This window comes from Moschus berezovskii, chromosome 17 (genome assembly GCF_049115385.1).
Source record: "Moschus berezovskii isolate FMDL1 chromosome 17, NW_MosBer_1.0, whole genome shotgun sequence".
Classification (NCBI taxonomy): Eukaryota; Metazoa; Chordata; class Mammalia; order Artiodactyla; family Moschidae; genus Moschus; species Moschus berezovskii.
Window position 1 is genome coordinate 40,813,164 of NC_142476.1, and position 60,948 is coordinate 40,874,111.

Here is a 60,948-nt window from a genome sequence, read left to right on the forward strand (position 1 = left end):
ACCTGGGATCCAGAGCAGGGAAGCCAGACTGCTCCCCAGCTGTGCTCTCAAACACATGTGCATGTAGGGCCGCTCTGAAGACAGGTCTTCAGGAAAGCTCTCTTCGGGGTGATCCTGGGCTGGGCCACCAGGCCTCCTGGGTCCACTCCACAGACTAGGAGACTCCAGGGGTCCTGCCTTCCAGCTGAACCCTCCTGCTTTCTCAAGGTGCCGCAGGGCCGGTGGTGGGCAAAGCCCAGCCCCCCCCCAGAAGGGCCACTGGACGAGACTGCCTGCACCAAAGCCTGCCGATGGGCGTCTTACCAGACACGGTTAGATCTGGTCCTTCTGTCTAATACTGTCTGGTAATGCCGTCCATCCCCGGCCTCAGCACCGCCACAGGAGGGCCCTCACCGATGCTGGGTGGAGGGGGGCCAGGGACCGTGGGTCCCAGAAGTGCTACACTCCCGCCCAGGCCCAGGCCACACCTGACGCCCCAGCCCTGGGACCCCCAGAGGGCCTTCTGTCGAAGACACAATGGACTGTTGGTAAATAAAGCATGGGGGCTCCTGTTCAGCTCAGGTGCACCAGCGATAGGCTTGTGCTGTTGGCACTGCCACTGGGCCGTGAGAGACCTGGGCTGCAGCAGCCACACCCCCGGGGCCCCCCAGGAGCCTCTCCAGGGAGGCACCCTAATCGCTATGCCAGGCAGTGGTGGGGGATGAGGAGTACAGGATAGAAGCAACCCCAACTCCCTGTGCCCTCAGAGACACCTCAGGCTGACCTCTCCCCCACCCCAGCTGGCACCAGGATCCCGAGGGTGCTGGCCTTCCTCCCCTGGGTCCCCATAGGCCTGACTTGGCTCTTGGGTGGTCGGGGGCCTCTCCAGGTGCCAGGCCACCACGCCCCACACCCGGTACCGCTGGAAGGCCTGGCAGTCCTGCCCCCTCCCCTCTGCTCCACATCCAGACATCGTCTGTCTACAGTGGATGCCAGTCCCACTCGCAGCCTCATGGCTGTGCCCCCAGAGCCTCTTCCTTCCCTGAGAATTCTAAGCAGGCCCTAGGGTCCCAGTCCATGACTGATGCCTCCGACCCAGGCTCTGCTGCCAGAGTCAGGGTAGAAGGGCCCCTCTCTCTATCCCTCCGTCCCTCCTCAGTGCCCACTCTTTCCTGAGTGCCCTCGGAAAGCCGATGCAGCTCCAGACACACTGGGGATGGGGGCAGGAGTTTCCCTGAGAAGGAGCCACGGACAGCGAGAAGGTTCTGGGCAGGACACGTGATCTCTGTAGGGCTGCTGGTGCTGCAGCAGCCAGAGCAGTAGAGGGGCTGCAGGGGTGGGGGTGGGGGGGCAGAAGTGGGGGTATGGCAGGGGCAGGGGGGCAGGGTGGAGGGGATTCAGGGGTGGGGTGGGGGGGTCAGGGGTGGGGCTGCAGCAGGGTGTGGGTGAGGGTACTCAGGAAGGCCTCTCTGAGCAGAGGGACCCAGAGGCCAGAGGCTGCACGGGGGCCACTAAGGAGGACTTCCAGCCCCGGCAAAGTTGCCAGTTCCCTGTGGGAGGCTGGGAAGACCCTCAACTACCGCTGCAGGAGGGGCACTGGGCCTTTTCCCAGAGAGGGGCTGACTGTCCCCTACTGCCCTCAGGGTACTCGGCCCAAGCACAGCCAGGCCTGAGGAGAGGGGAGAGGCATCTGCCCTGCGAGGCTAGCCAGTTCATGCTGGGCTGCCTTGCTCCAGGTTGTAGATGTGACCAATGGCTCAGCCCTGGGTTGTTGTGGGAAAGGCTGCCGCCAGGCTGGCTCCCTCACCAGCTTCAAGTTATAAGGCAGTTTTTGAGTCTGAGCTCTCAGTGTCACCACATGGGCAGGGGGCTGCCTCCTGAGAACCCATGAGGAGTCACAAGAGGAGCGGGGAGGTGGGCTGGCCCAGCTCCTAGAGTCTGGGTCTCTACAAGTGAAGGGACAGGGGCATGAGCTCCTGGGGAGGACAGACTTCCAAAAGTCTTTGTTCGGACCAGTGGGAAGACTGAGCGGACTGCAGGTGACCAGGGGCCCCCCTGCACGCCCAAGGGTGCTTGTCCCCTGCAGGCCCAGGCAGGGGCCCACCGCCCTGAGGTCCGGATGCCCCTCAGACAATAGCTCGGCTGGGGGAGCTCTCCCCGCTCCCACAGACTAACCCTTGGGCAAAGGGATTTCAGACCATAGTCCAGCAGAACGGAGCCCTGCAGGCCACCAGCCCCTGGCACAGGCAGCACACAGCTGAGGGTGCATCAGCCTCTGAGAGGAGTCAGGAGGAGGGGCTTAGGGGGTCCATTAATATCCTGGGGTGGCCACAGTAAACTACACAAACTTGGTAGCTTAAAACAAAGAAAGTGACTTCTCTCTCGGTCCTAGAGGCGGGAAGTCAGAAGTCCATGTGTGAGCAGGGTCCCTCCTGCCTCTTCTGGCCTCTGGGGCTCCAGGTGTCCCTGGGCTTGTGGCCACAGGGCTTGTGGCCCTCTGGCCACTGCCCACCTTCTGCTGGCTTCTCTCCTCTGTGTCTCCTGCTCTCTGCCTCCCTCTCACGAGGACACTGGTTGCTGGATTTAGGGCCCATCAGATAATCACATCTGCCAAGACCATTTCTCCAATTGAGGTCACATCCCCAGGTTCTTGGCCTTAGGATGTGGACACACACTGCAGGGGGCCACCGTCCACCCTACAGGAAGCAAGTGAAGGCTCTCTAAGGGGAGACACCCTGGTGACCCATGCAAGGCTCTGGAGGATGGAGGAAGGGGCCGTGCAGGGCAGCCAGAGGCCCTCTCACCTCCCCTGGACTCCCAGACCTGGCTGTCAGTCCCATCTACCCTTGGAGAGGCATGGGTCTGCAGAGCCCCACTTTCCATTTTGTTAACTGAGGGCTCCACATGCTGAGGCTGTGGTGAGGGGAGGTGAAGGGTGGCAGCTGAAGCACAGTGGGTCAGGCCTGCAGTCTGGGCATGAACTTGGGGGTCTTGAAAAGGCTCAGGAATGACCCTGGAGGATGGAGGACCCGGATGAGGGCTGTGCATGTAACTCCTCTCTTCCAACCTCAGTCATTCCCTGCCCCCGCCCCCGGGCCGGCCTCCAGCCCCTCCCCATCCACCTGCTCACCTCTGGGCCACTGGGTCATGGTTGCTGGGAGACAGTTGCCTGGTCACCACTGTTGTTTCCCAGGCAGAGGGCTCACACCACCTTATGGGGCAGGTAAGAAGGACAGGCAGGCCACAGCGGGGTCCTGGCTGGGCATGAAGGCTGGAGCCAGCTGTGCTGTGGCCCCTACCTGGCCCCCCAGCCCCCAGGAGCCCTGTGGGTCCTCTAAGACTCTGTCCAGGAGTATAAGGGAGGGGAGGGAGAGATGGGGAGGAGGGGCCTGGCTGGGCAGAGCCCCCTCTGAAGAGGGCCCAAGCACCCAAGGACATAGGGTGAGGAGCAGAGACGCCCAGGCCAGGATGAGCAGGGCAGGCCTCCCGGGGGCGGCAGCCCCTTAGGACCAGCTGCATTGCTCAAGACCAGGTCTGTCTCCCTGGACCAAACCCCAAAAGGATGGCCTCCTAAAATCCACGAGGACCCACATCCCCCCAAAGAGCTTAGCCCTGGCCAGAAAGCGCAAGCCGGATGAGCAAAGTCAGCACTCCTCAGCGCCCATGTGGCCAAGCGTATATCTGGAGATGGGCCCAGTAGGACATGGTGTTATTTCAATTCTCGGACGTTCCCTTCAGCTTCACCAAGGTCTTCCACTCGTTATACCAGGGCGCCGTTTCCTGCCGGTCTTTTACCTGACCAGGTAAATGGCTTCTTTTAAGTTCATTATAAAGTTGGGTTTCCACTGACAGTCCCTGCTCTGCTGCAGCCCTCTCAGGAGCCCTGGTGCCATCCTGCCTGTGGGGCCGTGGCTGCCCAAGCTGCATCACCAGTGATAACATTCCCCGAACATCTTCCAGCAAAAGCTTTCTATTTAGAATGAGTCGTCAGAAAGATCCTGAGAAAGGAGATTGTGGGGACATCCCCCATTGGTCCAGTGGTTAGGTTTCACCTGCCAATGCAAGAGTTGTGGGCTTGATCTCTGGTCCGGGAACTAAGATTTCACATGCTGTGTGGTAAGGAAAAAAAAAAATAAGGCAACTGCTCAACAAAGGCTCTGGGAGCTGGAGCTGTGACCTCCCTGACCCTGCCCACAACCCCACCAGCCATTTCCTGCAGCCCAGGGACACCACAGTCATCACACATGTGCATGTCCAGGGTAGGGGTTCTTCTTAATCTTTGTTCATTTGAATGACAAGAAACTGTAATTCATGGCCAGTTTAATTCTTTGCGGAAGTAATAAAATAAAGAGTGAAGACAGGCCAGAGGCCCAGGTTTACAAGACTCGTTCTGAAACTCACGCCCTCATGCCCAATTCCGGGCTCCTGTTTCTGGCAGCGCCCACTGCTGTATCTGGATGACATGCAGAAGTTAGCCAGTGCTGGGCTGTGGGGCCGGGGGCTCCCTCCACACTCCCACGCTCACACAATAACCCCCAGCAATGCTCTCTGAGGGTGGCCACTGCTGGCAGCAGCCTGGCATTCCCATCCTCACTGTTGTCAGGCAGACCCTCCTGGAACACGGGTGACAAGGCAGGTGTCTGCACATGTCACGTGTAGGAACTGTCTTCACAGCAACCCCCTCAACTCTCTCTCAGGTGGGGAAACCGAGGCACAGAGCAACAGCAGCCCAGAGAGCCCCAGCATCCTGTCCCCAGACCTCCAGCCACACTGGGCTGGCCGCAGAGCCTTACCTCTTGATTTGAGACTTCTCAAGGCTCTTTCCTTGTATTCTTCTTTCCAACCCACTCCCCTGCCTTGAACTTCCCACTAGGCTGTACCGCGTTTTTAATTCCTACGAGCTGGTCCACCTTGTCTGTCCCCTTGTGCTAACCATCCAGCCCTCTTCTCAGGTGAGGATGGCAGTCCTACCCTGGCATGTCTCCAGGGCCACGTCCCTGTGCCTTCTGCCCGCCCTCGCCACCCAGCCACCCTCTCCTCTCCTCTGAGCCTGACTGTGCAGCTACTATCTCTATGTGTCGACCTCCTGCTCACACCTAGGGGGGCCTCTGCCAGGTGTCCGTTGACCCAGTAGCTGCTCAGGTGGGAGTGCTGGGGTTAGTACTGCCCGTCATCCTCTCGGGGGCCTCCATCCCCAGAAGGTTTGGGTCTCAGGCAACGTGGAGACATGTAGACACCACACACACCCTCCCTGTTCTCAGCAGGCACCACTCCCCACCCCAGTCATGCTGGGCGGGGACAGCCCCACTAAGGAGACCTCTCATTTTGGGTGGGGCAGGGCTGGGAAGGGGGCTCAAGGTCGTCCACACAGCTTGGCCCACTCTTGGCAGAAGGCTGAGACCCTCCCTGAACCCAGCCACTGCCCAGCCCCTATCACTGGGTTGACAGCTGTTTCCAGTTTACCATCTTCTGTCCTAAATGGGGACAAAGGTCTTGGTCAGCATCTCTAGGGTGACCAGTTGGTTTGTTTGCAAAGCGACTGTCCTCTTTGGAGGAGCCTCTCTGTGCCTGCCCACACTCCAGGCTGCTGGCCTTTCCACTGCTTGTGGCTCTTCAGTTTCGGAAAACCCTAGCCTCCTGAGCAGCCCCCAAACTGGGAAAGACCTGTCAAGGATTAGCTAAAATTCCCTAAAATGTTCCCAACTCAGCCACTCAAGAAAGATGCCCCAGGGAGGCATCATTCTAGGGGCAGGGCCCACAGCCCCACTGACCCTGGGAGGGGCCTGCTGAAGGCCATTCCCCCCCAACCCCACAGGCCTGACAGCAGCCTTCCTTACAGCCGGCCCCGCAGCCGAGTACAGAGATGCCGACCACCAACGAACCGTCCCTGCAGGGGAGGACTCGCCCCAGACAGACAGGATGCAGAGATGGCCCTGCTCCCAAGGGGCACCCAGCCCCACAGTCACCACAGAGACCAGAACCAGACCAGAGTCCAGCACTCCAGGCAGCACCCCTCCCCACATAGGGCGGGCCCAACTGGGTGCCCAGTTCAAGGGCTAGGACCACAGGTTGCCCGCAGGGCCCGCAGAGGGGTGGGGGCCATGTCTTCCCAGAGGTACCCCTGCCCAGGTACCCCAGTGTCTGTGGCCCGCAGTCGCACCCACTTTCTCCACCACCAAGGACCACCCCCTCGGACCCAAGTCGGCACAAAGAGAGGCAAGCGGTCAAGGATGGCAGGGATCCGGCGGGGCCAAGCCCGGGCACCAGGTGAATGCATCCAGGACCTTCCAGGGGACAGGCACCCCATCCCCAAGAAGGCTTTCTCACAGGAGACAACACAGCTCTGTCCTGGGAAAGGCTGGTAGGAGGTCAAGTGTGGGGTATGGGATCCAGGCTGGCCAAGTAGGGCAGAGGCCAGCAGAGTCAGGGTCTGAACAAGCATAAAGAGGGGTCTACCCTGACTGACATGGGTCACCCACGACATCATGATGGACATTGTGACCCCCACCCTCCTGGGCATGGCCCTGTGTCATGAGTGGCCCCAGCTCCAGCCTCAACCTCAGCCTCCGCCCTCTGCCCTGTTGGTAAGGAGGGACACTGCCCACTCCAGAACTGGCCCTTGATGATGATGACTCTCCCCCCTTCCTGGGAGGCCCTCTGGGCCTGAGATGGGCAGAGATGGGCCGAGATGGCTGGGGGACTTCCCGGGGGCTTCGGCCAGTTTCCGAGTGAATGTCCTCCACTCCATCAAACCTACCTTGTTCACAGGCTGGGCCCATGAGAGATCCATGGGGAGCCATAGAGAGGAGCGGCTCCTGCATCAGCTAAGCCAGCTGGACCAAGATGCAGGTGGGCTCAGGCAGGGCCCATCAGGGGGCAGGAAAGCTGCAGGTGGGCCAGAGGCTCTGACTTCCCACCTGCCCACAGAGCTGGATGACTCTGAAGCCAACAGGCCCCAGGCCACCCTCCTGCAGAAGCACTTTCTGGAGGGGGAGAAGCAGCCATCCAGCACTGGGCAGGGCCCCTTCTTCTACATCGGAGGGACCAATGGGGCCTCCATGTGAGTGGGGTCTCAATCTGGGCCCTGCCCCACCTCCCCCAGGCCCTACCCAGCTGTGCTCCGCGGCTCCGTGGCCCCCAGGTAAGCACTGCCCCTCCCCTACAGAATCAGCTCCTACTGCAAGAGCAAAGGCTGGCGGCGCATCCAGGATAGCCGGCGGGAAGACTACAAGCTCAAGTGGTGTGAGGTCAAGTGCAGAGACACCTATTGCAACTTCCGGGAAGGTAGGGGTGGGACTGGGCTCAGCGGGCGGCCCTCAAACACAGGGTGCCACTGTGTGCTGCCTGGGCTCTGTTCTGCCAGGCAAGCAGCTGCTGTACCAGCTCCCCAACAACAAGCTCCTCACCACCAAAATTGGGCTGCTCAGCGCCCTGAGGGAGCACTCGAGAGTCCTGAGCAAGACCAGCAAGCCAGCCCCCTGCACACAGACCAAGTAAGCCACCCTGCCTCCCACCCCTGGCACCCACTCACCCAGCTGCACACCCCCACCTGATGGGTCAGTTGCTGGTCCTGACCACCTTCCACTTCTGTCTGCCCACCTGCTTTCCCACTGACCTAGCTAATCTGTCTCCCCCGCCACCAACACCTGCCACCGTCCCACCCACCTACCCCATGGCTTCAGCAGTCCTCACACGCCTGCCACAGAGCCGCCCGCTGGCATCCTATACTGTCTCTACTGCCCACCACACCCCTGCTGTCCACCCCACAGCCATTCCTGCCCCTTGGCCTGCCCACGCCATGTGCCCATCATCACTCACCTGTCCACTCCACACCCACTCATTGCCCAGCCATTAACAAGTCTGCCCACTCACCCAAACAACCAGCCACCATCTGGTCGTCGAGGCCATCTTTACATCCTCGTGTCCAGCTATCCACCTCCACCATTTCTGTCAGCAGCCCTGGACCACTGCCCTGTAGGCATCTGTCTGTCCACCACACCACACACCACCAGGCTACCCCCACCCTTGCCCCACCTCTCGACATCCCCCGTCCATTCACACACTGAGCAGCCACTCAGGCCAGGTCCTGTGTCCCCCTGGGGTGCAGATCTGGAAAGGATATGATACCGCCCTGCAACAGCTCCTGTGGACCAGCTCAGGACACCTGGGGCCACAGAGGTAGACGCACTCAACCACTATGCCCTAAATTGAAGGTCGGCCTGGAGGTCCATGAAAGGGCTGAAAGGCATCCCAGGCCAGGGGATCCGTGCTGACCACTCACTGCAAGCTGGTCACTGTCCTGGTCTGGAGACCCAGCTCTGAACTGACCACTCCCGAAGGCCTAAGAGCTGGGCGGTGGGAGGGGCTGGAGGCAGGTGAGGCAGCCTGCAGAAAAGCCAGGTGTGCCCGAGCTGGCTAGGGAACAGAAGGTGCAAAGGTTCTACAGAGGGAAGAGTTGGGGTGGCAGATATGTGTTAGAGGATGCCAGAGGCTGCAGGGGTGCCTGGAGCTCAGCCCCACTGGAAACTCTCCCTCCAACTCCCCAACCCTGATCAGGCCCCTGGAATGGTCAGCCAAGCTGCGGGGAGGGGACAACCCTCCCAGTGACTTCCCCACCCCCTGCTTTCCCAGGGTCCTGAAAATGGAAGACTTTTTCCCAGAGACCTACCGTCTGGACATCAGGGACGAGAGAGAGGCTTTCTTCACCCTCTTTGATGGTGAGGAGTCACTGGATGCCAGGCCCACTCTGGGGAGACCGGTGCAGGGCTGGACCAAGTGGGGAGTGTGATTAGGGCAGAGCCAAGGTCCTGGAGAGATTGAGATGGGGGCATGGTCAGGGAGGGGAAGGGTGGAGCCAACCTGGGTGAGGACAGGGCTGGTACTAAGGCGATGCCAGGGAGGTATCATGGCTGGGCCTTAGTGGAGGTTAAAGCCTGGCAGGCTCCAGGCCATGGCTAGGAGGAGTGTGGGCAGGGCTGTGACTGGGAGAGCAGGCAGGGCTGGGAAGGGTGGGACAGGGCAGGGTCTGGCCTGCAGGCTCAGATGGCTCTCCCTGCAGAAACCCAAATGTGGATCTGCAAGCCCACAGCCTCCAACCAGGGCAAAGGCATCTTTCTGCTCCGGAACCAGGAGGAAGTCACCACCCTCCAAGCCAAGACCCAGAGCATTGAGGATGACCCCATCTACCACAAGATGCCATTCCGGGCGCCCCAGGCGCGGGTCGTGCAGAGGTTTTGCTCATGGGCCCCACGAGTGGCGTTGATTGGGTGGGGCTGACCCAAGCCCGCTGGTGCCTGTGAGGGTCCGTGGGGGTTGTGGGGCCCACAGAGGAGTTTTTCATAGTGGAAGGTTCAGTGCCCCAAGCTGGGCCTCTGTGTAGCTAGGAAGAGTAGGGTTTCTCCTGCTGTCAGGGCTGGAAAGAGATGTCCTGCCCATACCACCCCCAGCAACACACACCACAGGCTCCTGGACAGTGTGGAGCAGGGGGCGCTCAGTCAGCTGTGCCCTGACCTGGGTCCTGCACACTGACCTGCTGTAAGCCCAGTCTCTCCCCCAGCCTCTCCCCCATTCCCCCTCAGCCAGCTGCAGCCTTCAGGGCCTCAGGCAGAGTTGACCCCCCTCCCAGGCTCCCTCTGCCTCTGGGTGAGGTCCAGACCCTCAGCCTCACACCGGGGGCACAGTCCGGCCTCAGAAAGTTCCCTTTGGACTTCCTTCTCCACCAGTGGGACCTCATTCCTACCACAACTGCTGTCAGTCACCATAAGCAGCGCTTCCAGCCTCTGGGTCTCCAGACCTCAGCGCTATCCACTGGGATATCCCTCCCTGTCTCTCCAAAGGCACCCGCCCTTTAAGGCCCAAGGTCATCCATGCCTCCTCCTCCAGACAGTCTTCCCTGACCATGGGGGCCAACCAGCTTCTACCTCCCCAACTCCTAACAAGAGCTGTGCACTGGAGTACTCCAGTCATATACTGGCAGGCTGAGCTCTAGGAGCCAGGCCCTCCTCCCCAGTTCCCTGACCTGTTCAGGCTCAGAAATGTCCCCTGACGAGGGGACATTACACTCAACTGGAGTAGGGGACCCAGAGCTCACAGCTGAGGCAGGTGGCAGGGGTACTGGGAACTAAGAGGTCCAGGTGGGGGCCTGGGCCAGGCTGACCACACCTCCCCAGGTACATCAAGAACCCGCTGCTGCTGGACGGGAAGAAGTTTGATGTGCGCTCCTACCTGCTCATCGCCTGCGCCATGCCCTACATGGTCTTCTTTGGCCACGGCTATGCTCGCCTCACCCTCGGCCTTTATGATCCCCATTCCAGTGACCTCAGTGGCCATTTAACCAACCAGGTAAATGCGCTGCACAGATGCAGCCTTGGACAAAATCGCTGTTCAAGAATGCAGACAAGAACCCAGCTATAGACACGGCCCAGGCCTGGAGGTGGGCCTGCCTGCGGTCAGCAATGCCTCTCACCTTCAGCCCCAGAAGGCACCCTGTGAAAGGACTGAGAGCCGTGTGCCACACCCCACCCCAGCTTGTCTCCCTCTGGACATGGATCAGGCACTGCAGGGGTGGGAGCAGAGGATGAGGGTCTTGGTGAGGACCTCAGTGCAGAGATGCTAAGGGCAGAGGTCTCCAAGGAAGGATATCAATGGGATGCGTCTGGGCAGCGGGCCCCCAGGGGGATCTGTGGGGGCTTCTCAAGGGTAGGAGTTGCTGGGGGAGGGTCTCAGGTGGCAGGGCCAGCGCAGGGCATCTAGGAGAAGCAGGCCCCCTGTGGGGGTGTGACAGCATCAGGGTGATGCTCTCCATCGGGGCCTCCATCGGGGCCGGGCCTCCAGGCGCTGCCCTTCCCTGCCAGTTCATGCAGAAGAAGAGTCCCCTGTATGTGCTGCTCAAGGAGGACACGGTGTGGAGCATGGAGCACCTCAACCATTACATCAACGACAAGTTCCACAAGACCAAGGGCCTCCCCCGAGACTGGGTCTTCACCACCTTCACGGTTTGTGTGTGCCCCGCCCACTTGGCGAGCGGAGGGGATGCGGGTCAGGACTGGGGTGGGGGGTGCTGGGCCACAGGCAGGTCCCTGGGCGGTGCTGCCTCTGAGTGTGCCCACAGCAATTGGCTCTAGGAGTCCTCTCCTCTCCCTTTCTCAAATGGATCATTCACCAAAACAGAGGTCACCCTGTGAAAGTGCACAGTTCAGTGATTTTTTAGTGGATTCACAGAGGTGAACAATGATCACCACCCTCTGATTGCAGAACACTGTCATCTCCCACTGCCCTCCCCAGCCCCTGGCAACCACTAGTCCGCTCTCTGTCCCCACGCATCTCCCTGTTCTGGACATGTGACGTCAATGGGATCACACAATATGTGGATTTTCCTGGCTTCTTTCACTGAGCATAACATTTTCAAGATTAATTTCGTTCCTTTTTATGACTAAATAATATTTCATTGTGTAAATGGACCATAATTTATTTGGATAAACGTTCATCAGTTGATAGACATTTGGGTTGTTTTTACTTTTGTCAATCATGAATAATTGAGTATTCACATACACGAACAGGTATTTCAGTTCTCTTGGATACAGGTTTAGGAAGGGAATTGCATGGTTGCATGGTCCCTCTTATGTTGACCTTTTTGAGGGACTGCCAACATTTCCCACAGTGGCTGCAGTCGCTCCCATTCCCACCAGCAATGTCTGATGGTTCCAGTTTCTCTGTATCCTTGTCCATACTTACTGTCTTTCTCTAATAGTTGTCCAGTGGGTATAAAGGAGTATTATCTCATTAAGGGGTTGATTTGCATTTTTCTAATGATAATGATATTGAGCATCTTTTCATATACTTAGCCATTTCTGTATCTTCTTTAGAAAAATTTGTTACCTCCATTGTCCACTCTTTCTTTGTTAGGCTGTGCATGCATGCTTGTCTAGTCACTTCAGTCATATCTGACTCTTGGCGACCCTATGGACTGTAGCCCACCAGGGGTCCTCTGTCCATGGGATTCTCCAGGCAAGAATACTGGAGTGGGTTGCTGTGCCCTCCTCCAAGGGATCTTCCTGACTGAGGGATCAAACCCATATCTTTTGCATCTTCTGCATTGGCAGGCAGATTCTTTACCACTAGCACCACCTGGGGAGTCCCTGTTAGGATGTAGAGCTCTTTATATATTGATTGCTAGACCCTGATCAGATTATGATTTGCAAATATTTTCTCCTGTGAGTTCTCTTTTCACTTTCTTGATAATGTCCTTTTTCGTTTGTTTCACAACTTGCAGGATCTTAGTTCCCAAACCAAGGGTTGAACCCATGCTCTCTGCAACAGAAGTACAGAATCCTAACCACCAGACCACCAGGGGATTCCTGATAAGGTCCTTTTTGCACAAAAGTTTTAAGTTTTTATGAAGTGCAATTTGTCTTTCTTTGGTTATTCATGCTTTGATGTCATATTTAAAAATCCACTGCCAAATACAAGTTGTAAAGATACATCTGCAGTTTATTCTAAAAGTCCTATGTTTTAACTCTGAGTTAATTAGTGTATGGTGTGAGGTAAGTGTCCAGCTTCAGTCTCTTGTGTGTAGCTACTCCATTGTCCCAGGACCATCTGTCAGACTGTTCTTGGCAAATTTTTTGAAAGTCAATTGATCAGATATATGTGTTTATTTCCAGACTCTTAATTCTACTTTATTGATGTGAACGTCTGTCTTTAAGCCAGCACCATACTGTTTGAGCTGCTGTAGCTTCATTCTCTTTCTCTTTTTTTGGGGGGGTGGGGTGGGGTTGTGCTATGAGGCACGCGGGAATCCTACTTCCTTGACAAAGGATCAAACCCATGCCCCCAGCATTGGAAACTGGGAGTCTTAACCACTGGACCTCCAGAGAAGTCCCTCGTGTGTTGAATGAATCATTCTTGCATTTCTGGAATAGATCTCACTCAGACATAGCATATTGTCCTTTAAATATGCTCCTGAATTGGGTTTCCGAGTACTTCGTTTAGTATTTGTGTGTACCCTCATAACCCACAGCATTACTGTCTATTTGGTTTTGAACATGTTCCCTTCTGTTCTATATTTGTAGTTTGTGAAGCGTGCTGTGTTAGTTGCTCAGTTGTGTCTGACTCTTTGCAATCCCATGGACTGTAGCCCATCAAGATCCTCTGTCCATGGAATTCTCCAGGCAGGAATACTGGAGTTAGTAGCCATTCTCTTCTCCAGGAGATATTCCTGACCCAGGGATCAAACCCAGGTCTCTTGCTTTACAGGCAGATTCTTTACCATCTGAGCCACTAGGGAGCCCTTAAATATTTGGAAGAATTGACCAGTCAGGACACATTACTGTGGATTTTTTTGTGGGAAGGATTATTTTTATTATTATTACTAACTCAACCTTTATTTGTTAGAGGTAACTGAGATTATCTATTTCTTCTTGGGTCAAGTTTTCAGTTTTTCTTTCTAGGAATTTTTCCATTTCTTCTAAGTTACCTAATTTGTTTGGAATATAGGTCGCTCATGGTATTTTATGAACAATTATAATCCTTTTCATAATCATTTTCATCTTTATGTAAAGTCTTTCTTTAAAAAAAATTTTTTTTTACTCTTTTGGCCACACCACATGGCATATTGTATCTTAGTTCCCTGACATTGAAAGTGAAAGTGTTAGTCACTCACTCATGTCACTCATGTCCAGCTCTTCACAACCCCATGGACTGTAGCCCACCAGGCTCCTCTGTCCATGGAATTTTCCAGGCAAGAATACTGGAGTGGGTTGCCATTTCCTTCTCCAGGGGCTCTTTCCGAATCAGGGATTGAACCTGCGTCTCCTACACTGTGGGCACACTACCCTCTGAGCCACCAGGGCCAGGTATCAAACCCATGCCCCCTGCACTGGCAGCATAGAGTCTTAACCACTGGACCACCAGGAAAGCCCCAAGGTCTTTCTTTCTGGATTTTAGTAATTTAAGTCTCCTTTCCTCTTTTTCTTGGTCAGTTTTGTTGATTTTTTCAAAGAGCCAGCTTTTGGTTTCATTGATTTTCTCTATTGCTTTCTATTCTCTAATTCCCCTTACATCCACTCTAATTTTTATTATTTCCTTCCTTCTACTTGCTTTGGCTTTAGTTTTCTTTTTTTGTTTTCTTAGGGTTGAAGATTGGGTTATTGATTTGATTTGAGATCTTTCTTCCTGTTTAATGTAGGCATTTACAGTCGTAAATTTCCCTCTGAGCACTGCTTTTACTGCATCCCATAAGATTTTGTGCATTCTGCTTTCATTTGTTGCTTAAGAGTGTTATCTTCCACACATTTGTGAATTTTCTAATTTTCTTTCTCTTATTGATTTCTAATTTCATTCCATTGTGGTCAGAAAACATACTTTGCATGATTTCAACTCTTTAAAAAGTATTGAAACTTGTTTCGTGTTTTTTGTTTTGGCTGCACTGAGTCTTCGTCGCTGAGTGAGGACTTTCTCTACTTGCAGCGAGTGGGGGCTACTCTTTGTTGTGATGCACAAGCTTCTCATTGTGGTGGCTTCTCTTGTTGCAGAGTACAGGCTCTAGAGCACAGACTCAGTAGCTGTGATGTATAGATTTAGTTGCCACTTGGCATGTGGGATCTTCCTGGTCCAGAGATCAAACCCATGTCCTCTGCACTGGACCACCAGCGAAGTCCCTATTTTATGTTTCAACATACCGTCTATCCTAAAAAATGTTCCATGCACACTGGAGAAGAATGTGTAGTCTGCTGTTGAGTGGAATGTTCTATAGATATCTTTCAGGGTAGGTGATTTATAGTGTTGTTCAAGTCTTGTATTTACTTATTGATCTTCTGTATAGCTGTTCTATCATTGAAAATGGCAAAAAAAAAAAAAAAAAGAAAATGGCATAATGAAGTCTCCAACTATTATCATTTAATTGTCTATTTCTTTCAGTTCTGTCAGTTTTTGCTTCACATATTTTTAGGCTCTGTTTTTAGGTGCATATATAATTATTGCATATTCTTTTTTTTTTATTGGAGGCTAAAGCTGAAACTGCAATACCTTGGCCACCTCATGCAACGAGTTGACTCACTGGAAAAGACTCTGATGCTGGGAAAGGTTGGGGGCGGGAGGAGAAGGGGACGACCGAGAATGAGATGGCTGGATGGCATCACCGACTCTGTGGACATGAGTTTGAGTGTACTCCGGGAGTTGGTGATGGACAGGGAGGCCTGCCATGCTGTGATTCATGGGGTCGCAGAGAGTCGGACACGACTGAGCGACTAAACTGAACTGAATTATTTTACAATATTATATTGGTTGGTTTTGCCATACATTGACATGAATCCGCCCCGGGTGTACATCAGTTAATTATTACATATTCTTGATTCATCATTAGAAAATATTCTCTTTTTTCTTAATGTCTTCAATTTTCATCTTAAACTCTATTTTCTCTAATATTTGTGCAAATGTTCCAGCTCTCTTTTGGTTACTTTTTGCCTGATATATTTTTTTATTATTCTTTGACTTTCAACCTATCTATGTCTTTGAATCTAAAGTGAGTTTCATAGAAAGCACATGGGGGGTGGGGGGATGCATTCTGCCAATCTTTGTTTTTTATTGGAAAGCTTAATCCATTTACATTTAATATAATTACTGATAAGTTAGGATTTACATCTGCTCTTTTGCTATTTTCTATATATCATATCTTTTTTGTTTGTTTCTCCATTACTGCCTACTTTTGTGTTAAATATTTTCTAGTGTACCATTTATAGTATTTTTTTTACATTTGTGAGTTATTTTCTTATTGCTGCCCTTGGGATTACCATTAACATCTTAATTTAAAACTATCTAGTTTGGATACAAACCAAGTTAATTTCAATAGTGTTTTTTTTAATTTTTCCTGTGTAGCTCTATCTCTTCATTTATGATGTTACTGTCACAAATTACAACTCCTTAAACTGTGTGTCCATCAGCATAGATTCATAGTTATTGCTTTATGCAACTGTCTTTTAAATAAAGCAGAAGGAAAAAGGTAATTACTAAAAAATGAATGTGTAGCATCTTTTATATTTAACTATGCAGTGGTCAGGTATGGATGTGAGGGCTGGACTGTGAAGAAAGCTGAGCACCGAAGAATCGATGCTTTTGAACTGTGGTGCTGGAGAAGACTCTTGAGAGTCCCTTGGACTGCAAGGAGATCCAACCAGTCCATTCTGAAGGAGATGGATCCTGGCTGTTCATTGGAAGGACTGATGCTAAACCTGAAACTCCAATACTTTGGCCACCTCATGCGAAGAGTTGACTCACTGGAAAAGACTCTGATGCTGGGAAGGATTGGGGGCGGGAGGAGAAGGGGACGACAGAGAATGAGATGGCTTGATGGCATCACCTACTCGATGGACATGAGTTTAAGTGAACTCCCGGAGTTGGTGATGGACAGGGAGGCCTGGCGTGCTGTGATTCATGGGGTCGCAAAGAGTCGGTCACGACTGAGCGACTGAACTGAACTGAACTGATGTAGTTACTTATAAAACAACGGAAACAGTGACAGACTTTATTTTCTTGGGCTCCAAACTCACTGCAGATGGTGACTGCAGCCATGAATTAAAAGACGCTTGCTCCTTGGAAGAAAAGCTATGACCAAATTAGACAGTATGTTAAAAAAGAGACATTACTTTGCTGACAAAGGTCCATCTAGTCAAAGCTATGGTTTTTCCAGTAGTCATGTATGGATATGAGAGTTGGACCATAAAGAAAGCTGAACGCCAAAGAATTGATGCTTTTGAACTGTGGTGTTGGAGAAGACTCTTCAGAGTCCCTAGGATGGCAAGGAAATCCAACGAGTCAATCCTAAAGGAAATCAGTCCTGAATATTCATTGGAAGGACTGATGCTGAAGCTGAACCTCCAACACATCGGCCACCTGATGCGAAGAATAGACTCATCGGAAAAGACACTGATGCTGGGAAAGATTGAAGGCAGGAGGAGAAGGGAACAACAGGGGATGAGATGGTTGGATGGCATCACTGACTTGATGGACATGAGTTTGAGCAAGCTCCAGGAGTTGGTGATGGACAGGGAAGCCTGGCATGCTGTGTGCAGTCCATGGAGTTGCAAAGTCAGACACAACTGAGCGACTGAACTGAACTGATGCAGTTACTTCATGGATTCTCTTAATTTCTTAATGTGAATTCAAATTATTGTCTAGTGTCCTCTCATTTCAGTCTGAAGGACTGTAGAAATGTTCTACTACTGATAATCTATGTTTCTAAATTTGGGGAATGTCTTAATTTCTTTTTTATTTTTGAAGGATGATTTTGCTGTATATATAATTCTTGGTTGACAGTTTTCTTTTTCTTTCAGTATTTTGAATATGTCAACCCACTGCCTTCTGGACTCCATGGTTTTTAATGGGAAATTGGTTGCTGGTCTTATTGAGAAGCCCTTATGATAAGTCACTTCTATTTGCTGATTTCAACATGCTCTGTCTTTGTCTTTTAAAAGTTTGCTTATAATATGATGGATATTTTTGAGCTTATCCTACTTGGAGCTTATTGGCCTTAAATATGTAAATTCTTCATCAAATTTGAGAAGTTCCACTACCATTATTTCTTTAAATATTCTTCCTGCCTCTTCCTTTACTCTCTTTCTAGATCTCCTTCCATAGATCTCCGTAACTTCATTTTTCTTCATTCCTTTGACTTTCTGTTCCTTAGACTGGACAATCTCAACTGATCTATCTTCAAACAACTCAAATGTCTTGTTCAGTTATTATACTTTTCAACTCCAGAATTTCTGTTCAGCTCTCGTTTATAACTTCTGTCTCTTCACCAATATTCTCTATTTGGTAAGACATTGTTCCTGTATTTTCCTTTAATTCAAGTGAGGTCTTCCAAGGAAACATCAGACATCACAACAAATGACTACACTTCTCTGCCAAACAGATTAATCCTGCTATCTCCAGTACCAAGAATGTAGGCTTTTTTCAAGGCATTGAGCTGGGATGCAGGGAATAATACTAGAGCAGGTTAAAATACTACAAAACCTGCTGTTCCTACCAAGATTCAAGATTCTATTTGAATAAACACTCTTCAGGTTGCTGAATGGTTTTGGTCAATTTCCAGCATTCTAAGAAGGTTAATTTTGACAAATTTGGCCCGTTTTGGCTGTTTTAATGGAATGGCTTATCTCTGGACCCCTTCCTCTGCCCATTTTGTGATGGTCTTGTCTCTTGATCCTGCTCAGCAAGGCTTCTCCCTGTTGTCTCACTGAAATGTTCACCAGAGTGAACTCCATGTTGTCAAACTCAGGGGTCAGCCCTGGTCCTTTTCTCCCTGACCTGTCAACCAACTTCAGACATAGTTCCTCACTCCCCATGGTTTCCAGGACCTTGCTCACTTCCTCTTAGCCCCCTGTGCAGGTCCCTGGGCTCCCCACCATGGCTCTCTGGAGCCCAGCATCCAGCCTGGCTCTACTCTTTATCTGCTCTTATCTACTCTTTGTCTTTATCAGATATCACTTGATTTTATTTTTTAAAAATCTTCTTATTTTGTCTTGGGTAAAGCCAATTAACAAACAATGCTGTGATAGTTTCTGATGAATAGCAAAGGAATTCAGCTGTATCTATACATGTATCCATTCTCCCCCAAACTCACCTCCCATCCATGCTGCCACGTAATATTGGGCAGAGAGAGTTCTTTGTGCTATACAGTAGGTCCTTATTGGTTTTCCACTTTAAATATAACAGAGTGTACATGACCATCCCAAACTCCCTAACTATCCCTTCCCTCAACCATTCCACCAGCAACCATAAGTTTGTTCTCTAAGTCTGTGGGGTCTCTGTTTTGTAAGTTCATCTGTATCATTGCTTATATAAGGGATGTCATATGACATTTCTCCTTCTCAGACATCCCCTGACTTTAAATTCCATCTATGTGCTTAAGATTCCACATTAAACATGGACCACTCCCCTGATCTTGAACCAAAGCCTATCAGCACCCCATCTGCAAGTTCACAGAGGTCTCAGCCTCCAGGGCCTCCTCTCCTTCTCAGTTGATGAGGGCTCCATCCTCCCAGAGTCTCAGACCAAACATCTAGGGATAGCCCTTCATTCTTGTTGCACAGCTCACATCCTTTCATCAGTTGCATTGGCTTTACCCCAAAATAGACTCAGCATCCATCCCACCACCTTGGCTTCTACAAGCCAGCATATTTCTCACCTAGATCCTTGCAACAGGCCCCTTCAGTCTCTCTCAGCATAGCAGCCGGAGGACCCTGTGAAGGCACAGGTCAGATACGCCCTCCTGTGCACCACCCTCCACGGCTCTGATCTCAGGGTGAAAGACAAGGTCTTCCCATGCCCTGAGAAGTGACTGCTGCCACTCTGGTCTCATCTCCCACTGCTGTCTAGCTTGCTCCAGACACAGCAGCATCACCCTGATCCTCTGATACCTCGGGCATGCTCGAACTTACAGCTGTTGCTCCCACCAGGTGTCCCCTCCGCATCCCACAGCTCCCCCCTTCCACCTTCACCTGTTACTCACTCTCTTCTCAGTGAGGCCCACCTGGATCATACCCTTTCCACACCACCCCGAACCCCCCACCTCTCACCCTGCTTTAGCTTCTCCTGCTTTAGCACGTGTGGCTTTGTGCACCATATAAAGTGCATGATTTACACATCAAGTTTTTTTGTCTCTCTCCTATGAGTGAACTGCTCAAGGGCAGAGACTCCTCAGAAGCTCGCTCCACTCTCCTGCCACACCAGTACCTGTCACACAATAGGAGGGCCATACGTTTGTTGGATTAACAAAATGAGAGTGAAGGAGTTTCTGGCTGTGAGCCTGTGACCCTGAGAATGTGACAGTATGGGCACGGTGGGAGCACAGGTGAGGGATGGGCTGTGGCTGCTCAGGCCTGGAGGGTGTACTCAAGGCCCACAGGTGACGTCCTATTCCCCCCACCCCGCCCCACCCACAGAAGCGGATGCAGCAGATCATGGCCCACTGCTTCCTGGCCGTCAAAGCCAAGCTGGAGTGCAAGCTGGGCTACTTTGACCTCATCGGCTGTGACTTCTTGATCGATGAAAACTTCAAGGTGCTGCTGAGGCTGTCCGGGGGGGTGGGGGGGTGGGCCTGGCAGGCAGGTGCATGAGGCAGTGGCCCTCTGTGCACACCTGACCACTCAGGCAGACACCTGGGGTGGGCAGTCAGGCACCCTCCCTAGCCCTGGAGGTGGTGTGTCCATAAGGTTTCACTCCTCCTACAGCTGGGGTGGCTCCTAAGGCCAGACTCTCATACCCTCAAGAGTCTCAGCCCCTTGGGCAATTGGGGGAGTGAGGTCATGGAAAAGAAGTGACCTGATGGTCACGTGGCTTAATGGGGACCAGGGTCTCAGCCTTCTCCTGGCCAGGTGGTAGGTGGGGCGGGATGCTGAGCAGTGTTGGGCCCAGGTGTGGCTGCTGGAAATGAACTCCAACCCGGCCCTGCACACCAACTGTGAAGTCCTGAAAGAAGTGATTCCCGGCGTGGTCATGGAGACCCTGGGTGAGCCACCCCCCAGGACCCTCAAACTGCCCGCCTCTGCCTGCACATGCTTTCTGCAAGTTCAGACGCCCACAAACCCAGTTCTCCAGCACCCCGAGGGCTGCGTGGCAACCCCAGCCTCTGCTCATGCCCCCACCTCCCCACCAGCGTGGTGCCACCCTGTCACCTCCAGACGGGGTGGGGTGGGGTGGGGTGGGGTGGAGTCCCCCCTTCCCCCCACCGCCCTTCCTCCCTAAGCGTCCCGCTCACCTCCGTCTCCTCCTCAGACCTGGCCCTCGAGACCTTCCAGAAGAGCCTACGCAGCGAGAAGATGCTACCGCTAATGTCCCAGCGCCGCTTCGTGCTCCTGCACAACGGCGAGACGGACCTGTGGCCGTGCCTGGGGGGCTCCCGCAACGTCCCCCGCCCGCTGCTGCTCCCACTTCGGCCCACCTGCAACGCCGCGCCCCTCGAGCCACTCCTGCTCCGCGCCACCGACCGGCCGGGCGCGCGCAGGCCCGCGCCACCTCGGGGCCCCGGCGGCGCGCCAGTGCGGCCCTCCTCCGCGCAGCGGCGCCCGCGGCCGCCCGTCCCCGCCCCCGACGGCGCCCTGAGGGGAGACCCCGAGGCCCAGGGCGGTGGGCAGCCGCCAGTGGGCGACGAGAACCGGGTACGGGAGCTTTCCCCGGGGCCGGCAGAAGAGCGCAAGAACGCGGGCCATCGCGGCTCCTAGCTGGCGGGCTACCGGCGTTCTCCCGGGAACCTATAAAAGCTACTTTGTTACAAGCGCGGCCTCTGCCCCGCACACCCGGCCCCAAGATCCCCGCTGGTAGCCTCCCTGAACCCCGCGAGCCGCTACTTCACTGCTGGGACCCGTTCTTGGGGGAACATGAGGGTCGAGGGATGAGCCGCCGAGTCGGAACCCCTGACTTTGCCCACCATGGGCTGCTTCCATCCAGTGAAGCTCTCCAGTTTCTGGGCCCCCACGCATCACCTATAGCCTGCCTCCATCCGGACCCTGGGCCCCTGCAGCCTCACAGGTCACCTACCCCAGCTGCCTAGTCTGCGGTCCCTGGGAAAGGCAGTCAGTGTCTTCCGGGCAAGAGTCTGGGTCCCCACAGCCCAATCCAGATCCCCATAGGAGCGCTTCTTCACACCAGGCCCCACCCTGCCCAGGCTCAGCTCCTTTCTGGGGCTTCAGCGCACCAGGGTTCTGAGCTCCCCAACCCTGCCACGGTGGGAGCTATACAGCAGGCAGAGCATTGCGAGGCCCCAGGGACCCAGGCTGTGGGCAACAGGTGCACGGTCATGCAGGACGGCACCCTGAGGGGTGTGCCGAGCCAGCATGTCCCCATGTTCCTTGTGGCCCCAACCCCGAGGCTGCTGGGAGAAACCCGCTACCACCAAGCGTCCTGGACCAGCCATAATCCCCTCTCCACACCCACCATCCCACACTGACCCCAGTCCAGACCCACCCCTAGGCTCACTGCAGCCTGGCACCCCTCCTCCTGCACTGCCTTCCACATACCCCACCCTCACCTCTCCCATCAGTCACCACCAAGTCACATGCCCTCCTCCTGTCCTGCCCACCCTCACGGGTGACCCCAGCGGGCTCCACCACAGGTGGGAGGGGCTGCTAGGACCCTTGTTCAGCTCTGCACTGGAGTGCGCAATGGGGCTTGTCTTCCCCTCCCCCATTGCCCCTCCCACTCCTTTCCCAGGGGTGCGAGGGCCAGAGCACGCTAGAGGGCAGTGTGGGCCGCGGAGCCACTGGCCAGTCCACTGGAGGTGCACAGTCAGTCAGGGAGTCAGGGAGAGAAGAACCAAATGAAACCTGGGGCTCAGAGAGGTAGAGACAGTCCTCCTGGGTCACAGAGCCAGTGAGGCCCCAGGCCAGGACCAACCTGCCCTGTTACTCACAGCTCACCCATGCATCCCCACCACTGCACTCCCTCCTCGTCCTGCTGCTGTGGCCAGGAGTGTAGGGTCCCCAGGTCAGAAGCACGCTTTGTATGACAAAGGTCCAGGAGCCCTGAATGCACCTGCCCCCCACCAGCGTGTCTGGTGGGCTCTCCATGAGGCATCAAGCTCAGCACTGCCACTTCTGCAGCCCAGTGGCCAGCTCTGCACCCCGAGGCTGGGGAGGGTGAAAACCAGTCTCCATCAGGGAGCGGTGGCCCCCTGGATGGGCACACCCACATCAGTGTCTTCAGGGTCTGTACCAGTCTTTCCTTACTGGGGTGAAGGTCACTGCATAGCCATGTCACCTCAGGCTCAGCCCCTGGGTGCCCCTGAGGAGCCTCTACACCCCACGTCTCAGCCCCCAGACCTCTCCTGCCCCTTCCTCACATCCCGCCCACAGGGCCTTCGCCCACGCTGTCCTGGGGCTCATGACTTGGCCCATGGTAGAACAGTGCTGCCCCTAGATGTTCCAGCTCTCCTCCAGCAGGACTGATCCCCAGCCGGTCAAGGCAGTATCTGCAGAGGTGACCCGATGCTAGAAGGGAAGCTGGTCTGAGGCCTCCATTGTCCCTGGGCCCCAAGTGGGTGCAGTGGCCCCCAGGGACCATGGTGGGGTGAGACGTGCACGTCCGGACTGGGCCCCCATCCCTGGGCAACCCCAAACCCTGGACTATCTGCAGCTCTTGGGCCCCTCGTACCCGGAGAACCTGGGTGACAATAAATGAGGTTTTCCTGCTGCTCGTTCATCCCCAGTGATGAATGGCTGCACCCTTGCCCCCCATCTGGATCCTCCTGCAGTCCCTGGCAGTCAGGAGTCTGTTTCCACTAAAGAGCCCACAGGACTCAGAGGATCCCCCTCAAACCCCTCTTCCCTGCAATGTGTCTCCAAATAGAGGGTTCAGAACAGCCATGGCCCAAATCAGTGTCTCTGGAAAGACTCCTCTCCACAGGGCATGGCCACTTCTTATTAGGAAGCGGGGGTTCAGGGCCCTGAAAACCACTGCAGAGCCAGAGCTCAGCCCAGTTGCAGAGGAGTGGCCATGGTGCTGAAACTATGGTGGGGATTGGGGGGAATGATGGCTCCAATTCCTGGTCAGGGCCCTTGAGTGGCCAGACTTAGCACCATGGACCTATCTGATTGGTGAGGGGGCAGGCAGGGGCCACCTGCCCTTGGATAGCCCCCTGAAGCTGCCCTAGGACTGGGGCTGGGGGAGGGGAGACATCCGGTTCTGTCTAGGACAAACTCCCTTTCTATGCCCTCTGTGGGCGTGTCTGTCCGCTTGGGAGGGTGTCCCACACTGGCTGAGTCCAGATCTCAGTGAAGGCGGGGGTCAGGGGCCTTTTCAAGCAAGGCGAGGTGCTATGGCTGGGTGAGACGCTGCTGTGGCCGGAAGCCCTTCTGGGAACAGAGGATGGCCTCTGGGCCCTTATCTGAGGCTGGAGCCTGACGGGAGGAGGAGAGGGGAGGAGTTAAGCAGCTAGAGAGCCTCTCTGGTTGGGGTTGGGGAGTTCCCGGGGGGAGCAGCAAAGGGCTGGAGCTGGCCTGGGCAGAATCTCACCTTTGGGTCATTCTTGGGCTTCATGACCTATAACTGTGCCCATCCCAGCACACTGGGCTGAGCGGGAGCAGGTGGGAGCCCCTCAACACACCAGCCCCCTCCGTTCCCCACATATCAGCAACACTTGAGCCTCCTGTGCCTCCTGCTGCCCTGAGCTCTGCATCCCAGGCCCACCCAGGGCCTCCCTCCTCCCAACTTGGACTTGCTCCTGCAAGTCCTCCCCTGCGAAAGTGACTGGCGGGAGCCTGTGCACACCCGGCCCTGGGCAACCCACCTGAGCCTCCTGCCTCCCCTCAACCTAGCCCCTCCACACCCCTACCTGCTCTGTGGGATTTCAGCTGGGGCGCCTCAGTTCAGCTCAGGTCCAGCTTGCTATCAGCTCCCAGGAGGCTGCCAGGGAGGGACATGAGTCCAGGAGTGGGGAGAACAGGGAGTGAGCAGAGGGAGCTGGGGTGACCAGTAGTGGGCAGGCCTGGTGGGGCAGAGGTGCTCTGCAGGGAGGAGGGGAGCATGCTGGGAGGGACCGGTCCAGTGGCAGGGGCTCCCTGAGTCGTCCTCGCTGCCCACCCCCCCAAAAGCTTGGCCTCCCTCTTCCAGTCCCTGCGCTGAGCCGGGCAAGTCCCCTTGTCCCCTGCCCGCTGCGGAGCAGGAATCCCCCGCTTGCTCCACGTCACCCCACCACCTGGCGTCACCCCACCGCCCACGGGCTGACTTTCCGGGCACTCCTCCCACGCTGGCTGCCCGCGAGGACTTTCCACGCTGAGTCAGCGGAACACGCTCCCGCCTGCGAGGCTGTCTAGGACCTGACTCCTGGCCTCAGCAGGCGTCTGAGCCAGGGTGGGGACCCCTTCCCCACAGGTGAGGAGGGGCAGTCAAGGAACCCAGGCGACGGCGATGAGGAGGGCCTTCCTGGAGGCGGGTGGGCGAGGGTTGGCGGGGGGCCGGAGACCTGGCTTGGGGGCAGAGGAGGAGCCTAAGGGTGTGTGTGGCAGCTAGTTGGCTCCCTGGGCCCCCAGAGCTAGGACCCAAGAGGTTGTTCACCTTGTGTGAATGGTCATGAGCCGGTCACGCCCCTCCTTCCAGGCAGAAGCGGGCTGTGCCCCACAAGGGATGAAATGAAGAGCACAGAGCCTCTCTCCCCTCCACTTCCTGCTCTGAGCTGGGCCCAGCTGCCTCCCTGGAACTAGGTGGGGGTGGGGACCAGTCAATCAAGGGGTTCTCCTGGGCCACGTGCAGGTGGGTGGGGAGAGCACAGTGAGCAGGGGAGAGGGGGACGGTGCTAGAACACTTGGGGCCACAGACAGCAGGGGGGCAAGGTGTACTGACACCTGGAGAGGGCTGCTGCCAAGACGCGTCTCCACTGGCCCGCCAGCCACACCCTGGATGCCATGGAGACCTTATCAGACTCCCCAGGTGTCGCGATGCCAAGAGGCTGAAAAACACTGCTCACCTCCACTGGGCAAGACCCCAGGACAGTGCCCCAAGAGTGAGGGCCCTGTGAGGTGGTGGAGGCCAACAGGAGGGCTTGGACAGAGGGCTAGAACCAGGACACTCTGAGGCTGCCCACATCCACCAGGAAGTGTGGGCGGAAACTTACCTTGCCCCAGATTGGGGCCCAATGACCCAAGGGTAGGTGCCCCACAGGGACCAGCAGGACGTGCAGCCAGCCCAGAACCAGAGTCTGGAGCACCCATGGCACAGAGACCAGACACACACCAAGGACCCGAGCAACTGCCTGGCCAACCCCCGGAGAATTGGTTTGGACAGGGCAGCCAAGGGGCACAGAGGGCAGGGGTCCAGCAAAACATGCCTCCCTGTGGTCCCAGCTGAGGGCTTGAGCTGAGGACTGTAATGGTCCCGGTTCAGCCCCACCCTGACTCCCACCTCAGCTAGGAAGAGACTGTGAGCATTGGTGGGGGAGAATCCAGAACCTGTCCCTTCTCCCCCAGTACACATCCACTTAGGTCACTGGACAAGTGTTTATTGAGCGCTGCCTGTAGCCAGGTCCTTAGCCTCCTGTCCTGGGAACCAGGGGCCCACAGATGCAGCCCCAGTGGGGCAGCAAGAGAGGAAGGCAGCTGCTGTGCGTCTGTGTCTTCCACGGGGTCCGGCCACAGCTGCCGCCTCTTCGGCATGATCCAGGGCACTGGTCACTGTCACCATCCCCCACCTGCTTCCACCATCGAGGGGAGCAGGGCCGGGCCCAGAGCTGGGGCCCCACTGCAGGGCCCAGAGCCCTTGCTTCTGAGGGCCAGCCTGGGCCAGCTCCGGAGAGGGCCTGGCATGGGCCCTGTGCACTTCACACCCACAGGTCCTCCTGGCGGCCCTTGTTCTCTGACAGCCGCTCACCCCGCTCCTCCTCAGGGAACTGGCAACTGCAGGCGTCCTCAGGTGGGGGTGGCGGGGCCTCCAGGAGCTGGGTCTCTGCAGAGGGGCTGCGATTAGCAAGCAGGCAGGGAACCCCCCCCTCCACAAGGCACAACTGACCTGGGGGCCACACTCTTTGCCTCCTCAGCTGCCAGATGTGCAGGCTTAGCTGGGTCACGGTCAGGGCCAGGATGCAGGCAGCCAGGGCGAGGATGACAAAGGTCAACGGGCTGGGTGGTTCAGTGGGCGGGAGCCCCAGGCCGCACACAGCATTGTGCGTCTTGTTTCCGGGGAACAGGGTGGGAAACCCAAGCTGGATGCAGCTGGGACACAAGGACAGAGCCCTCGGTCAGCCCTCAGCGACCCGAGCACTCCTCCGCACAGATGCAGTCCTCTGAGCTATTGGGGGTCACTGCACCAGAAAGGACAGCAGAGGCCCCGCCTTCAAGCCTGCCTGGACCGCCAGACACCAGAAGGCCCCACCAGCACTCACTCTGCCCAAGGCTTGCAGCGGCCCTCATGGCCCCCAGAGAAGGTCCCCACGGCACAGTCAACACACTCAAAGCCGAATTTGAAGTTGCCTGGAGACAGACAAAGATACACTGGCTGCAGGGATGGCTGGGGTGGGATCCTGCTGGTGTCCAGATCCCCAGCAGAAGGACCCCCCCCAACCTCATCCATTTGACTGGAGCCTCTGGTGCCCACAGGACCTGGGCCTGGGATAAATCAGGTCCCCAATGTGCCCCTTTCCAGGGCAGGCTGTGACTTAGGGCTGAGTGGAGGGTCCCTGAAGGGATATGAGGGAGGGGAAGGATCTGCTTGCAAATGATGGAGTGGGGCGGGGGGCGGGGTTGAAGCCTGGCAAGAGCCAGGCTGGGCCTTCACTTGCTCTAGGAGGCTGGGAAGCAGGAGGCTTGTGAGGGCCCTGGAGATTGGGGTAAGGCTGTGCCCCAGTCACCCCTAGGCTCCCCTGCCCCAAAAACCTCACACAGTCCCCTGCTGCCCTCACTCCCCCAGCCCCCACGTGCTCAGGCAGGGCCCGCTCCCCAGGTAAAGAGCCCCGTAAGAGGATGAGAGGCTCCTTCCAAGCAAGCTGCTGAACTCCAGACTGGGCTCTGCAGGGTAGGTATAGGACCTGGACATAGTCTGAGCCAGGGACTAAGGGCCAGACAGTCCTGGACACCCCTCTGTTCCTCACAACCAGCCCTAAGGGCATCATTTCTGGACAAAGACACCTAGGCCAAGAGAGCCACGCACACAGTGGGCGCTGTGCCTCCAGCGAGGGCTGAGATGCCAGAACAAGAGAACTGCTCGCCCGCCAGGGTTCCATAGGACCCCACACTGGAGCCCATCTGCCCAGAGGGTGTCTGTACCCCTACCTGCAAGCTTTCTTCCATACCAGCTGCTATGAGCTCTGGCTGGGCCCTGTCAACGCCCCTGGACTGCACAGGCCACCCCCACCAACCCCTTACCTTCAGGCTGCACTCCCTGGCCAGGTGGACAGGAGTGGTACTTGCAGCTCTTACACTGTGGGTCTCCACAGTGGAACTTGGGCTGGATACACTGGCAGTCCGGCTCAGGACAGGTCCCCTCATCTGGGCAGGGAACAAGCAGCTCTCTCAGCAGCTGGGGGGAGCCCCCTCCCCAGGGCACCCCCTCTTAGCCCCCAGGGAAATGGGAGGCAGGGCAGGGCTACCTCAGCTGGGCACAGTACTGTCTGGGAGGCAGCATCCCCCATTGCCCAGAAGCTGCTCTCCCCCAGGGTGACCATGATTCAATGTGACCCGGAGCCATCCCAACAGACAAGGGGGTCTCCTGGGAGATCTACTCCCTGCCCCCTCTCCATCCTGCATGGCCCTCAGCTGCCAGGACCCTCCAGGCAGCCTGCCCATCTCTCCCCGACTGCTGGCCACAGTGTCCATGACACTGAGACCTAAACTCTTAGAGCCCCTTACCACCCCCCAGGTACTGGCAGGGTGACACCCTGGGTGTTTTCCCTGGGATATTTGTCCCCAAACTGACCCATTCCAATTTTCTCCCACCCAGATATGCAGGTCCGAGGCAGGGAGCTGGCAGAAAGAGGGGTGCAACCCCAAACAGCCTGAGTGATGGCCAAAGGCTCACTACCCACTCAGAAGGAACAGGGACAGCCCTCCTCCACACTGGGACCCCTGACCTGTCTTGGGAAAGGTTCCCACACCCCCCTGCCCCTGCCCCACCTCCCGGCCACCATCCCCCAACCCCCAATCCCCAGTCCCCAAGCCACTTCTGCTTCCGCCGGGTTGCGCTGGGATCAGGGCTTTGGACCCAGAAAGCTTGGCCTGAGCACGGGGAGGCTCGCCGAGCTGCCGCCCTCCGCGCGCAGGGACTCCCGCCTGCCTTACCTGGGGCGCAGCGGCAGCAGCGTGCGTCTGTCCCCGTCCCATGCAGAACTTGGCTAGGGCTGCAGCTTAGATCGCCGAGGGGGCGCTGGCCCAGGCCCAGCGCGCAGAGCAGTGCGACACCGCACAGGGCCACTCGCCCGCCCCTCGCCCCCATGGCGTCCCCCTGGCCTCGCGCCCCGCGGTTTTAGGAAGCAGGCCCCTCCCGGACACGCCCAGATCCCGCCCCGCGGGCCGCTCCGCCTCGGCCACGCCCCAAAGAGGCGCGAGCAACTGTTCCCTTACGGGACCCCCCGAGACCCTGCGACTCAAAATCCAAGGCGTGGGCGGAGGTTTGGGGCAGTGAGACTGCTCTGGAAACTTCAGCGGCGAGGACGCGTCATCACACGTCTGTCCAGAGCACAGGAGGAGCCACCGGACGTGAACTACCGACTCTGGGTTAGGATGAAGTGTCAGTGCAGGTTTGTCTTTTGTAACAAATGCACTGTCCTCAGGGTTATTGAATTTTGCAATAAGGAGTTCGTGATCTGAGCCACAGTCAGCTCCCCGTCTTGTTTTTGCTGACTGTATAGAGCTTGCACCTTGGAAGAAAAGCTATGACAAACCTAGACAGCATATTAAAAAGCAGAGACATTACTTTGCCAACAAAGGTCCATCTTAGCCCCCAAAGCTACGGTTTTTCCAGTAGTCACGTATGGATGTGAGAGTTAGACCATAAAGAAAGCTGAGCACTGAAAAATTGATGCTTTCGATCTGTGGTGTTGGAGAAGGCTCTTGAGAGTCCCTTGGACTGCAAGGAGACCAAACCAGTCTATCCTAAAGGAAATCAACCCTGAATATTCATTGGAAGGACTGATGCTGAAGCTGAAGCTCCAGTACTCTGGCCACTGATGTGAAGAGCTGATTCATTGGAAAAGACACTCATGCTGGGAAAGACTGATGGCAGGAGAAGGGGATGACAGAGGATGAGATGGTTGAATGGCATCACCAACCATGGACATGAGTTTGAGCAAACTCCAGGAGTTGGTGATGGATAGGGAAGCCAGGCGTGCTGCAGTCCACAGGATCACAAAAAGTCGGACACAACTGAGCGACTGAAGAGGGGGTATTGATGGGGGGAAGGTTCCCCCTCACTTGCTGAGAACCTAAAACTGCTATAAAAAATACTTTTTTTGTTTTAAATTCAAGGGATGGGAATTCCCTGGAAGTCTAGTTAATAGGACTCAGTGCTTTCACTGCCTAAGGCAGTGTTAGGGTTAGGGTTCAACCTGTGATCAGGGAACTACGATCCCACAAGTTGTGTGTAACCAAAAAAAAGAAAAAACCAATTCAAGGGGTCCCAAAGGAACCCCAAGAGAGCAGGTCCCATTGTAGGCTGCAGAGCAGCTGACCACAGAGGACAAGACACATGGGAGACCCATGTGTGAAGGTGACCTTGGGGGATTCCTAAGTGATCATGCCCTTTGGCCCAGGAATTCTTTTCCGGAAACTAAATGTGACCTAAATGTGTGTGCCTTGTCAGGGGAAACACCACATGTATCCCCAGCCACATCACAAGGAGGGCAGGCGGCGGGTGGTCAGAAATGTTTTCTATGTAAAACCTGCAGCCACCAGGCCTGAAGGAACTGGAGTGTGGGTGGGCGCCGGATGCGGGGTGGCGGACAGCATCCTGAGTCACTGGGGGAGGGGCACACCCCCAACAAAGACAGCTTCCTCACTGTGCCCCTTGGCTCCTGGTTGACCCCCTCTCCACCTCCAGCCTCCCCAGGGGGCCCTGTGAGGCCCCTCCAACACCCAGAGCAGGTGGGATGAAATCCCTCGTCCTCTGAAGCCTCCAGGCCAGGGACCCCACAATCTCCCAGAAGTCCTGGATTGCCATCACTGAGCAGCCTCACAACCCATCCAGGGATCAGAACGAGTCCCTACTTTCTGAGGATTAGAACAAGCCCCCCACTTTGGGAAATTAGGACAAGTCTCCCCCTGCCCCTCAGCTTGGCCAAGTGGGCCTGGCCAGGCTCCAGACATCACACACACTGGAGGCTACAGCTGTGCTGACGCCTGAGAGGAGGAGCCAGCAAGGAGAGACGACCAGTCATTGGCCGAACCCTGCAGAGTGGGGAGGAGGGGCTGTCCAGGCTGCAGCCCTGCCTGCCCTGCAGACTTCAACCCAGCTCTCCCCACAGAAATCCCATCAGCCCGTGGGGAGGTGCTGGCCCCTGATGGAGCACTTGAGCTCTTGAGGCTGAGAACTCAGCCTCTAGAAACACCAAGTGAACCCTGAAGTGGGGAGGAGGGGCTGTCCAGGCTGCAGTTTGCCGTGAGACTGTCCCTTGTCTCTATGAACCTTAGTTTCTTCACCTTATATTTTGGGGCCCTGCCTCCTTCAGGAAGCCTCCCTAGACTGCTTGGCCCTCAAGTGGAAGCTTGATACAGGGGAAATGGGCGGAGATCCCTGGGAATGCTGTAGGGTGTGCAGTGGGGGTCCCAGTAGTGTGATTTTGGTGGCACCCACAGGTATGTTGAGGGCCATGACGTGGTGACCAGGGCAGACCCATGAAACTTGGTTTGAGAATGACAGGATTTGTGACTCAAGTCCCAGGATGTGCAAGGCCCTCCTCAGAGAAACAACTGGGCCCTGCAGAAAAGGAAGGGTCTCTGCAGAGAAGGCAATGGCAAGCCACTCCAGTACTCTTGCCTAGAAAATCCCATGGACAGAGGAGCTTGGTGGGCCACAGTCCCTGGGGTAGCTACTAGTTGGACAAGGCTGAGCGACTTCACTTTCACTTTTCACTTTCACACATTGGAGAAGGAAATGGCAACCCACTCCAGTGTTCTCGCCTGGAGAATCCCAGGGATGGCAGAGCCTGGTGGGCTGCCATCTATGGGGTCGCACAGAGTCGGACACGACTGCAGCGACTTAGCAGCTGCGGGTGCTGTGGCTCTGATTGCTAGAGGGCAAGGTGAGGCCCGTAGGACTGGCCCTCTCTGAGGACCCCCAGATTGCAGCTCAGCTCCTAGATTGGAGGAGGGTTTGAGCAATCACTGGACCCCAGAGCAAGGTGCAGAGTGGAGAAATGGGTGGTTTTGGACTTTCTGCCACTGCTCATTTTAAAGGCCTGAACAGTCAGGTCTGTACCAGGTTGGTGTCACCCCAATTCTGGTAAGAGCCTAAGAAAAAAATGATAAATCCCCTAAAATGATGCTTGTCCAACCAGGTCCTCTCTATTGGCCCTTCTGGAAGCTGACCAGCACGGCAGGCACCAGGGGGCAGCTGTCTGTGCAAAGGGGACTGCTACCTGCAGCAGCAGGAAACCAGAGGGAGGGTCGTGTGTGACAAGAGGCAAGAGTGACATTGGGGGTGGGGACTTGTGTCGCCCTCTGGTCCCCAAGGCTCCGGAAGGGCCCTCCCACACAGCCGCAAGCTGAGGAGTTTCTGTGACCTGGCACTGCGGGGGAGATCTCTATCTGCCAGCTGTATTTTCCAACGCTTTTTGAGCAGCTCATCACATTTTTCATCATTTGTCTCAGCTCACACAAGTGACGCTCATTCATGAGGCAGAGGGTCCCACACGGGTTCCAGGTGTTAATCAGGAGGGCTGAGCAGGGAGGATGGGGAGCCAGGTGGGGGCCCTGGAGCAGGGAGGGACCAGTGTGGGCATATCAGGGGGGTGTCTGTGGGCCCAGGGGGTAGTTCAGCAGGGTTTAGGAGGCTTGTCAGCAGAGACAGGAGTGGTGTGCTTAGCGGCAGCATCAAAGCAAACTGAAAGTGATCAACCTCTGTCCGTCCATCTGCCAGCTGTTCAGAGGTAGAGCCGCCAGGCAAGCGGTCAGGTGGGGGCTCATGGCTGAGGGAGCAGCTGGGAGGTTTGGGGAGGAAGCCCCTTCCCATGACCTTCGACATTCCAGGCCCTAAGGCCCTGGGCTGTCCCCTAGGTCCCTCCGGCTTGTTCCGTAGCCTCTCCGCACGGTCTCTGCACTGCCCAGGGACCACAGGCCCCTGACCGGTGGTGCCAATTTCTTGCCCATTCCAAGGGCACAGGGTGTGTGTGTTCACTGCTGCATCCTGAGAGCCTTCCAAGAACACATGATGGTCCCATTGTCCCTTTTCCCCAGGAGGCCACCAGGGGTCAGAGGTTTGAGGAGAGATGGATGGGCCTCCGGGGCAGCTCTGGGGAGAAAGCCAGTCCAAGAAACTTGGGGCAGGGGGCAAGACGGCAGCTTGACACATGTGGCAGGAGGATCTTCAACTGCTGTAGGACCCTCTTGGTGCAGCAATGCCTGGGGTCCTGGCCACCAAGCAGGGAAAGGTATGAAAGCAAGCCAGGCACTCATTTGCCAAGTGCAGCAGGTGAGGCCTCAGGCTCTTGCCCGGATTTTCTCTGCTCCTCCACTTCCCAACAGCAGCTCAGTAGTCTTTTATTTCGGTTCATTGTAGCTCTGCAATCTGTCTGAACACCCGGGGCGCAAATGTCTATGGGCTGTGGAGCATTTCCACACTGACCTGGGCTCCCTGAGCTGTTTAACCTGCACACCTCGAGTGAGCCCTTGGCCACTCACCCCAAGTCCACACCTCTGCCCAAGCCAGGGCCGCCCCAGTGCTGACCAGCAGGACCGTCTGACCACGTGGGCTTTCACAGCCTGTTCCGCTGTCCATGGACACAGGTTTCCCACCCAGGAACCTTTTCACATAATGGTGCCGGTTCTGTTCCCACTGGGGGTGGCTGAAGGATCAGCCCTCTCAGAAGCATCCAGTTTCCCCGAGGGCATGGAGCTGGTCTCAGGGGACTCAGGGGCCCTGCAGGTGTCGTGGGGGTCATAGAGTCACCATACACTTGGGTCTAGCAGGGCATGGGGTTTGAGAAGAAACAGACACTTGTGCCCTCTCCTGGGAGGAGCCCCAGCAATCCAAAGGGTGGTCCTAGATGACCTTTGGGGCCAGGGCCTCGGAGTTCCCATCAGTACTCAGCCCCTGCCAGCCTCTCCCAAGTGGCCCAGGGAAGGTGCCTGGGTTAGGGTCTCATGTGGCTGACAGGTGCAGCACTGACTCCCCAGGGCACTTATGTTGGCTCCCCCACCCCCTACAGGTGCTGGCATGTGCCCAGGGAACAGGACATCAGCCCTGGGATCTGTAAGGGATCCAGGGGAGCCCCTGCCCACCCCCAGCCCCAGGCAGCCCAGTCAGAGGCCCACATCTGCCAACGCCATTTATTGGAGGCCCACCCTGGGCGGGGAGTATGCACAGCATACATAGTAGAGCCCAGGGCCAGCCCAGGAGCACCTAAAACGGCACAGGGCAGGGGTCAGGGTGCCACGTGCAAGGGTGGCAGGGGGGCAACCTGCACCTGGGGGCCCCCACTGCCCCTTGGGGGCCGCAGCCTGGGGAGGGGTCACCGGCTCCCACCCCAGAGAACGTTGTTCATATCTTGGCCAGGCTGGAGTTGGCATCGGTGTGCTCCTCTTGGATAGGGGTCCGGAAGCTGTTTCCCCCTGGGGAGGAGGTACGGGCGAGAGGTGGGAGGTGGGCAGAGGTACCACACCTTTGGAGGCCATCTGGTCTGGGGCCCACCACAAGCACTCACCTGGGGGCTTGGGGGTGTTGGTCAGCAGCCTCCAGGCCCTGTGGTGGAGGAGCAGGGCCAGCATGGCAGCCACAGGGGCAAGGAGGCCCAGGCCCAAGCCGAGGCCCAAGACAGCGGACAGCTCAGGGGCTGTAAGGAGGCAGGGCCTACTGGGTGGGGTCTGCCAGGGGAAGGGACCCACAAAAGGGAGGGCCCCACTGAGCCCAGAGGAAGTCTCTACTCCCATCCTCCCCACCCATCCCACTCCCCTTTTGGGTTGGGGGGAGGGCCCTGCTGGGGCAAGGCCAGGTCCCCTTACCCTTGGGGGGCTCTGTGTGGGGCATGGAGGACCCCTGTGAGGCCTCAGACCAGGAGGTGGTGGGCTTGGTAGTAGTGGACTGGACTGGGGGGCCCTGGGTCTCCCACGGTGGTGTGGCCGGGGGGCTCCTGTCCTCACAGATGGTGTCCGAGCTGCTATTGGCCGCCCGCAATGTTCGCTTTCCTAACAAGGTGCAGCTGAGGGCGGGCAAGGGTGTTGATTAGGCCACATTCCCATCCTCCTCCCCCATCAGTGGGATGGGCCCAGAACTGGAGCAGTACCAGGGAGATGTGGGAAGCAACAGGGTCCACACTGGTCACTCAGGCAGTATCAGAGTCCAGGCCAAAGGTGGCAAGGAGAGGGGCTGTAGATTCTGCCGGGCCCTCCTGCGCTTACCCTGCTCCCACCTGCACCTTCCTCTCCCAAACCCGTCTACTCTCTTCCTGCTTGCTCTGGCTCAGCCCGACAAGGACAGGAACCTCTCTGCTGTGAGTGAGTGAGGCTCTCACACTCCCAGGGCCTGGGCTGGGGTCTCACAGGCTCCCTACTCTGACCCAGTAGGAAGGCCAGTGGGAGGCTGGGCCAGGGCTGAGCAGGGGTCATGGTGGGGGCAGGGACCATCACGGAGTGGGGCGGGGTTAGGGCCACAAGGAGTCAGGCCCAGGAGCTCCCAGCCAGCAGCTCCCTACTCCCAGAACTGACCCCTGGCTCCCAGACCCCAGGCCACCCAAGCCTTATGGCCACAGGGACACTCACTTGGTCCAGGGCTGGCAGGCCTGGTCATTGCCCGGGGAGAAATGTCCTGGTGGGCACGGGGCACAGTCTGCAAAAGAGTCAGCAGGCTCTGCCCATCTGCCACCCCTGGGGTGCCCAGAGGCTCATTTCCCAGGGTCTCTGAAAGCCCCTCCCCGCCTGCATGCCCGTGGGCCCTGACCTGGGAGACCCCCACCCCCATCTTGGTGTGATCTGCTGGGGAAGGGGCATTCAGCTGGGGCTGGGGTGGGGGCTCTGGGAGGAGCAGTGACAGTGTGTGAGGGACATGCTCCTTCCACATAGCTCCCAAGGCCCCCCTCACCAACTCCACGCTTGTAGCCGTAGCTGTCCTGGGGCTGGCTGCCCGGCCTGCAGCCACAGACCGTGTCTCTGGTGGGTGTGCATCTCTGCTTGGGTTCACTCCCGCTTCCTGGGGGTTGGGTGGGGTGGGTGCAGTCAGTGGGGAGGCCAGAGCTGCAGAGCAGGGTGAGGATGGGGGCCAAGGGTCCACAGCCACCTTCCTGGCCGCAGCCCCTCATGGCTGAGTGGCTTCTAGTTCTCTTTCACCACGTACGCCACATCCCTCCTGGTCACACGGCCCCAAGGGTCACCCGCGGCAGCTCTGACCACCCTTCTAACAACCTCCAGTCTGCTCAGGACCCTCTGCAGCCCTTGACTCTGGGTCTCACCCCACCCCCACCCTGAAGCCACATGGTCCTGGCCCCCTAGGAAGGGGAGGTGCCCTGTCGGTCGTTTCAGCTGGTTGTGGGGCCCCAGGAGGCAGGGCAGGCCCCCGCCACGGTCGAGTCTTGACATGGGTGCCGGGCACCCGTGGTGCTCACTCTGGCTGCACTGGGTGCAGGGCTTGCAGGGCTCATAGTTGACGGCCTCATTGTAGTAGCCGGGCTTACACGGGCTGCACACTGTGTCCCGGCCATGGGTACAGCGGCGTTCCATCCCATAACCTGCTGAGGGAGGCTGGGGTCAGAGCCCTGCACAGCCCGGCGCTCCCCCAGGAGCCCCACCCAGCCTCTGGCTGGCCCATCATCCCAGGCGTGGCTCCAGATCACCCACTAACCCAACTCCACTTGCCTCATGACACCTGCAGCGCGTGACCCCATCTGCAGGTCCCTGCCACCCCATCTATGTCCTCCGACCCTGTCTCCTGGTCGGAGGTCCCTGCAGGCACCCCTCCCCCACTCCATGTCCAGGCCACTCACCTGGCTCACACTCTTTGCAGCACTTCTTGCCACTGGGGTAGGTGTCCCCAGGACAGTGGGGCTGGGCCGCAGCACCCAGCATGAGCCCGAAGAGCAGGAGGGCTGAGCACCGCGCCCTGGGCGGCTGGGTCCCCACGCACATTCTCAGCTCCTCTCAGCTCCGAGGCTCTGGGAGTCTGGGGTTTTTCCTTGCAGGATGTGGCTATAAGGGCTGCGGGGGAGGGGTGGGGAGGGCAGGAGGAGGGGACCAGGAGGGGACTAGGAGGGCCCCAGGAAGCGCTGGAAGGCAGCTAGTCTGGGAAGCCCACTCCCAGCCTTCTCTTCTGGCCCTGGGCTCCAGGGGCCCCGACCCCGCTACAATGCCCACAGGCCTCAGTTCAGCCCAGCCAGCCGCTGTGGTGTGTAGACCCAGGGTCCGAGGGGGGAACCACAGCTCCCCCAGCCCTGCCAGGGCCAGGCCAGTTCTCCATTCCAGCTGGTCTGCACCCCCCACAGGACACTCCCACTCCTGTCTCACAGTAAAGTGGAGCCAGAGCCCCTTCAGCCAGGCATCTTGGCTGCCCCCCTGCCCTGCCCAGCCTAGCCAAGCTGCCCGGACCAGAATGGTCTTGGGACGCCTTCACCTGGCTCGTTGCTTCTAGACTCCCACTGTCTCTGCAGGGCCAAACCCTCAGGAGAAATGGGGGGGCTGCACTGATGCCAATCCTCACCCTCCGCTCCGCCAAAGAGTGCCCAGAGTCCGTGGGTGAGCCAGGGCAGCACATGGGGTCAGGCATCAACTGTTGGGGAGGGGAGGTGGTACTGGGGGCTCCAGAGCACGGTCACTGGCCCAAGTGTCCAAAAGTAGCCCAGACCAATGCCAGAAGTTCTGGTAGATCGGGCACCTCCTGACCGGTGCCCACAGTGAGCACCAGCATGGGCATGTGTGTGCAGGTGTGAGAAAGCAGCTGCATGTCCCTGAGCACGGCAGGCGTCAGGGGCTGAATTCACGTTAGTGCCACAACCTGCACATGGAAGCCCAACCCTCATGCAGCTATACTGGAAGGGGCCTCTTAGGGTGCAGTGGTGGCGGGGTGCGGTCACAGGTGGGCCTGATCCAGTATGGCTTGTGTCCACGTAAAAGGAGGTCAGGGCACGTGAGGACCCAGAGAAAACAGTTGTCTACATGGCAACACTGGCCATGCCCACACCTGGGTCTCCGATGTCCAGCCTCCAGGACTGGAAGAGGATAAACTGCCCACACAGACCCAACACGTGCTGCTGGGCACGTACTGCCGGGCGTCCTGGCTGTGACGTGTGCCTGGCAGCGTGTGTCAGCCACACGTGTGCCACGCATGTGTGGTGCTAGCCCCACGTGCCCGGACGTGTGTGTGCTGCCCCCGTGAACCCCTGGGCTTGTGTCTGGAAGGGGTGGCCCATGAGGACAGACCCTCTGCTCTGCCCCCGGCTGGACAAGCGCTGCCTCTCCCAACACTCTGGAGGCTGTGCCAGGCTCTCCCTGACCCCACAGCCACCTGGGTTCAGGGGGGACAGGAAAGACAAGCCCCGAGGGCCCTTGGGACAGCAGAACAGCCAGCATGCCGGCACTGTGGGGCGTGAGGGGAGACGAGCACAGGCACACGTGCACATGTGTGCTCATGCTTCCTCCCACACAGAGCTCTCATCCTGGTGCCCCAAGGCAGAGGCTGTTCTGTGTCTTCGGTGCCTTTAAAATCGGAACCAAGAGACAGGATTCTCTGCTTAACGGTTAACCTGAAGCTTCAGGCGGGGAGCCTCCCGCAGGGGCTGGAAATCCCCCTCCTCCTGGTGGTGACGAGCACAGGTAAGAAGTGGGGCTCCCTCCCCACCTGCAGGAAATTCCACCAGCCGGCTCTGCCTGCAGGCAGGGGCCACCGCAGGTCGCTGCCCCAGAGAGGGAGGGTCCACAGGAGAGGGGCAGAGCACCCAGTCTGCTATACACGCGTGTGTGTGCAAGCATTGTACCCCTCTCCCACTGAAAGCGAGAAAAACATTTTTAAGACAAACTACAGCTTCTGAGATGGCAGGAACTCAGGGCCTGGCAGCACCCTACTCCTTACAGGACCACCCCGCCCTCTGCCAAGGCCCTAACACCCGCCGCACACGGGGTCCACACGTGGCAGCCATGGACCTGGCTGACTGACATCTCTGTCCCAGTTACGTTACACCTGCTGGCGGCTGCCCGCCCACACGCTCAGCCCAGCCACCGCCACGGCCCCGCACTCTGTCTCAGTTCTGAAAACATTCTTTCCTCTTGTTTGTCTGGAAACCAGCTCTGTCACCGCGCCCTGCTCCTCTGGGGCAGCCCCTCCCCACACTGCTCGGAAGCAGGTCACGTGGGCAGCTCAGGCTGGCCCCGATGCCCACCCGGCCGGAGCCCCCACCCCAGCCAAGGCCCATGCACATCATCTGGCCAGGTGAGCCATCCAATGAGGCCCCATGGGCTCAGATCTCCGACGGAGCCCGGCAGGGGCCAGCTGGGAGGCAGCGAGCTTGGTGGGTGACCCTCCCTCAGTCATCTGACCCCCAATGTGTCATCTCCTCCACCCCACATGCCAGTCACGCACCAGGCATGGCAGACTCTGGGAAGGGGCCAGTAGAGGACCTGTCGCCTCATCTCCCCCGCTGCAGGCTCCCAACTCCCCAGCCTCACCACAGCCCCGGGGGCTGCTCCTCCCCATCCCCGGCAGGGAGCCCCAGGCCAGGACTCCTGTGCTTTCCAAACTCTGTGAGTGTCCCTAGTTCTCCACCCCCATCCCTGGGAGCTCTCATCCATCCTAAGTCCCATTTCCTCCTGGTCCCTCCAGGTGGCCTCACCCAGGCCTGGACTCTTGCTCCGGACTTTAAATTGGCAGCTAAGGCCCCACCCGATCACAGGTGAACATCAACGCTAGGAAGCCCAGGGTTCTAACCAAACCGCCCACCGCAAAGCTTCAAGGGGAAGCCACCTGGCCACAAACGTCCCAAGTAATCATCTACGTGGTTTTTTTTCCCATCAAAAAAATGAAGCTGAGAGAAAAAGGCAACTGTATTTTGAAGTAAATTAATGTGATTCCTGTCACCAATATTCATGCTCCTCAGAGACTGAAGGCCATGGGCCGGCGGCTCTCACAGCCCCACCCAGCACCCCACCCCACTCCACCCCGGCCACTGGCTGCCAGTTTCCAGCAAAGCTTCACCTTTCAGTTTTCGAGGGAACAGCAGGAGCTTCATCGTTTCCCACGGTGGGGGAGCCCGCCGCCCTGATGTGGTCAGTGCCTCCGGCAGCAGGGCTCTGAGTTCTCAGAAGCGAGATGCAGCGATTACACTGGAATCAGAGTGCGGGCAGCCCGCGGGGTGCTGCGGGGGGTGGGAAGGGGGGCGGGGGACGCGGTGGTTGCTCAGAACTCCTCGTGCACACTGCGGGCGTAGTCCACCAGCTTGCTGCCCGTGAAGAACTCACTGTACTTGAGCACCTCCTCAGGCTCCAGGTAGTGATTCTGGTTCTCATCAGCGATAGCGATCATCTGCTTGGCCTCATTGAGGGCGCTGAACTCGTTCATGGGGTCCATGTAGTCCTGCAAGGGCAGCAGCTCAGCCCTGACGCACCCCAAACCCCCCCGGGCCCGGGGCATCTCCTCATGTTCAGGCCGCACCCAACTATGCAGCCAAGAGCCCCCTGAGGACACCCTATATTCATGGGGCACCTGCGCCTCAGCTACAGCAGGCGGAGCCTGGTCTGAAACACCCATCGGCTGGTAGAACAGAAGCTGTGGAGCAAAGAGGTGGGCCTGTTCTGGAAGGTGGGCACCAGGCTGGAAGTGGCTCAGGGCCAGGCAGCCTCCACCTGTGTGGGCGCCTCCCTCCCCATATCAGGGTGTCCAGCCACAGAAGGGCAGGGGGAAGGGAGGCCCTGGAGCAGGGCACATGCACACCAGGACGGCAGTGCAGACGGGCAGGAGTTCCAAAGCCAGACATCCTGCCAGCTATGAGCAGGGGCCAGGGGATTCTGGAATAAAAGGCAATGACTCATCCAGCCAGGGGAGGAAACAAGCCCATGCAGCACCTACCCACGACACCAGGGAAGACACTGACGGGCAGGCAGTGGGTCCAGCCTGTGTACAGCCCTCCTGCCCCAGAGTCTGGCCAGACTGCCCATGGGGGACAGCACACCCGGGCCCAAGAAGGGGAGCCCATGAAATCGGCTGCACGGCCCAGCTCGGAGGCTCCAGTTCCCCTGACCAGTGCCCAGCCACAGCCAGACCAACTCTGCCTCCCAGCGCAGGATGGCCTCGCACCCACCTCCAGTTCCGCCATGGTCACGATCCCATCGTGGTTGGCGTCGATCAGCTCCTCAAACTCTCTCTTCCTATCCCGCACCCAGCCATCATCAACATCCTGGCCCTGCTGGTTCTCCACGGTGCCCACGGGCAGAGAGATGAACTCAGACAGTGAGAGCTTCTTGTCACCGTCCTGGTCTGCGGGATAGGAGGGCAGATGTCAGACTCCAGTGGGCACAGGACCACCAAGGCCACTTGGGAGAAACTCAACCAATGGGGCTTTGCCACCAGGTTTTCAGTTTGTGTGGTTTCAGCGTGACCGAGAACAGCGACCACACAGTCCCCCAGGCCACCCAGTCTAGGACCGGCCTAGGCAGACCTCCGCGGCCAGGCCTCACCCAGGTCCCGGATGATCTCCTTGACCATGAACTGCAGCATGCCGCGGCTGTGCTCAGGGTGCAGGAACGATAGGAACTCGCTCTCCGTCAGCAGCAGGTCCGGGGGCGGATTGTCCGCCTGATACCAGCGGTCTTTGAGGTTCTCCAGGACTTCCTGTGCTGAGAGAGGTGTGTCTGTGAGGACCTAGGCACACAGGACCACTGTGGACATCTGGAAAGTTCTGAGATGCACAGCCCAAGAGAAGGGGGCAGCTCGAGACACAGAGGTGCCAGGACAAGGACTTGGCCCTCAAAGGGGAATTCAGCTCCGGAGAACAGATGCCCAGGCCCTCAAGATACAGACGCAAACTCTCAACTAAACAGGCCCCCCCAACCCAGACACAGACCCCTTCAGACACAGACCCCCCCACCCCAATGCAGCCCCACCCCTACTCGCTCCTGGGCAATGGAAAAACTGTGGCAGAGCCGCCAGCTCTGCAGGAACAAAGGCACAGCTTGATTCCCTTCCGTTTCCTCCCGTTCACTGGGCAGTGCTCTGAAGGAAAACCCAGTCTCCAGAGATGAGTCACATGTCCCCCAAGTGACACTCACTCCCCCTGCCAGGAGAAGGCCCAATGCAGGGAGTGGGGACCCTGGGGGCCAGTGGTCGGCAATGACCTGCATGTCCAGTGGGGGAGGGGGAAAAGCAAGCACGGCCAACCAAAGCCTGCAAACGAGACCTGATTTGAAAAGAAGGTCTTTGCCGATATAATTGGTGAAAGGTCTTAAGGTGAGACCACTGGGATTCAGGTGGGCCCTCAGCTCAGGTGTCCTCGCAGCACCGGCCGGAGGCCTGGAGGGAGCCCGTCTGGGTGCACTGGGACAGCGGCCTTGGGGACCCACAGGGGCTCACCACTCAGCCCTCCCCCGATGCACTCTAGGGCCTCCGGGCGCCCCAACAGTGCTCTTCACTTCTGATCCCCAGATCTGCACACCCCCTGCCCAGACGCATGAGCACAGGGGAGTCAGCTGAGGGCTGTGCAGACAAAGACTCTACAACCTCTAGATTCAGGAAGGACACATCGCGACCCACACATACCTCAGGGAAAGGGCGCTGAGGACAATCATTCAGAGATGACTGGCAGCTGCCTGAGAAGCCAGTGCCAAATCTCCAATGGTAGCAGGAGGACCAGGCACCCAGCCACCTCTAAAGGACACCTTCAGGGGACTGTCTGAACCATAGGACAAACAATGGAAACGCAAAATGAAGACATATAAAAATGGCCAATAGACATTTTAGGAAGAAAATACGGTTTAAAAAAAAACAGCAGAACCAAAGTCCTGGGTGACATCACCTGCACAGGAAGGGGGCATCTACTCTGCCCAGGAACAGACTGAAACACTCTCAACTTGTACTCTGTTAAGTTAAACGGGTGTCATCCATATGAGCAGGAAAAAGTAGAGCTGTAAGATACAAACCCCTGCCTACAACAAGCAGCCCTCATGGGCACACCTGCAAAGCCGGGCACCCCCTTCACATCTGTCAGGCAGCCATGTGGGGTCATGTGACTGCTGAGAAAAGCAAAGTGGGGTCTCTAAACCCCACACCAGCAGAGGGAAAGATGAAAGGGAAAAAAAGAAACAGTAATGAGCTTATCTCATGTATTACAAAGACAGACTGGCTCACAAAATAAAGCCAAACTTCATGGAGCCCATGAAAAAAGAAAATGCTTTGGAAAGACCAAGCCTCAAGGGCAGTTCACAGGTGAATTCTACAAAACATGTGAGGAGGAGGCCACATCAATCTCCACAACCTCTTCCAAAAGAGAGCAGAGGGAACACTTCTTGACTCATTCTATGAGGTCCTAACAACAAACATAGAAGGCACACAAGAAAAGAAATCTACAGACCAGTATCTCACATGAATACAAATGCAAAACACTCAGCAAAATATTAGCAGATCAAACCCAACAACGTACACAAAGATTACAATCCAAGTCGGATTTATCCCAGATAGGCAAGGTTGGTTCAACATCTGAAAGTCAACTGATATTCACATCAACAGGCTAATGAAGAAAAATCACATGATCCTATCAATAGATACCAGCAAATTTGGAAAACTCAGCAGTTCCCACAAGACTGGAAAAGGTCAGTTTTCATTCCAATCCCAATGAAGGACAATGCCAAAGAATGTTCAAACTACCACACAATTACACTCATTTCACATGCTAGCAAGGTAATGCTCGAAATCCTTCAAGCTAGGCTTCAACAGTATGTGAACCAAGAACTTCCAGGTGTACAAGCTAAATTTTAAAAAGGCAGAAGAACCAGGGATCAAACTGCCAACAGCCGCTGGATCACAGAAAAAGCAAAAGAATTCCAGAGAAATATCTACTTCTGCTTCATTGACTACAGCAAAGCCTTTGACTATGTGGATCACAATAAACTGGAAAATTCTTATAAAGATGGGAATACCAAAGCACCTTACCTGACTGCTGAGAAACCTGTACACATGTCAAGAAGCAACAGTTAGAACTGGACATGGAACAACAGACTGGTTCCAAATTGGGAAAGGAGTACGTCAAGGCTATATATTGTCACCCTGCTTATTTAACTTCTATGCAAGATACATCATGAGAAATGCCAGGCTAGATGAATCACAAGCTGGAATCAAGATTGCCAAAAGAAATATCAACAACCTCCGATATGCAGATGAAACCACTCTAAGGGCAGAAAGTAAAAAGGAACCGAAGAGCCTCTTGATGAGCGTGAAAGAGGAGAGTGAAAAAGCTGGCTTAAAATTCAACATTCAAAAAACTAAGATCCTGGCATCCAGTCTTATCATTTCATGGCAAATAGCTGGGGAAAAAGTGGAAACAGTGGCAGATTTTGTTTTCCTGGACTCCAAAATCACTGTGGACAGTGACTGTAGCCACAAAATTAAGACGCTTGCTCCTTGGAATAAAAACTATGACAAACCTAGACAGCATATGAAAAAGCAGAAACATTACTCTGGCAACAAAGGTCCATATAGTCAAAGCTATGGTTTTTCCAGTAGTCATGTATGAATGTGAGAGTTGGACCATAAAGAAGGCTGAGTGCCGAAGAATTGATGCTTTTGAATTATGGTGTTGGAGAAGACTCTTGACAGTCCCTTGGACAGCAAGCAGATCAAACCAGCCAATCCTAAAGGAAATCAACCCTGAAAATTCATTGGAGGGACTGATGCTGAAGCTCCAATACTTTGGCCACTTGATGCAAAGAGCTGACACACTGGGAAAGATCCTGATGCTGGGAAAGACTGAGGGCAAGAGAAGAAGGAGGGTGACAGAGGATGAGTTGGTTGGATGGCATCATGGACTCTATGGACATGAGTTTAAGCAAGCTCTGGGAGATAGTGAAGCACAGGGAAGCTTGCGTGCACCAATCTATGGGGTTGCAAAGACTCAGACACGACTTAGCAACTGAACAACAATGACAATGCAAAAAGCATCTGACAAAGTCCATTCATGAACACTCTCAGTAGACTAGGAACAGAGGAGACTCATCACCTTGATAAAGAACATCCACAAAAAATCTACAGCTAAGATCATACTAATAATTAATGGTGAGAAACTCAAAGCTTTCCCACTAAAATCAGATTTAAGGCAAGGATGGTCCTTCTCACCACTGCTTTTCAACATTGTACTGGAAATCCTGATGCATTAGGACAAGAAAAGGAATAAAAGGGACAATGATTGGCAAAGAGGAAATACACCATCTTTGTTCAACACTGTCACAACTGCCTGTGAAGAAGACCCAAAAGAATAGACAAGAAACTCCTGGAACCACTGAGCAAGTACAGCAAGGCTGCAGGATGGAAGACAGACACACAGAAGCCAGTCACTTTCCTGCACACCAGCAAGAACAAGTGGAACTGGGAATTAGAAACTAAAGAGGAACTTCCCTGGTCCAGTGGCCACGACTCTCTGCTCCCAACGCAGGGGCTTGGGATTGATCTCTGGGGGGGAGGCGGGTACCAGATCCCAGATGCCACAACAAAAGATCTTGCAAGTCACAGCAAAGATCAAAGATCCCAGTGTGCTGCAACCAAGACCTGGCACAGCCAAATAAATATTTTTAAATAATAACAATAAACCTTAAAAAAAAAAAGAGCAAGTGCAAACAGAAAGAAGGCATGGATCGCACACTTAGTGGCAAAGGAGGGAGTCCAGTCCTAGAAACACCAACCCTGACAAAGAACAGTGGTGCCCACAGTGCATCTACAAAGACAGAACACAGCAGCAGCGGCCCTCACAAAGCAGAGGCAGGCAGGGTCACAGACACCCGCGGGAGGCCACGATACACTCAACCCCGATGGCCAGGAGGACACGAGACAAACAGGGAGCATCACAAGTACACGGACACACCAGAGAAAGTCCATCAAGAGAAGATGACGCACTGGATGACAACGGGCGGGGATGACGTGCCGAGGAAAGACTGAACAGGAGACCACAGGTGGCACACTACGCTATGACAATGCCCTTCGAGGCGAACCCGACACCTGGCTGCAAACAAACCCCCAGGGAGGGATGGGAGGACACAGAGCTGAAGACAGTAACCACTAAACGCCGTAAGAATTCTTCAGTGATGCTTTAGAACTCAGCTAACAGGGATCAAATTTTGTATCAGTGAGACAGGTTTTTAGAGGACTTCTCTGAAAAGCTTAGGGGAGAGTTACATCTGTCGCCACACTCAGTACCATGGTCTCCAGGCACCGTGGGCAAGCGCCCCCACAACCTCACTGACTCTCAGGGTCACACCTTGTCCAGGGCTGAGGACCAGTCCTGGCCAAGACCTGCTTCCCAGCGCTCTGGTACCTTCTGCCACCTCCTCCCCAGAGCTCAAGCCACTAGAGGCTGCCGTCTGTCCTTGCGCCTCCCCCGCACTGTGCCTGAGGGTCCTGGAGGCTCTACCTAAAGGCCCTGCAGGAACACGGGCTGCAGCCACGTCTCACCCACACCCCGCCCGGCACCTGCACTGTCTCAGCGCTACGCTGGCCGTGGGAGCCAAGCACTCACTCTCCTCATCGATGTTCAGGTCCCACTTATTCTTTATCTTTTCAGCAACTTCTCTCTCATTGTGGCCTTTGGTCGCCAAAAACTTCACCTTGTACTCATCCCAAGACACGTGGCCTGAAAGAGCAGACCAACCTGTTAGGAGCTTTAACAAGGAACCTTTTTTAAAAAGAGAATTTTAGTTATTTTAAACCATCAGTCAAAAATCCTTGTGCCACAGGCAGCTATAGAGGCAGAAGCAGTAAAGCGCCAGCTTCAAGTTTCATCCCTGAGCCCAGCCACAGGGTCTCTGCCTGAGCCCAGCCGTGGGGTTCTCATCTGCACAGCCAGTGGCCCCCGCTCCTCTTCCTCCCTCGTCCTGGAGCCCCACTCCTGCCCATAAGCTGTCCTCTGCTGGCAGCCTCAGGCCCCTCAGGGTCAGGCCATGGGCTGGCCATACCGTCACCATCGGGATCCACGGCTCGGAAGTGCGCCCTGCTCTCAGCAACAGCCTCCTGGAAATGCTCAGCTGTCTTCTGCATGATCCAGTTCTGCATCTCCTTGGCACTGATCCTCCTGTCGGTGTTCAAATCCACCCTGCGGGCCCATAGGCTGTGTCAAACAAGGCCTCCAGGACCCCAACAGACAGACAGAAGGATGGCCAGAGGGGCTCCACAGAACAATGAAACCACCATGAACAGTAACACACTCCACCCGATGGGGACACAGGAAAAGTTGAGTAGATAAGGGGGAATCAGGGAGCACGCTGGGCAGTGTGCCTGGTCCTACAGCATCAGTCTTCAGACCACCTTGCTACAGGATGGGGATAATCATCAACCCAGTTCTTCGGACCACACACTTAGGACGGAAGCCCAACGAGCCCCAGTAACAGGACTGGATTTCAGACACCAGAGGAAAGTCGAGTTGACACACAGATACAGCTGTAGATGCAGGTTTGGCGAGAGGTGTGCAGATGTGAGTGTGTACACGGCTAGTGCACACCCATGGAAATGGGTCAGAACACACACGCATGTGTGAGTTGGTGCACACAAACATACACACAGGTTAGTATGCACAGATAAGTTATCAAGTCCATGGAAAGGACTACAAGCAATGACACCCCAGCAGCAATGCCCACACCCATTGCCTGGTTCCTGGTCTCTAAATCCCACTCTCCAAGGAAATAAACTAGTGCTCCTTGGATAACTGCGGCAGGAACACTACATGAGGAAGTGAAGCTGGAGTGGCTGGCAGTGCGAAAAGGGGAGGAAGTGCTCAAAACAAGGAGCTGGGGGTTGATGACGTCCTGGTGGCCAAGGATAGAACGGATGAGCAGCCAAGACTGGAATGGATGAGCAGCCAGACAAACAGCACGGAGCTGGGTCCCCTCCAGAGTGCAGACACACACTCACAAGTCTGTCCTCCTCATGGTATTCCAGACCACACAGTGGGTCTTCCCTGAGCTGAGCTCCCACCCCTAGCAGGGTGGGCTGCCTCTCCCTGCCAAAGAGACTGCCAAAGGACAAGGAGCAACTCTCCTTGGCAGACACCACCTGAGCCAGGTGACCAAGCCGACAGCCCCCGTGATGTCGTGCAAACGTCAGCTGCCCTGATGTGATGTGACAACAGGGCCACCTCACTTCTGGGGTCCTCTTTCCAAAAACCCACAACCCCTGTCCAACCAGAAGAAAACACGGCAGACAAACCCCAAATAGGGACATGCTACAGACACCTGAGGAGTCCTCCTCATAGCTGTCAAGGCCATGAAAAGGTAGGATCAAGGATGGGATCCAGGGCAGAAAGAGGACCCTGGGGCAGCATGTGACCTGAAGCCTGGAGTGCCGGGAACAGTAACGGAGCACTGTCATGTTTAGCTTTCACAAACGTGCCCCGGTTTGCAACTTTTCTGTAAATCTAAAACTGCTCCCAAAATAAAAACCTCGCTTAAGAAGTGCTGTGGCAACAATACTTCTGCTTACTCAAAACTAGGTCCTGAGGCTTCTTGTTTGCTCTGGTCTGGGCGGGGACAGGTGAGGAGACAGCAGTTGACATGTGGCAAAAACACGGGGCCCCACGTGGGAGAGACGGGTGTGCGGGGAGTCTGAGCAAGAAGGTAAATGCAGGCTAGACACCCCCCACCCCACAACAACCCTGCCAGACACAGGATGTATAACAAAAATGTACAGTGTGGACGGACGGGGCTAGAGCACATCTGGTCAGCCCCAGGACACCCAGTCCCTTGGAGGTCAGTTTCTGCATTTTCCCTGCAACCTGGGGATTCCCCATGACCTGAACCCCACTCCCACCCCTGGGTGGGCACAGGGTGCAGCTCAGGGCTGCACATCCATGGCTCAAATGCTGCCAATTTCCCAAGAGTATGTGTTAAGGCTCCACCTCCACAACATGGCACCAAGCTCAGACTCGGTGCAAAACCAGGGCAGGACCAATAGATCCGCTGAGGCCAGCCACTCCCATGCCCCCCACATCCCCCACTGACACCTACTTGGAGAAGATGACCATCAGCTTCCTCCGGCTCTTCCGAGGCTCTGCGTCCTCCTCAAAGTCATCCATGTCCTTGCCCAGGAAGACCTCCTGGTGGAAATCTTTGTTGAGGTGCCCGTCCATTTCCAGCTTCACCCCGTTCAGGTGGTCCGGGGGCAGGATCTCATTTTCCTCCCTATTACCTGCTCTCTCTCGAGCAGACGAGTGGTTGGCAGGCCGGGCAGACGCATCCATCAGAAGGACAACACCCAGGAGCCAGAGGCAGCAAGGAGCCAGGCCACACAGGGGAGCCTGCCTGGAGGCCATGGCCGCCGGGGTCTGCACTGCGGGACAGGCTGCAAGTGTGGCCAGGAGCTGCAGAGAGAGAGGGAGGTGGGTGAGGAAGCGGGAAGGTGGTGACCACAGCCACCCACCACCTCAGGCACTGCAGGAGGCCCTGCGGCTCTTCCAGCACAGCTGCCCACAGCCAACAACCTGAGGCGGCCAGGCCCTGACAACCCAGCCCTTAAAGGTTTACAGGAGGATCCAGAGCCATCAGCTGATGGAGCCCCAGCAAATGCTTGGCTAAAGAGTTGCTTACTTGGTAACACAAAATACAAGTCCTCAGTTTCCAGGGCCCATGCTGGACGTCCTGTTTTCCTTTTTCTCCAGTTCCCACTCCCTCCCCGAGGTACACCCTGCATCGCTAGCCCTCTCCTTCAGGCCCACAGCCCAGTGCCCAGCAGTAAGTCTCAACTTGCTGGCAAAGAAGCTGACCCCAGAGTCACCACTCACACTCCAGATGCCAGCTCAGCACTCAAGCCCCGGGACCAGAACTAAGGCACGAGAGCTCCTCAGCCTCAGGCTCCTGCCCCAAGGCTCTGTGACACCTGGAGCCAACAGAACCCAAACCACCAAGCAGGGAGCCACCCCTCCCACTCGCCATCTCCGTGACCCTTGTGTACACATACGTTCACATGTAAACACAGCATGTGCATGCACAAGTGCACTTGTGCACATATACACACGTGCACACATACAGGTACCTACACACATACACCCACATGTACTCACACACACACATAATACACACACGTCCTTGCTCCAGGGTCCCTCCCACCGCAGGGCTCCGTGCCCCTCAACGTGTTCCTCTTGGAGCCTGTCCACCAGGCAACACCTTCTGGCCCTTCCAGGTGCCTCAGAGGCCCCCTCCAGCAGGCTTGCAAGGGAGCAGCAGAGGGAAGCTCCCCAAGCCAGGGTGCCGTTGGCAGTCAAGCTGAGGCACAAAGGGTTACTGAACCACGGTGCCCATCACCAGACCAAGGAGACCCCTGTGCTGGCCTCAGCATGACGGAGGCAAGAGCCACGGGCTCTCCCTGGCCGGCAGACACTTGCTTCTCTGATGCCTCTTTTCTGTCCTCTGTGCTCCTGGCTAACATCGCCCCTGGCAGGGGCACCTCTGCACGTCACTCTGACGAGGACAGAATAAAGAGACAAAGCAGATAATTACACAGTTAATCCCATTAAGGTATCATAAGTAAATGAAAAAGTATGCGAGACCCCTGCAAGTTAATGATCACTCAAGAGAACAGGTCTGCCTAACCACAAAACCAAGCAGTCTTGCTTAGCAACAAAACCGTGCAAGAGAAGCACAAGACATGCCCCAAAGCAATAAAACAATGGTGGAATAAGACCTACATCCTGCTTGGCAAAGTCAAGAAGTTAATGATTCCTAGGACAAGCTCCTCGGTACTCACTATAAACAAAAATATAAGGAAAAGGTCACATTATACTGAAACCTGAGATGATTTACCATACTTAAGTTACCACCTTTTTACTCAGTCCCATTGCACCAGGACAGACCCAGTTTGACCACGCGGGGACAGGGCAGCTTGACCACGCAGGGATAGGACAGTTTGATCACGTGGGGACAGGACAGCGTAACCACACAGGGACAAGACAGTTTGACCAGCTAGGAACAAGAAGGTCCCCGCCCAACATGGAGGAGGAGCTGATGATGGAGGAGTGGCATCTACTCAAGAACATGGAAGAAGATGGTCTTCTCTCCCTCCCCGCTATCCTTTGGCTATAAAAATGTAGTACCTTAATTCTTGGGGCAAAGTCCCCTTGCCTACCTGCTTGTATCTCTCATAAATGTCTTACCCTATAAACTCTTTCCTCACCTGTTACCCTGGGGATCACTGAATTCTTTCTGCACCAGACAGAAGAACCTCCACTTACTAAAGATGTGCCTATCGGTTTCATGTTCTCTGGGCCCAGGTGCTACCTGGACCCCTGGACAAGATCCTGCTCTCCTGGTTCAGCTGGCTCATTCCTTGGAGGGGAAACTGTCTTGCGGACGGGCATGTTTGAGAGGACCTGAACCCTCCTCACCAGAACCCACCAGCTGTGCACTCTGTGCTGCCACCGTCCCCTCAACCACGTCTTCTGGAACTCCGGTTGTCCCCCTCTGAGAGCACTGTCCACACAGCAGGCCTTTGCACTCCACCACCATGTGTACATTTCCAGGGTTCCCGAGCAAACCAAGACAACTTCCTCCTGCCCTAAACACCGCCCTCCTGACTCATGGCCATAAACACACAAGTGTCCTGTCCAAACAGACTGGAATTCACTTCTTGAAAGAACGGTCAATCCCAGACTCTGCTTGTCTTGATAGTCGTACAGGGGATGTTATTTTCTTGATATTTTGCACAAAGAGTAAATGACCTGGTAGATATCAGGAGATTAGGTAGACTTCCTCTCCTTGGTTCACAACACCTTGTTTCTGCACCTTGTTGAGCACTTCTCTCCCGCCCCAGGTGAAGGGATTTCAGAGCAGGGGCTGCCCTATAGACTGGGGGACCCACCCTGGGCTCCTGTAACACCCCTGGGGCCCACTCTGTGAAACAGGTAAGCCCATCGTCGTTAAAACGCAAACAGTGTTTTAATACATCCGTCCCCGGCTTCAGGAGTCGTACACGGCGTTGGCAACGACTGACCCAGGCCGAGTCGGGTGTCCCGGACCTCAGGCGGATCGGATGCTCCCCACCCCCAGCACGGCGGGGCCGCGACCCCTGACCCCGCTCCACCGACCCCCGACCCAGGCATCCGAGGGGCCCGGTCGGCGGTAGCTGCGGGCCATCCGAGGCCCAGTCGGCCTGCGCACCCCCTTCCCGCCGCCCCAGGGCCGGGCGGGGGCTGTCACGCCCCGCGGCCCTCACTCACCGGCCTCCCTCCCCTCACCCAGGATCCGCGAGCGCGGCCTGAGCGCCCGCTACGCCTCCAACGGGCCTCCGCTTAGGCCGCAGCCATCTTTCTTCCGGGAAGAGGTGGGTCGGGTTGGGGGCGGTGCGAGCGGCGCAACCTCCCCACGCCGACGCCGGCGCAGCCATCTTTTCCCCGGGCGGAAGCGGCCTCACAGCTCTCCGGGGCGGCCAATGAGAACAGCGCGGAGATCCACGTAGCCCGGCGGCGCGGCGAGGCCCCGGCCGTTCCCACGCGCGGCCTCTGTCCGCGGCGCTCCCCGCGCAATGAAGCTGCTGCGGCGCGCGTGGCGACACCGGACGGCTCTGGGCCTGGGCGGCCTGGCACTGGGCGGCGTCGCGCTGCTGTACCTGGCGCGCTGCGCCGCGCCTCCCGACGCCGCGCTCGCCGGCCCCGCCGCACCGGCGCCCTTCGGGCCGGCGCGCGCCGCCGCCTTCCTGGCCGTGCTGGTGGCCAGCGCGCCGCGGGCGGCCGAGCGGCGCAGTGTGGTCCGCAGCACGTGGCTGGCGGCGAGGCGCGGCAGCCCCGGGGACGTGTGGGCACGCTTCGCCGTGGGCACCAGCGGGCTGGGCGACGAGGAACGGCGCGCCCTGGAGCGGGAGCAGACTCAGCACGGCGACCTGCTGCTGCTACCTGGGCTGCGTGACGCGTACGAGAACCTCACGGCCAAGGTGCTGGCCATGCTGGCCTGGCTCGACGAGCACGTGGCCTTCGAGTTCGTGCTCAAGGCGGACGACGACTCGTTCGCGCGCCTGGACGCGGTGCTGGCCGAACTGCGCGCCCGCGACCCTGCCCGCCGCCGCCGCCTCTACTGGGGCTTCTTCTCGGGCCGTGGCCGTGTCCGGCCCGGGGGCCGCTGGCGTGAGGCCGCCTGGCAGCTGTGCGACTACTACCTACCCTACGCGCTTGGCGGCGGCTACGTGCTCTCTGCGGATCTGGTGCGCTACTTGCGCCTCAGCCGCGAGTATCTGCGTGCTTGGCACAGCGAAGACGTGTCGTTGGGCGCCTGGCTGGCACCAGTGGACGTGCAGCGAGAGCACGACCCGCGCTTTGACACCGAGTACAAGTCCCGTGGCTGCAACAACCAGTATCTGGTGACACACAAGCAGAGCCTGGAGGACATGCTGGAGAAACACCGGACACTGACGCACGAGGGCCGCCTGTGCAAGCGCGAGGTGCAGCTGCGCCTGTCCTACATCTATGACTGGTCGGCACCGCCCTCACAGTGCTGTCAGAGGAAAGAGGGCATCCCCTGACGGCCCGCACGCCCACAGGACGCCAGGGTCTCAACGCCGCGCGAGGCGGTGCTGCAAGGCCTCCTGTCGGCCTTCCGCTGGCAAAGCTGAAAGCTTCTGCATGGTCCTTAGCATGAGGCTGGCCCTCGAGAGGACCCCGTTTACCTGGTGACAATGGGCTTCCGAGCAGATGCCTAGCAGCAGTGGATGACTCCTAAGCCCACCCGAGAGCATCTTGTTCTGGGTCTGGAACCAGCATCGTGTCCAGGCAGAAATGCCCTGTTTCTCGATTTAAGTATTTGATCAGAGGAGGGCATAGTCAGCAGGCAGCCCCGTGGGGCCTGTTCACTTACCTTCCTCTCCAGGCTGGGGCCGAGGAGCCGGAGGGTAGAGCTGGCAGGACTTGCAGGACCTGACTCCAAAGAAAAATTCCCAAACCCATTGGGGCAGTGGGCAGTGTTATGTCCTGCAGTCACTGTACTGACCGTCCACCTGCACCAAGGGCCAAGACAGCATAAACTGGGCCCTGGCACTTGGAGACTCGAGGTGTGATGCAACCCAACAGTTTTTATCGAAGTTACTTCACCTTGTGCGGTTAGGTCACCGCTTGTGTCTCCTGCTGGTATCATTTGTCACGTGTCATCTAGTATTTAAGTCCGTTGCGTGTGTATCAGCTTTCATGGTATTTTGGTCTGTGTCTTGAGTGAATTCGTGGTACGTGTAATTCAGAGCTTGCCTGTGATTTATTTATAAATTTTGTAACTTTTGAATAGTTTTCAGTTGGGAGTGTATGGGTATCTGTATGTTTTAAGTTATTTAAGAGAAGACTTTTCTATCAGAACTTGGAATTTATGGCTTAATCTGTTTTTCCAGCCTGAGTTGTAGACCCATTGCTGCTCAAGTGTTGAAACATGGAAGAATTCAAAAGGATCTCTGTCTTCCGTTTTCATGGAAGGCAACCCCCCTTCCTCTCTCTGAAAACACTTCCCTTTCAGCCTTCCTCATGGCTGCCCAGGGCAGGTGTTTCTGGGAGCACTGACAAGGTTTCCCAAAGTCTGTCTTGACACAGCCCTGTTGGGGTACATCCCCTTGGGGGCAGCAGATGTTCACAGCACCTTTGCACATACCCGAAGGTTGTTTTCCAGTTGCTCAGTCGTATCTGACTTTGTGACTCCATGGACTGCTGCACGCCAGGCTTCCATGTCCATCACCAACTCCCAAAGCTTGCTCAAACTCATATCCGTCGAGTCGGCAATACCATCCAACCATCTCATCCTCTCCTCCCACCTTCAATCTTTCCCAGCATCAGGGTCTTTTCCAATGAGTCAGCTCTGTTCCTCATTAAACGTGGAGAGTGAGCTCTATAGTCATGGCTGAAGTCAAATAAAGTGGCGATGGAGGCCCCACCCCAGCTGGCTGTATTCTGCATTTTCTGTCTGGTAATCGGGCCCTGCTGCCCCCTGCCTGCAGCCTGCTCTGGGGTACTGGGAACCTGACGGAGGGCACATGCCTCTGACCCTCCCCTTGGCTGCCATTCTCAGGCCGTGGATTTTAAGAATGGGTGTCTTGGCCCAGGCAGCTCACACAGTGGGTGGCCGTCTCATGGCTCTGAAGGCTGGGATTCTGCAATTGGGTGCCGGCATGGTCAGGTTCTGGCGACGCTTTCTTACTGCTGTGCAGATGGCCACTTTCCCACCGCGCTTTGGTGGAGGAGCCAGGGTGAGCTCTCTACTGTCACCCCATCGCGGGGCCCTGCCTCACCTTGAGCCAGGGGGTTGGGACCTGCATCTGGTCTGGGGGCACAGTCAGCCTTTAGCAGTAGGTTTGGTTATTCTTGTCTAAAGGTAGAAGAGTGTCCAGAACTCAGGGTCTCAGGCCAAAAGGAAGGGTGATCTGGCGGTTGGTGACCTGAATGCGCTTCTCCTGCCTTCAGGACCACAGGGGCCCCACTCGCTGACCCGGCTCTGGTTACAAGGTGTGGGCTTTGCCCCAGAATTGACCATGTGGCTAGACAAGGATTCAGGAGAGGACCCAGGTTTTGGGGACACCAGGGGGAGCAAGATGAGGCCCTGCCCCATGCTAGGTGGGCCTTGGGGGATGCTGACCACAGCAGGATGCCGTTCCTACTGACCATCTGGGATGATGGTCCTGGGATGTCTTATCTCAACCTCAGGATCATCGGAGGAGTTGGGGGACACACATGTCCATTTCTCAGGACAGGAGGACTCATGGAAGCCCACGTGGCCAGCTCAGAGCTGCTGGACTCTCAGATCCCTGCCCAGCACCAATGTCTTAAGTGCATGCATGTTCAGTTGTATCCGACTCTTTGCAACCCCATGGACTAGCCCACCAGGCTCCTTCGTCCATTGGATTCTCCAGGCAAGAATACTGGAGTGAGTAGCCATTTCCTCCTCCAGAGGATCTTCCCGACCCAGGGATCAAATGTGTGTCTCCTGAATCTCCTGCATTGCAGGCAGAGTCTTTGCCGCTTGAACAAGACTGCTTAGTGAAAATTCTATGAACACCCGGCACCTGTCTTGGGGGCAGGGCACTTGTGAGCTGTAGTATTTAGTTGAACCCCGTGAAAGTGCCAGTATGTAGCCAGTTTTGACCTTCAAAAGTACAAGTTTTGTATTCATCCTCAGTTCAGTTCAGTTCAGTCGCTCAGTCGTGTCCGACTCTCCACGACCCCGTGAATCACAGCACGCCAGGCTTCCCTGTCCATCACCAACTCCCGGAGTTCACTCAAACTCATGTCCACAGAGTCAGTGATGCCATTCATCCTAGAACATGAAATTTCAGAACACATCCTGGGCTGATGGTGATCCTTCACTCTGTGGCTGATGAGATGTCAGCACGTTGGAGCTGAAGGCCAGGATCACTTCCTGGAGCCCATGGACAGGCTACATGTGAACATCACAGAGCCCAGCCTGTCACAGACCTGAAGGAGTCTCCAGGCCTCTGCCTCTCTGCTCCTGTCCGCTGTCTTATCTGCAGATTCTCCTGGCCAGAGGAGCCAAGCCCTCACCCTCTGTCCCCTGCCTGTGGACTGACCGCAGTGCCCCTCCCAGGCAGCTCTCCTGGTTTGCACCTCCCACCTGCTGAGGCACTTGCCATGAAGTCCATGCCGTCTAGGCATGTGTGCCCTGTGAACCTGGGGCCAGGCCAGGTTCAGAAGGCAGCAGACCTTCAGGGAGTGGGAAGTCAGACCACCGAACTGGTTTCTGTGGGGGAATTTAGGATACAGGACCCTTCAAGTGGTGAACAGCACACAGAGCCAAAGCTCAAAGCTTAATTTAAAAATATATACAATATCACTAATTAATAAAATAGAGAAACATGGGACCTGAGAGCCTGGAGGAGGCCATACGCCCCAGGACGGTCCAGGTACAGGGGGTAGTCTTGGGGCACCGAACTGCCGGGTCACCACATAGCTACGACTGGAGGCCCCTATCCATCTCACCCCTCTAGATGCCCCCAAAGCCTGAGTTCACCTGATGTGACTGAGCAAGACCAGGGATATAGTGGGCCAGGAGTTCACCCAGGACACAGCTGCCAGGAGAGACCCTAGGACAGAAAGGGAGTGAGGCTCCATTCAAGTGATGCTGGAGGTGTGCCCACCCTCCGCACTGGCCTTCCCAGCTTCCAGGCTCTGCAGTGCAGGCCCGTGTGCAGCTTGGAGCTGGAGGGGCCGGGCGCCCAGCTGCCCTCTTGTCCCTGTGCTCTTGGCCAGCCCCTGACTCATCCCAGTGTTGCTGGATATACCAGGAGTAGCCAGTAAGCTCTGTTCTTGGGAACATCCCTCAGTCTCGTGTGCAAATGATGCAAATAGATTCAAAGATCCCTGGTGTTTTAAGAGCTGCAACCCTGGAAGTCTGTGCCCTCTTGCTGGAAGCCTCGGAGGGAGACGTGGGGCAGGGGCAATGCGGCCGACCCCAAGATGCTGACGTCATCGTGTGGGGTGGGTGTCTTCCCCCCACTTCACCACCTCCAACCCGCCTCTGAGCTGTGGGGCTGCTGGGGACCTGTCCGGAATGTGGGACCAGCCCAGCCAGCACTTGGAGGAGGAGCCAGCACTGGGACTTCCCTGGTGGTCCAGTGTTTAAGACCTCTTCCCCTGCAGGGGGCACGGGTTCCATCACCAGTAGGGAAATTAAGATTCTGCATGCTGTGCTGTGCACCCAGCAAGTGGGAAAAAAATTTTTGTAATAGGAGAAGCCAGCAGGGTGCCTGGGGACCCACAGCCGCTGCCCCGCAGCCTGAGCCGGCACATCGTGGGCTGTGCTTGGCCCTGCTGCCTGTCTCTCGGGAACCCCACACTCAGATCCCTTTCTGGGATCCTGGCTGCAGCATCCTCTGCCCATCCTCCTGCCCCAAGCCCCCGCCAGCTGTGGTTCACTTGAACGTCACTTCCTCATCCTCAGTTGGGAGTGGGGGGTGGGGGGTGCTGTCCAGATCACCCACAACTGCTCCCACTGGTCTCAAGCCTTCCCTGGCCATCCTGGGAGAGAGCTGTCCCAGGAGTGAGCCATCCTGGGAACCAGGAGCTCTTCACCTGCTGCCTGCTGGGCCCTACTGTTCAAAAGACACCGGCAGAGAGGCAGAGCTGGTGCTGCCAGGCACGCTGGGTACTTGGGAGGGGACTGGGTGGCTGCCCTGGCCTCTCCAGTGGTCTTCCTAGGATGTGTCCCGCCCCCTCAGACTCTCTCCACCTGTCCGCTTCAGTGTGGGGGGGGTGGGGGAGGGCGGTGATCCCACACTTGCCGGCACTGCATCCACAGGAGATGGGTTCAAGTCCCAGCCCAAGGACCTGGCAGTGGCCTGAGTGGGAAGTAGGGTCTTTGCAAGTGTAACCAAGGTGAGGACAGCGGGGGGCCTACTGCAGAATGACTGTGTCCTCATAGGAAGAGGAAGCAGAGGCTCGGGGAGGAGAAGGCAGAGTCCAAGGAGGCCGCCAGGAGCTCCACCCCGAGTCACAGAGTCTGCTGAGCCCAGGATTTCATCCACGCACTCCAGGAAGACACCTCAGACTGCTCAGCTGCTGGCTGGGCCCAATCTCACCACCTCCCAGGGCTCAGCACAGACCCAGCCATCTGGGTCTTCCAATGTCCAGGCTCCAGGGTGGGAGCACCTGGCCTACAGCGACCACACCGGGGTCCCCATGGACTGTGCCTCCTCTGCCTGGTCCCACATTCCTTGTATCCCTTGGTCGCCCACCCAATATCTACAGGTCTCACAGGGGCAGCCAACCTTCATCTCAGGCCCCTGCCCCAAGCATTCACGTTGTGAGACCACTGACTCTTGCCCATCCAGGGCCCAGGGAGCCCACTGCAGCTGCTGCAGACAGGCCTAAAGCGCAGCAGGTGCCCAGTCCCCCACAGGGCCTACAACATCAGAGAACCCAGAGTCAAGATCACATCCAGTTGCTGCTTGATGCTTGCACTCTGGTCCAGGGGCTTGACAAGGGGTGTGAGCTGGTTTCCTTCCCTAGAAACACACTCTGGGCTGAGCCGACATCTCTCTCCCACTCTGAGTCCAGAAAGCAGGTGAAAAGCCACCATCCACCCAGTCTCCTAGGCCTGGGTCTCCCCTGGAGGTCACTGTCCCCACAGCCCTGGGAGCTGGAAGACTGCTCACCTATCACCTGGCCTCTGCGGGCACCCACCAAGGCCAGCCTGGGCTCCCCAGACTGCACCCTCTGTTCTGCTCCCACTGAAAGTGTGCATCAACCCCCCTCCACACCCCTCCCAGCTCTCCCTGTCCCCTCCCTGCACTGGCCCCCAGCACCCTCCTCCATTTGTGATGGCAGTACTGGCTCCAGCCCTCCATTCCCCACCTGCCCAGACCCTCCCACCCTTACAGAGCCTTACCCCCAGCAGAGGAGGCACTACTCACCACCGCCACACTGCAGCCAGGAGACCCCTCCTCAGCCCTGACACCGGCCACCACTACCCCCGGGGTCCTCGGGTTTCCTCCTCTGCCAGGGGTCCCTGGAACCTTCTCCACATTTCCTGATGACCCTGAGCCTCCCCAGTCGTGGAGCCCACCAGAAGGGTGATGACGGGAAGAGAGCGGGAGGCAAGGGGGAGACTGCCAACCTCAGGCCCCTGCTTGGGCCACGGTGACCAGTGAGACCCTGCTTGTGGCATCATGCCCATCCCGTGAACTGTGGCTGCAGCACTGGCTCTGCCCAGGGCCCAGCTCTGGCAGGAATCAGCCAACAGCTGAATCTCCACTGATGCCCCTCCCAGCTGCTGGGGCCCCCGAACATGACTCAGGGAATGAGTGAAATCAGGAAAGGTAAGCAGTTCCTGTGAGGCTGGGGCAGGGACCCCAAGGACCCTCCGACCTAGGCTAGGGCCCGACCCGCCTCTGGATGTCAGCCTTAGTCTCCCAGGTCAGAAGACTGCGCGCAGGTACACCCCCCAGTCCAAGTACTGGCAGGCATGGCCGGGTCCACCGAGCCCCGCTGACTGACGAGATCTGCCCTCGCTGCCCCCGGGAGAGTCAGCCTTGGCTGGGGGAAGGGGAGGGACCCTCCTCACCACACCGTGCCCTTGGCTCACAGCTGGTGCCCCATCACCCCTGACCCCAGGTCCCGGCACTTCCCCTGCCCACAGCCCCTGGGGCTGGCAGTGTCCACCAGACAGGGCTTTGCTGGCCGTGGTGCTGGGCAATGCTCAAGACTGGGGAGGAACCCGGAGCCATGGTGGCCATGGGAGCCTAGATGGGGTAGACTCTGTCCCTTAAACACTGAACCTCCATGGCCCTGCCCACAGGACAGGTGCCAGGGCAGGTCTCAGTCCAGCACCCACCTTCTGCTGACCCAGGGCCTGACCTGGCCTGGTGATCCAAGAAGGAAGAAACCTGAGCTCTGCACCTCCCTCCAGTGGCGTCTGAGGGTCTCAGCAGCCCAATCCCCAAGGGGCTTCTGCACCCCTGCCACCACCGCCCATATGGTGCCCCGAAGAGTCCCAGGCAGATCCCAGTCTGCCCCTCCAGCCCCAGAGGAGGGACAGACAGCCTCCAGAGTAAAGGCCAGTCTGATCCCACTGCAGGGCCTGGAGCAGGGCCGCTTCGGTTCAATTAACAACCCTTCCTGTTCAGTTCTGATCTCACACACCAAAGCCCCTGGAGGGGTGTGGGCACAGGTGGCCATCTAGGCTGGCCTGGCCACCACCCCAGGTGTGTGTGACATGCCAGCTGTTGCAACACCAATGTTATCACCAGAGGAGCCTGTGAGTCACTGCCCTAAAGCAGGTTGCATCCAAATCCTCCAGAACAAAGGTCTTTTGTCCCCATCCCCCCACACACTGTGGGTGCCATCGGACACACCCTAAGATGCCCCCATTCTCCCAGCCCCCCCACACTGTGGGCACCATCTGACACACCCTCAGATGCCCCCAGCCCCTATCCCCCCAATACCATAGGCGCTATCTGACACACCCTCAGATGTACCGAGGGGCAGGAATGCTGATAAAGTTGGTGGGCATAGACATGGACACAGGTCAAGGGGGAGGGTGTGCCCAGTAGCCAGCCAGGTGTGTTCCCCAGCCCATCTTGACCCAGCTCCAGGGGCTAAACTTGGGGAGACCCCAGGCTGCTGGAGGCCTCAGCTCCTGTATCAGCTCCTGAATCAGTCAGGTCAAGACTGAGCACCTCCAGGACCTAGGGCAGGGTTGGAGCGACCTGAAT

The 60,948-nt window shown here is 56.7% G+C and overlaps 5 protein-coding genes across 9 annotated transcripts; 2 read left to right on the plus strand and 3 right to left on the minus strand.

Annotated features, from left to right (window-relative positions):
- Positions 1-3,803: 3,803 nt before the first annotated feature.
- TTLL10 (tubulin tyrosine ligase like 10) lies at positions 3,804-21,207 on the plus strand. The gene is made up of 11 exons (XM_088845367.1): positions 3,804-6,246; positions 6,748-7,039; positions 7,145-7,263; positions 7,343-7,472; positions 8,611-8,696; positions 9,038-9,209; positions 10,149-10,320; positions 10,833-10,973; positions 19,920-20,036; positions 20,392-20,485; positions 20,752-21,207. Exons 1-11 carry the CDS (start codon positions 5,673-5,675, stop codon positions 21,195-21,197), a joined length of 2,343 nt encoding a protein of 780 aa, XP_088701493.1. The 5' UTR covers positions 3,804-5,672; the 3' UTR covers positions 21,198-21,207.
- A 4,743-nt stretch (positions 21,208-25,950) lies between these two features.
- Positions 25,951-28,919, minus strand: TNFRSF18 (TNF receptor superfamily member 18). 2 transcript variants are annotated; one of them, XM_055418815.2, is made up of 5 exons: positions 28,737-28,919; positions 27,825-27,947; positions 26,846-26,933; positions 26,473-26,675; positions 25,951-26,409 (listed from the first exon to the last, which is right to left on the minus strand). In XM_055418815.2, the coding sequence occupies exons 1-5, from the start codon at positions 28,888-28,890 to the stop codon at positions 26,285-26,287; spliced, it is 693 nt and encodes a 230-aa protein (XP_055274790.1). In that variant the 5' UTR covers positions 28,891-28,919; the 3' UTR covers positions 25,951-26,284. The 2 variants fall into 2 exon arrangements, with proteins under 2 accessions (XP_055274790.1, XP_055274789.1); XM_055418814.2 differs by having other exon boundaries at positions 25,951-26,675; positions 28,737-28,918.
- Positions 28,920-33,924: 5,005 nt separating this feature from the next.
- TNFRSF4 (TNF receptor superfamily member 4) lies at positions 33,925-39,461 on the minus strand. 2 transcript variants are annotated; one of them, XM_055419318.2, is made up of 7 exons: positions 36,584-39,461; positions 36,206-36,328; positions 35,686-35,793; positions 35,367-35,433; positions 34,611-34,807; positions 34,313-34,441; positions 33,925-34,220 (listed from the first exon to the last, which is right to left on the minus strand). In XM_055419318.2, exons 1-7 carry the CDS (start codon positions 36,723-36,725, stop codon positions 34,150-34,152), a joined length of 837 nt encoding a protein of 278 aa, XP_055275293.2. In that variant the 5' UTR covers positions 36,726-39,461; the 3' UTR covers positions 33,925-34,149. The 2 variants fall into 2 exon arrangements, with proteins under 2 accessions (XP_055275293.2, XP_055275292.2); XM_055419317.2 differs by having other exon boundaries at positions 36,206-36,331.
- A 150-nt stretch (positions 39,462-39,611) lies between these two features.
- SDF4 (stromal cell derived factor 4) lies at positions 39,612-52,133 on the minus strand. 3 transcript variants are annotated; one of them, XM_055419314.2, is made up of 7 exons: positions 51,980-52,133; positions 48,777-49,129; positions 46,734-46,870; positions 46,298-46,411; positions 41,259-41,417; positions 40,883-41,058; positions 39,612-40,158 (listed from the first exon to the last, which is right to left on the minus strand). In XM_055419314.2, the coding sequence occupies exons 2-7, from the start codon at positions 49,079-49,081 to the stop codon at positions 39,982-39,984; spliced, it is 1,068 nt and encodes a 355-aa protein (XP_055275289.1). In that variant the 5' UTR covers positions 49,082-49,129; positions 51,980-52,133; the 3' UTR covers positions 39,612-39,981. The 3 variants fall into 3 exon arrangements, with proteins under 3 accessions (XP_055275289.1, XP_055275290.1, XP_055275288.1); XM_055419315.2 differs by having other exon boundaries at positions 51,998-52,092; XM_055419313.2 differs by lacking the exon at positions 51,980-52,133 and adding an exon at positions 51,159-51,287.
- Positions 52,134-52,200: 67 nt separating this feature from the next.
- B3GALT6 (beta-1,3-galactosyltransferase 6) lies at positions 52,201-54,023 on the plus strand. The gene has a single exon (XM_055419316.2). The coding sequence runs from the start codon at positions 52,285-52,287 to the stop codon at positions 53,272-53,274; it is 990 nt and encodes a 329-aa protein (XP_055275291.1). The 5' UTR covers positions 52,201-52,284; the 3' UTR covers positions 53,275-54,023.
- The last annotated feature ends 6,925 nt before the right edge of the window (positions 54,024-60,948 follow it).

Coding starts and splice junctions, on each gene's coding strand:
- B3GALT6 (XM_055419316.2), top strand. CDS start 52,285: ATGAAGCTGCTGCGGCGCGCGTGGCGACACCGGACGGCTCTGGGCCTG.
- TTLL10 (XM_088845367.1), top strand. CDS start 5,673: ATGTTCCCAACTCAGCCACTCAAGAAAGATGCCCCAGGGAGGCATCAT. Junction 10,974..19,919: donor GGGTCTTCACCACCTTCACG/GTTTGTGTGTGC, acceptor CCCCACCCACAG/AAGCGGATGCAGCAGATCAT. Junction 20,037..20,391: donor TGATCGATGAAAACTTCAAG/GTGCTGCTGAGG, acceptor TGTTGGGCCCAG/GTGTGGCTGCTGGAAATGAA.
- SDF4 (XM_055419313.2), bottom strand. CDS start 51,269: ATGGTGGTGGAGTGCAAAGGCCTGCTGTGTGGACAGTGCTCTCAGAGG. Junction 46,871..48,776: donor CTGATGGTCATCTTCTCCAA/GTAGGTGTCAGT, acceptor ATGGGCCCGCAG/GGTGGATTTGAACACCGACA. Junction 41,418..46,297: donor CCTGAACATCGATGAGGAGA/GTGAGTGCTTGG, acceptor CACCTCTCTCAG/CACAGGAAGTCCTGGAGAAC.
- TNFRSF4 (XM_055419317.2), bottom strand. CDS start 36,725: ATGTGCGTGGGGACCCAGCCGCCCAGGGCGCGGTGCTCAGCCCTCCTG. Junction 36,332..36,583: donor CTGCAAAGAGTGTGAGCCAG/GTGAGTGGCCTG, acceptor AGCCTCCCTCAG/CAGGTTATGGGATGGAACGC. Junction 35,434..35,685: donor CGGCTACAAGCGTGGAGTTG/GTGAGGGGGGCC, acceptor ACTCTTTTGCAG/ACTGTGCCCCGTGCCCACCA.
- TNFRSF18 (XM_055418814.2), bottom strand. CDS start 28,890: ATGGGGGCGAGGGGCGGGCGAGTGGCCCTGTGCGGTGTCGCACTGCTC. Junction 26,934..27,824: donor CCAGGGAGTGCAGCCTGAAG/GTAAGGGGTTGG, acceptor GTCTGTCTCCAG/GCAACTTCAAATTCGGCTTT. Junction 26,676..26,845: donor CGCTGCAAGCCTTGGGCAGA/GTGAGTGCTGGT, acceptor CTTGTGTCCCAG/CTGCATCCAGCTTGGGTTTC.